This window comes from Sycon ciliatum, chromosome 7, assembly GCF_964019385.1.
Source record: "Sycon ciliatum chromosome 7, ocSycCili1.1, whole genome shotgun sequence".
NCBI classification, from domain to species: domain Eukaryota; kingdom Metazoa; phylum Porifera; class Calcarea; order Leucosolenida; family Sycettidae; genus Sycon; species Sycon ciliatum.
Genome location: NC_088649.1, coordinates 26940751 through 27012839, shown reverse-complemented (window position 1 = coordinate 27012839; position 72089 = coordinate 26940751). Strand labels below are relative to the sequence as shown.

At 46.4% G+C, this 72089-nt stretch overlaps 1 protein-coding gene across 1 annotated transcript; it reads right to left on the bottom strand.

Annotated features, from left to right (window-relative positions):
• Positions 1-20008: 20008 nt before the first annotated feature.
• LOC135821761 (uncharacterized) lies at positions 20009-65394 on the bottom strand. The gene is made up of 27 exons (XM_065334758.1): positions 65286-65394; positions 63901-64293; positions 61757-62083; positions 60175-60258; positions 57521-57607; positions 56822-56902; positions 56143-56229; positions 54334-55095; positions 52743-53057; positions 51527-51613; positions 50989-51005; positions 49727-50312; positions 48825-48905; positions 48352-48438; positions 45922-46293; positions 44290-44613; positions 42568-42651; positions 41204-41290; positions 38776-38856; positions 38338-38424; positions 37011-37388; positions 34563-34877; positions 27910-27993; positions 26015-26104; positions 25600-25689; positions 23621-24328; positions 20009-20770 (listed from the first exon to the last, which is right to left on the bottom strand). Exons 1-27 carry the CDS (start codon positions 65392-65394, stop codon positions 20661-20663), a joined length of 5913 nt encoding a protein of 1970 aa, XP_065190830.1. The 3' UTR covers positions 20009-20660.
• Positions 65395-72089: the final 6695 nt, after the last annotated feature.

Here is a 72089-nt window from a genome sequence, read left to right as displayed (position 1 = left end):
GAAGGGGTATGTGTGGGTGCTTCGACACATTCTCGTGCTTCCTAAACCCTAGATACGTGTATAGCACTATAACCTAGATGTGTGTGTGTGTATGTGTGTGTGTGTGTGTGTGTGTGTGTGTGTGTGTGTGTGTGTGTGTGTCCGCGCATGCATGCGTGTGCGTGCATTGTGTTCTCTTCTATAGACTCATCCAAGTCCATTTAAATAAAAGTGTATTATAGTAAACAGTATTGTGTTTTGTTACAGTGAATATGTGGGGAATGGTGGATATGCCTTAGTGTGACTGGATACCGCGGGTTGTGACTCTTTGCTGGTCACTCTGGATTCTCCAGTATAGATTCGGTGCAGTGCAGAGGGGATTTGCGGTGCGTAGCAACACTGCTTCACTGTGACACCCCTTCAATAATTGTTTTGATGCATGATACTCCGGGCGTAGCCGGTTGATTCTTACTGTATCCCGATCAAAATAGAAATATGCATCTAATGCACCTGCATGGATAGTAGGCATTTCCCAAATCGGCCGGCCGAAAAATTCGCCGAAAAAGTGGTTTTGAAGAAATCACCCATCTTTTCGCCGAATTTTCAAATTTCGCATGTTGAATTCGCCGAAAACCGATGCTTCAGTGCTTCAACAGGGTGTATGTAAATGTACATGACGTAATGGGAACGGTGACTTCAAGTACTATGTTGAGCCGAATTCTGATCTTGGAGCTCATAATATGGCCGAATTTGAACATTCTCTTAACCGATCGAAAAACCGATTAGGCATGCTCTGTATGGGCAACTTGTCAGTGCACATCTACGATGTGCGAATAAAACGAGTGCATGGCACGTGAACTAATTACTTGTTTGCTGCACATCTACGAAGTGCGAATCAGGGAGTAGTATAATGACACGTGTACTGGTACACCTTGTGTTGCACTGCGTCTTTCCCACAAGCAGGGTCTCTGAAGGTCGCACGCATGTGCAATATGTCATTCACTGCACATCTACGATGTGCAAATCAGGGAGTAGTACGTATTTTACTACTCCCCGGTGCAATGAATGCACCGAACGTGCACAAGTGCACGGTCGCCACGGAAACGAACCTTTATGGCACATTTATGACATGGCAGGGCCAAAGGTCAAACCCTAGGGGGTCCCGAGGCCAGACCAAGCGCGCCCGATACAGTGTGCCTTAGTTAACCCAAAGGTCAAATGTCAAACACTGGGGGAGTCCCGGGGCCAGACCAAGCACGACCGACACAGTGTGCCTTATTTGGCCCAAAGGTCAAAGGTCAAAAAGTGGGCCAGAACCCGCTCCGCACTTACTACTGATAGTTCGTTAAGCGGGATTCACAGAAGCTTTTTTGCGATGCGACACGCGATGCGACAGACGCGAAACCGGGAAAACCCCAAATCGCAGCCATGTCGCACCGCACGCAACTGCCGCAACTGGGCCATCGCAGGCCATCGCAGAAGTTGAGCTTGGCTCAACTTTTGCGATGCGATGTGATGCGACAAGCGATTTGGTGTACGATTTTGCCCTTTTCTACAGCAAAGTTGTACAAAGGTGCAGGAGTTGCCTATAATTTTTTTCAAGTTGTGTCAAACCGCGCGAATATCATGGTGGCGTACCCAAATCAGCAAAACTTTGTCGCATCGTTGACTTCTTCTGTGAATGGTATTTCGCGAGTTCGCATCGCACGCGTCCGTCGCAGATCGCGTCGCATCGCGTGTCGCATCGCAAAAAAGCTTCTGTGAATCCCGCTTTATTATCAAAATCTCATCTACAAAGACAGAAATGCGCAGCAGCTTTTATGCAGCAGACGCTGTACGCTTATATACGGAGATACATTAACTTAGAGATACACTAACTATACATCAGGCAAAGTTCCGTATTGGTCGGGCAGGGTTACTACACCCTCCCTTCCTACAGATAATCACGCCCTCGTGATTTTCAAAAAACATTAGTGAAGAGTTATGAACACAGCGTCAACCGGAAGATGGCAAATTATATCGGAAATGATAACGTTTAGAGTAGACAGAAGAAATGAACTGATAACAAATCATAACATAGAAGTTAAAGCACACCAGGTTCACACCATCTCACGGGGTCAAAAGGGAAAGAATGGTCCTCCAAACAGGACGTGAAAGACAGCCAAATTTCGGCACATCGCGGGCTCAAACTGCCAGAAAATTCACAATTTCAAAAAAATGCACTGCATCGTGGGAACTTACTCCGGTCCACACCTGGAGTGTAAAAGGGATTCTCACACACTTCTCTCACCAGGTTACTGAGGTAAACCGTGGCTCACCATGATCGGACGCCTACCAAACTAAACTGGATTCACACACTCGCATAAAGTAAGACTGAAGAGAATAGGGAGACTGAACGAAGACAGGAAAGAAAATGCCATACCTGGAATCAACGTTAGTAACCACCGCGGCGGCTGGAGCTACGGCGGAGGGCAAGCCAGGTTTTATCTTCATCTTGGTTGAGCCGGTCACTCAGAGCGGCTAGCTCGGCGTCAGACAAATGGCCTCCCTCCTCGTCTTGAATCGTGGTCTTCACATTGTCGATAGCATCGCTTTGCGCGACGTAAAGAGTGATGGTCTAGCCAGGAAGAGTGATGACGAAAATCTGCATCCCACTACGGAGGCGAAGTAGCAAGTGAAGAGTGGGCTCCTGCTTCCGACTGCGTGCCGGCAAAAATCAAACACTGCTGGTCTTGGGGACTACCCTCCTTGTCTTGGGCAGCAGACTGCCTGTTGTCGTCCTCATCAGCGTCGCCATCACCACCGGTAGTATACATGTAGGTAGCGGGTCGCTTGGAATCGCCATCGGAGTCTCCAGTGGATGCCATGCGGAGGGAAGGGTGATCCACGCTAGCACCCTGACTGTGCTGCAGGCTAATAAGCAGGGCCAGGCCCAGGAAGGCAAGAAACATGATTCTCATATTGATTCGTCGCAGGGAGCTGCAGCGGGTTGAGCCATGGGGGTCCGGGGTCGAATCACGTTGTTGTTTTAAAACTACACCGCTGCCACCAATGTAACAGGTAGCTGTAAGCAAGTGTGGGCTCAATAGACACCCTTAGCAAACAACGGTAACTCTATTTTTTACGGTATTCGTACCTTGATCACCGCAAAAGCGTTGAAGCTGCAGCGTATTGGAAAGGCGTCCTGTTTGAAGCCTTTCCATACTGGTACTAGTACTCGATGTTCCAGTTTTGTGACACGAGAATGGCACGAGATTTAGTGTACCGCTGAGTGTACCGCTATACACATGGTCGACACTTTGTCGACACGTTGTTGATACTTTGTTGACACTTGACCCCGTCAGCGGTCTGCTTTGTGCCAATGCAGAAGTCGACGAAGACGAACGAGGAGGCCCCTTTCGGTACCCCTGACGGGAAGGAGAACTGCAGAAGTCGAACGAGGAGGCCCCTTTCCGTACCCCGTACCGCAAAGTGCCATTGATGAATGTCTTCTGCACCTGGAACGCCCCGTAAACGCTGTCGCATAGGCGGACTGAATGCGCAGGGCAAAAAGAATTGCTGCAAAGACGTCCGCTCTAGGCCTTTGGAGACATCGTGGTAACTCCTTCCGGCACCCCCGTACCGCAAAGTGCCATTGATGATCGGTGAATGTCTTCTGCACGTGGAACGACCCCGTAAACGCTGTCGCGTCGGCGGGCTGAATGCGCAGGACGAAAAATATTGCTGCAGAGACGTCCGTTCTAGTCCTTTGGAGACATGGTGCGAACTCCTTCCGGTACCCCCGTACCGTAAAGTGCCATTGATGAATCATGGAACGGCCCCGTAAACGCTGTCCCGTCCACCGACGAAAAATATTGCTGCAAAGACTAGACGTCCGCTCTAGATCTAGGCCTTTGGAGGCATCGTGCGAACTCCTTCCGGTACCCCCGTCCCGAAAAGTGCCATTGAGAAATTAATGAGAATGCACTGACCTGACGCCGTGCCGAGGAGGAGAACGGCAGAAGTGGACGCAGACGAACGAGGAGGAATCAATACGAGCGAGCAATGGCAGGACTGTAAGTAATACCTCAATTAGAAATGAGAACTTGACATTCATAGCACTTGCCACTGCATATTTCTTGTCCCCTCACAATGTCTTTCCTCTGCCCCTGTGTGCCCACGGACCTGTTGCTGCACTGGCCGGATGAATCGAATGTCTTCTGCAACTGGAACGGGCCCGTAAACTCTGTCGCGTCGGCGGACTGAATGCGCAGGACGAAAAACATTGCTGTGAAGACGTCCCCTCTAGACGACGGTAAGGCATCCCTTGATATGTTGCCAGTGTGTGCCAGGGTATCGCGCGATGGTGAATGAGGAATGATGAAGGGTACGGTTAGGTGGGACGGTATACCTGTTGCCAGTGTGTGCCAGGGTATCGCGCGATGGTGAATGAGGAATGATGAAGGGTACGGTTAGGTGGGACGGTATACCTGTTATCATTCAACACGTTATCAGGTCGACAGCGCATTGTACTCACTCTATTCTTGTAGCTCGTTACGTTTAAGGTGTTTGTGTATATCTTGCTAATAGTTAATGGTGTACAGTCGCACGCTACAGACGCCATGTTCATTTGCAGGGTTTACAAACTGTACGTGAAGACAGACAGCATGGCGCCATCTTGCGTTCTCAATGACTTGCACCTTCACCCTGTACCCCAGTGCTTGTCGCGACTAAACTCATTCGAAAAATTACTCATTCAAAAAGTGGAACCCTTCCAGACATGTTACAAGCTAGACACAAAGCATGGCAGTCGACCGCATTCAAAACGAGTGAGGTGCCAACAACAACATACTAAACCTTCCATCGCCAATTGACGGCAACCCGCGTCTCGTGCATGACTTGTGTGCTGTCAATATAAACATCATAGTGAACTGTGTACCAACCAGTGCGAAGATTGTCTGGAAGCACCTTGTCAGGCCGAAGGTTGTCGTCGCAGCCTTGCAGTGGTTATCTGAGGAGACCAGACGAAAGATTCATGAATTGCTTGCACATTTGTACCAGTTGTACCGGCTATGCGAGTGCCATGGTAACAAACGCATTCTTATTGAGCTTTGAGACACATGTCAGCAGGGCGTTGTTGCATCACTGACCTCTTGCAGTCATTCCATGAATGATATATTGAGCGAGTTTGCATCGCACGCAGCATCGCAGATCGTGTCAAATTACGCATCACACTGCAAAATTGCTCCTCTGCATGCAAGTGGATTTCATTGCACTTCTCAGTTTGGGAAATGCTCGAATATGATAATTCTGCGTGTGAGTGCACTAGCCCTGAACATACAATCATCAGTCATGTAGGTGACCTGTTTGTGCGGGTGTCTCATAGCCTACCTCACGACATTCTGCTTTCTTTCTGCATCACTTGTATCTTGCAGGCGCTACCCTGGGAGCATCAACAAGACCGCCAAAAGGAAAATGGATACCTGACCCACAGCTGACGGCTATGGCTCAAGAAAAGCGGAAAGTCCGGCTTCAACTGATGAATACCCCTGATGCAGCAGTAGCAGCACGTCTGAAACTCCACAAAAACCAGCTATCTCATCAAGTTCGCAGGCAAGCCAGAGACAATGCAAGCAGATTATTGGACGGTAAGGTGGCGGAAATTGAGAACCAGAAAGATGACGCGCGCATGTTCAAAGCTGTGCACCTGCTCCAACGAAAGAAACAACAACCCGTCACGATAAATGATGCCAAATGACGACGGCTTTTGAACCCTCAAGACATAGTTGGCGGAATCACGAGTCATTTCCAAGAAATGTTCACTCAGCCTAACACTACCATCCAAACAAAAAATACAGAAAAATTTGCAAAAGAAATCACACAGCAGGAAATCACATCAGCAGCAAGGCGCCTTAACAACGGCCGTGCGACCGGGCCAGACAACATGGCAGGCGAACTTATCAAGTACGGGCCTGCCCCTCTTCACCATGCTCTAGCTCGGATATACAATGCCGCTATTTCCAACAATGAGCCACTCTTTATTGGCGACGGGACTCTTATCCCGCTACAAAAACCTGGCAAGGCCAGGGGGCCCCCATCAAACCTGCGACCAATAGTACTGTTGACGGTGTTGCGCAAGGTGTTGTCACTTGCGGCATTGTCCCGCGTAAGCAGAAAAATACATAAATACTTATCTCCCACCCAGAGCGGTTTCAGGCCTAACAGAAGCACCTCGGACGTAATATGGTCTTACCGTTGGGCTATAGCCCGGTGCCAACGCCTACAACAGAAGTATGACATTATCGGTATCGACATGTCGAAAGCATTCGATACCATCTCGCGTCCGAAACTGATCAATGTTCTTGCGTCATTCCTTGACAACGACGACGTTACACTGATTTCATATCTTCTGCAGCACACCACCTTGCAGGTTCGATTGCCGGGAACGGATGGCATTAAGTTCAAAACCGACAGAGGCACCCCACAGGGGGACTCATTATCTCCTGTGCTATTCATCGTGTATCTAGAAGCGGCCCTGCGGGACGTGCGAAATATCTTACCGATCCGGCCACAACTCGACATCGACCTGCACCTCCCAACTGACACATCATATGCTGATGATGTTGACTTTCTGTCATCTAGGGGAGCTGACCTCCAATCATGCCTCCCTGTTATTGGGGACACCTTAAAGCAATGGGATTTGACAGTTAACTCCGCCAAGACAGAATTCACCCATATCGAGAGGTTCGGCGACTGCATTGCAGAAGAATGGAGGCTGACCCGGAAGCTGGATCGCTACTGGGTGACAGGGAAGATGTATCTCGGCGTATGCAGCTGGCCACAGGTGCGTTTCAACGGCTTTGGGCACTGTGGGTGAGAGGCTCGCAGGTGAGAGAGAACAGACGTGTCCAGCTATACAATGCATTTATCACACCAATACTTCTGTACAATTGCTCAACATGGGGAGTCCCAAGCAATGTCATCAAGCGATTGGAAGCATTCCACAGAAGTCAATTGGGAACAGTCGTCGGGATCAAGTACCCTCAAGTCATCAAAAATAGCGAGCTGTATAAACGCACCAACTCCCAGCCCCTTGGGGAAACCATTGTGAGAGCGAGGTAGCGGCTCTTTGGCCATGTCCTGAGACTAAACGACGATGTACCCGCACGCGTTATGATGGCAGCATACTTCGAAAACCCAAGTTCCGCTGCCACCTGGCGGGGCCGGCCACGTACCACTCTGCCACTGAGTCTGCACCAGGACCTGCAGCGTATCGGGGGGTCGCTCAAGAAACGCGAGGAACTTGAGAACCTCCATGCCATCTCCCAGTCACGACAAGACTGGAAAGACCTATGCAGCAATGTGATAAAAGCATACATCAAAGCCTAATACTGCTTCCACCTGTGGCAGCTGCATGGCCGTACGGTGTACCATAACATAACTCATTGACTAACATATTTTGTGAAAATATTATCCTGTAAAAGAATAGGATTGTAAACAATATACCTGTGAAAACACAACCTTGAATGCTACTAACACAATCTGTGACTACAACAATCATGAGATCAACCCCAAAACATTTCTTGCAGTTTACTTTCGTAGAGTTTGCAACTTTGTGTTCCTCAACACAACTTGCAGCTTTCTTCAAACATATCCTCAACCTTGGTTCTGTCCTAGATCGTGTATACATACATTCATTGTTTCGTCTCATCATTATGGAGCAGCTTATGCGAAGGCTAGCCAAGCTTGCTTGGCGATGCCAACGCGGAAAAGCCTATAATAATAATAAATATCATCCTGTGTTGACCACATTGAAGTCTGAATTTGAAGTGGGAAGATGCTTCAGCAACCACATCGTACTTTTCCATTGCTTTCATTGTGCTTCTACTGTGCATGTGCGTAAGTTGTGGGGTATACTTGTGATGACATTGTGTGCTGGCGACACGGTCAGATTTTGTCCATGCGTGTAACGTTCACCTGCATGTTATGCATTGAAAAGGATCTGCCACTTACGATCCTGGGACGAGTATCAGGTCAGCTTTGTCTTGTGTGGGCTGTACCAGATTGCTGTTCACTTCTCTATCTGTTGGATATGTGACTTTCTGCAAGTTTCTGGTGTATGGTGGCCACTTCCTTGCTTGTCACTTTGTATGATATTACATTCTGTATTCGCTGCTTCCATGGCGTGGTCTGCAAACTGCAATCCGTGAGCAAATGTCATGTTTGCTATGTTGTGCGTTGGCCGTCAGCTTGTCTACACATTGTACAGTCCACTTTGCGTATAACGACACTCGGCGGGGCATCAGAAAAGTGTCCTTATTCGCGAAGTGTCGTTATACCCGAAGTCTCATCATATGATTGTATTACAGTTGGATGGGACTTTGCTCTGGGCATGGAAATTCTGTCGTTATTCGCGAATTGTCGTTATATCCCCAGTCGTTATTAGCGAAGTTGACTGTAGTTGAATTATTTTGTTTCACAACTGACTTCCTCAAGTACTGTGGCCACTGCTTTGCATGGCACTATATATGAAGACTTTCCTGTTTGTGTGGTGTGCATGTGCGTGGCCACGTGTGTGTGCCGTGTGCATACGCATGTTTGTGTATCTGTGTGCGGGGTAGCGAGGCGGGGAGGGCTGGTATGTATCAGTGTGTTATTGCAGTCTCATAGCTACATACAGTACATCGCGCGCGTGGTCATCATGTTTACCTTCGGGGTTGGGGTGGGGAGGGAACGGAAAAAGAACTGAAATTATCCATATAAAAACCGCTCTGTGAGCGGTTCTGAAAAACCTTTACTGGTACTGCCCCGTCGTAAAAGTAAGAAATTAGAACTGGCCCATTGTCCCCCCAAATGCGAACTGATCCACCTAAATCGCGAATGACGGGACCCGAACGCACCAGTAGCACGAGGTTCCTACCTGTGGATGCAGATGGGGATGTTGGTCCGGACTATAGGCCCGGTACTGTACTAGCGGTAGGTGCTGTTACCCTATGATAATTGCTGTGATCCTGTGCCCTCCCGACCTCGTGCTACTGGTGCGTTCGAGTCCCGTAATTCGCGATTTAGGTGGATCAGTTCGCATTTGGGGGGACAATGGGCCGGTTCTAAATTCTTACTTTTACGACGGGGCAGTACTGTAGTGATTTGCGATAAGCCTCCGGTTTTAACGATTTGTTTTACGGAGATTTTCCATGTGTTTTGAAATTAAATTATTTGCATTCTTTTATGATAATATGTTATTAAATTTGATATTTCTTTGCATAAATATGTAGCGTACGGTACTCGATTAGTATCACGTGGATCTACGTTAGGTTTGTCCACTTTTGCTAGGGTACTCATGCATGCACGTGTCTTCCTTTACCGTACACCGTACACAGATATCTGGTGTTGACGAGGTGTTTATCGCGCTGGAAGCGGAGCGTCTCTGTAAGTTTGTATCCCTGGTGATGTTTGTGCCTGGAGAGCACTATATAAGTGGTGCTCTTCAGGCACAATCTTCCTCAGCCTACTCAAGCTCAACTGCTGAGGGGTGAATTCCCCGAAACACTGTGTATTGAGCAGGGAGTGGAGCTTTCTTGCAGGTTTGCCGAGTCGAAGGTTCGATGGACTTCTCGTGTGCTCTGAATGGCAGTCGTGAGTCAGTCAAGTGTCAAGTAAAGTCGGCGGAATAGCGCGAGCTCCGGTGTGGGGAGCAAACCTTTCTTAAGAAAAATAACCCACTATTTAAAGCCCAGTATGGCGGGACAAGGATAACAGAAAGCGCTAGGGGCGCTATCAACTCATATCCGATTCAGTGTCATAGCCAGTAAGGATCGCGGTACTAAGGTGATAAAGGATAAAGGTGATAAAACTGAGCTGGCCTAGCTAGTGAGTTCCGCGGTGCAAAGATGATGATGATGACAAGGCGGCAGAGAGCTATCAACTGGCCCTACTGCCTGGAGGCAGGTTGCCGAGAAGATCATGTTATCGGTGTTCACAGCATGAATTTATTTTGATGTCGACATTTGGATATCAACTCCGACCGCTTGTTGAGGCTCGATCTCCCGTCGGCAGTGATTATTCTCGCCTTCTTCTTACAACCTTGTTGTTGTGTGTATATATATATATATTTTTAAATAGAGACGTAGGCGAACAAAATTTATATACACACAACAACAAGGTTGTCAATTTCATAACACTAAAAGCTTTTCACCCATTTTCATCAGTAGTTACATGGGAATGAGCAAGAACGAAAACGAAGCCAGAATTTATACTGGGGGTAGAGAATCAGCAAGAATATTCTTACGCGCCTCAAGTTCACACTACACTACCATAAGAATGTATGGAGCAGTGGAAAATGCGGGAAACAACACATGAGGGGAATGCAGTACCAGAACAAACACGTGATAAAGTTGTCAGTCCGGTTGCAGCTTGAACAGCCGTAGCACCTTGATGTGCTTCTTTTTTATACAACCAGACCCGCATTCAGGTCTATCGCGAAGGATGTTTCACCAACTCTTGAAAATAGTAATTTTATTTATAAGTATGCGTGTCGCTGTGAGCGGACGTACGTTGGTGAGACATGTCAGCGATTCTCGGAAAGGATCAAGCAGCATATCCCAGACAAGCTGTACAAGAAGCCGCCTGACAAACGTGTGGCAACAAGTGATAGCGATATTTTTTTTTAGTGCAATTAGGAGTATAATCGATGCAGACATGGCCAAACAACAACGAGTTCATGGAATTTTTAAGGATTTTTATGTTATTCAAAATCGATTTTCGTGTTCCGCTCATCAGTGAATAGTATCGGAACTGAGGGTACTGTGTACAAAAATAGAACATTTTATAACAGCATAATTAATTAAAAGTGTGAACAACAAAGGAAGTGCTACAGCATTACATAATAGGTGTCAAACATAGTGCTAACGTATATAACTGAGTGCAGCCACAAAGCAAGAGGTGATACAGTGCAACATGACACAACATTTACATCTGATAACCAGCTACGAGAACAACTTTAGCGCGACTACATGCTTCTTTTGTTTACAAAGAACAGGATTATGCACACGAATACATACAGCTTCCAGAACCTTCAACTGCTTAACATAACTTGCACGGCACAAAACAGAAAAGTGAGAATCATCGTACACACTACGACAATCTGGACGTGATAACAAGTGACAAAATACAGCTGACTTTTTGCTCACGTTGCTCTCTTCCGTCTCATCCCGCTCCTTTCCTTCGATCTCCTCCGCCTTATCCTCGTCCTCCGTCTCATCTTCATCATCATCGTCCTCATCACCACCATCATCATCATCAGTCACTTCCTCATCATCCGTTTGATGCTCAGTCTCACTGCACTCCTTATCAGCCTCCAACATGGCTCCATCATCTCCACCAGCATCACAAGTCGTTTGACCGCTGCTCCGCGTCACCGTTGCTGGGTTCTCTGCTACTGCACACCCATTTCCACTGTCCATTTTGCGTGGGCCAAGTCCATTCCGTGCATAAATTTCAAGGGAATAGTTTGCTGTGCTTCTTCTGGGTCTATGGGTGAGGATATTGGTTTCATTTTGGTTTGTCGATGATCTCCCTCTCTGTCATCTAATGCCCAGCAAGCCGTATGCACTGCCAGTGTTAGGGCAATAGCGGAGGAGCATGCCGAGAAGCCTCCTGATCGCAGCACATTCTCCTTATCTCGTGAACATCTTAAAACTCGCCAGGAACTCATTAAAAACAATGCGATCATTATCACCCGACCTGACAAAGGACGGGCCACAGTCATCCTCACTAGAGAGGAATACCTTTCTAAAATGGCAGTCATCCTTGATGATACCTCGAAGTTCTCAAAATTAGGCCCAGTCGCGACTCATGACAACACCGTAAAAGTAGAGAAGAACCTAGTTACGTATCTCAAGCGACTAAAAGCCGAAAAGGAAATTACCAATGGTGAGTTTCTTAAAATCAAGCCAATGGGTTCCGTCCGTCCACGACTTTATGGCTTGCCAAAAATACATAAAACCAATTGTCCTTTGCGACCGATACTATCAATGGTTTCATCTCCACAGTACAGCATTTCTAAGTGGCTCTGTGTTATTCTCGGGGTCGTACAAAGTTATTACTGTACGCGCACAGTGAAAGACAGTTTCCAGTTTGTAGATATCTTGCGCTCTCATCAGGTTCCCGCTAGTGCTCATATGTGTTCATTTGATGTAGTATCATTGTTCACGAACGTACCATTGGATGAGACAATCGATATTTGTGCTGATGTACTGTATCGAAATGATTCGGTAGATACTCCTTGGTTGTCGGAGACAGCCTTCCGTAAGTTAATGTCCTTGGTCACTACTGGCGTAGAGTTCTCGTTCAACGACATAATGTATCGGCAGGTGGACGGTGTGGCCATGGGGTCCCCCCTTGGACCCGTTTTGGCAAATATATTCGTTGGATACTGTGAATCCTTGATCAATGAGTCGATGTGGCCTAAGGTATACGTTCGTTTCGTCGATGATTCTTTTACATATTTTGATTCCGTTGAGCAATGTGACACATTCTTTCATCATCTAAACAACCTACACCCAGCGCTTAGATACACATGTGAGCATGAGCATGACAACAAACTCGCCTTTCTGGATGTGCAGGTAGAAAAATCGAATAACAGTGTCGTAACATCAGTCTACCGAAAGCCCACTTTCACTGGGCAGTACATCGTCTATGATTCATATTGCTCACATCAATACAAGGTGAACCTGGTGCGTAACCTGGTGGGGAGAGCAAAGCGGCTCTGCTCTGAAACGAAGCTCAACGACGAGCTGGAATTTCTCAGATCAATATTCCTTAAGAATGGATACCCACATGACTTATTGAACAAAATACTGAAGCAAGAATCTAATAACAAAGATACATTCACAGGTCCTCGAAAGTGTCCTATCTACTTATGCCTGCCTTGGAAAGGCAACGCGTCTGTCAGCATGTCCAGAGCTATCAAGACCCTAGTCAATAAAACATACTTTGCTGCCCACTTCATCCCCGTGTTCACCACGGTACGTGCGTTCATGGTGAGGAAGGATGTCCTACCTCCCCAGCTTTCAAGCCATTTGGTTTATCTCTTTGAGTGCCGGAATTGTGCTGCCCGGTACGTTGGTAGGACCCTTCAACACCTGAACGCACGTATCAGACAACATGTGCCGTTGCACTTATTACCACCAGCAGCCAGAGCAAAGCGGCCAAAGCGTGGTAGGCCGTGTAAGAACCCAGTTAGCTCAGTAGACAAACACGCTGTGCCGACAGCGCCGGCTGTTCCCGTGCCACCACCGGCCCCACCACCTGGGGTGCCGTGGGTGGCTGGGGCTGGGGTGGGTTTGCCATCATTGACCTGGCCACCACTTCTCGACCCACTGCAAACGGCAGCGGAGCCTACTCTAGCACAACATCATCGTCCTGGAATGGAGGAGGGGCCACCGAGAGACACTGAACCTTCACCGCGGCAGTTGCCCTTGCCTCCGCCTGAGCCACCCCCTTTACCTTTGGTGACTACCGAGACGGTGGTCCCCCTGGTGCTGGGATCCACGGTGCCGACTGTGTCTGGACAGAGAGGGAGATCATCGACAAACCAAAATGAAACCAATATCCTCACCCATAGACCCAGAAGAAGCACAGCAAACTATTCCCTTGAAATTTATGCACGGAATGGACTTGGCCCACGCAAAATGGACAGTGGAAATGGGTGTGCAGTAGCAGAGAACCCAGCAACGGTGACGCGGAGCAGCGGTCAAACGACTTGTGATGCTGGTGGAGATGATGGAGCCATGTTGGAGGCTGATAAGGAGTGCAGTGAGACTGAGCATCAAACGGATGATGAGGAAGTGACTGATGATGATGATGGTGGTGATGAGGACGATGATGATGAAGATGAGACGGAGGACGAGGATAAGGCGGAGGAGATCGAAGGAAAGGAGCGGGATGAGACGGAAGAGAGCAACGTGAGCAAAAAGTCAGCTGTATTTTGTCACTTGTTATCACGTCCAGATTGTCGTAGTGTGTACGATGATTCTCACTTTTCTGTTTTGTGCCGTGCAAGTTATGTTAAGCAGTTGAAGGTTCTGGAAGCTGTATGTATTCGTGTGCATAATCCTGTTCTTTGTAAACAAAAGAAGCATGTAGTCGCGCTAAAGTTGTTCTCGTAGCTGGTTATCAGATGTAAATGTTGTGTCATGTTGCACTGTATCACCTCTTGCTTTGTGGCTGCACTCAGTTATATACGTTAGCACTATGTTTGACACCTATTATGTAATGCTGTAGCACTTCCTTTGTTGTTCACACTTTTAATTAATTATGCTGTTATAAAATGTTCTATTTTTGTACACAGTACCCTCAGTTCCGATACTATTCACTGATGAGCGGAACACGAAAATCGATTTTGAATAACATAAAAATCCTTAAAAATTCCATGAACTCGTTGTTGTTTGGCCATGTCTGCATCGATTATACTCCTAATTGCACTAATAAAATTGCTTTCTCCACGCCGACTCTTTAGATATATTTTTTTTTCTTTTTTTTTCTTTTTGAATAATTGTACGCATAAGGCCTGATATCATAAGAAAAATTAGCACTAGACACTGCTGCTACTATAGTCGCACAGCAAAACACACAGAAAACGACAAAATGTTACAATGAATGTAACAACACCCGTCCAAGCTAAAGGACCGCCATCCCTGCCCCAGGACGGCATCTCGAACCCCCCACACACTCACCACACGGTCATCATCCAGCTTCAGTTCAATCACTGTATTCTTCCCCTGCAGACTCAACCCCCCTGTCACTAGCCATACAATCTGAAGTTGTATGTAACCATACAATGGCCCACGACGCACACACCACCCCTACGTTTTTTAACTAAAAAAGAAAAGCAGTCGTAACTGCAACAGCCACATGGCCAATAAGAAAAAAACCAATACGATAATGTATCGATAAACACACACCCAGAAGTCAGGGGTGGGAGGGTGGGATAAAAACTGCACCAACGAAAAGCCACTGCAAAGTGACAGGAATGCGGTCCAGCACAACATTTTTGCGGACGCAAAAAGTTGTGGGGAAATCCCAAAATCGGTGCGATTTTGCATGAGCCCAAATGTTCAGGTTACCCACAAAGACACAAGCTTTCCAACTCTCTTTGGCCGTTGGAAAGCGTACCGATCGTTTCATACACCTCCTGTGGAATGTGTAGCTGCGTGCTTGTGACCAGCGCTGCGCCAGGTGGTAGACCTTCATGACCCACGCGTGCGCGGTTCACGATCTGACGACATGTAGACGAACATCGGAACAAAGCACGAGTACTCGTACTTACATATTTTTGCTGCTCGCTCTTCCTTTGACCACTTCGTAGTTTTCTTTTGTTTAGAGTTCGCACTGTTCCCATGTCAGAAACTGTTTTCGGTCTTGCTCCCCGTTCTGTTGTTTGGGATCATTTTTAAATACCAAATCTGAAGATGAGAAGTCAGCTGCCCGCAGGATTTCCAGCAGCGTATGGTTAGCATGGCAAAACGGCGAGCAACCTCTATGCGCACCTGAAAACACAACTACGGTAACTTTCAGCATTCTTCTGTCGTTTCTGGGAGTGCAGTTATTTCTACGGCATCAACACTGAACAGGAAGCAAGTTGATGACAAACGTTGCTGTGACGCAACGTTCTGGTCCTCAGCAGTAGCAGTATGGCGTTACTCAGTTTGAGGCCATTGTGCCTCAACTTTTGAAAGCATCATAAAAGACGTACTGTAAAGTTAGAAACTTTTGCAAGTGATTAAATTGCTCTCCTTTTGCGGCCATTACGCATTCTGGAGAAGAAAAATCGCCACAAACTGCTCAGTACGTGCATTGTAGACAGCACAACTACAAGATTCAAAAGAGGTAAAAATCGCAAAATTTTCTCATCACAAACCGGCCGCATTCATGATAACGCAAATATTTGTGGGCAAACAAAAGTTGGTTTATTGCTGTACTGTATTCAAAAATTCCACTATTTTCTTTCCTATGCCGGTTCGTGGGCGAGGACGCGCGTGTGAGGAGAATGTTAGAGAATGTTCGTTCGTTCAATCGTTAACATCAAGAACGTTCGAATACTCAAATTTTATGTTCGTTTCAGCCCTATACATCAGGCACGTCATCTCCCAGGACCCTGCATACTCAGGTGCGGAGTCGGATGAGTAGGGTGGGCATGTTCTGCACGACTTCTAGGAATGAACTGCATGGTGCAAGACTTCGAGGGGTTGAAGCAACCTCGGACTGAATCAGCCCGCTGCAGAACGGCATCAGTGGCGGCCTGGAGGGGTGGACCATTTGTTGTTGGTTAGGTTCTCAGGCTGCTCTACCAAGAGCAGTGTCATCGGCAAATAAGAGCACGTCAGTAGTGACATCAGACGATATGGTGCGAGGAAGGGCATTACATAGAGAATGAAAAGAATCAATGGGGCCAAGGTGAGACTCTGGGGGAACGCCTGCAGAAATTAGATGGGTCGGCGACTTGGCAGAGAGAACTTTAACACAGAAGGACCGGTCTCCGAGGTAGTTGGTGAACCAAGGAACGGCTTCAGGGGATATTAAAGTAGCGAGCTGGCGGAGAAGAACAGGGTGCGGTGCCTTGTCAAACGCTTTCGCGAAAAATACAAGAACACAGCGTGGTAGACAGGGCTCTTGTCGAGTGCTTTATCCACTCTTGAAGACAGGACAATTAGCTGATCGAATGTTGACTAGCAGGAGACAAAGCAATGCTGGTGGTCGGTAATTAATTTTTCGGTCGGTTATTAATCCCTGCCTATTGAGGAAACTGGTGAGGTGCTCGGCGATGATGGCGTCCAGAATCTTGGCTACGGCCGGCAGCAGGGAGATTGTTTTGTATGTTTTTTTATTTGAATTCGCAAGTACACACGGGCTACAAGCTCAATTACATGGAAGCGAATGTGATATTTAATGGGGTGTAGGAAGGAGGAGGAATGTTGCAAAGTAACAAGGAGGACACTTCAGGAGCAAAATTAACAAATGCGCATACAAACATACAAAACCATAAAAATTCAACTGGATGAAGAATGTGAAGAAGAGGTTGGTGCTACCTCGGAGACAATTGGGGAATTGTGTGTTGCTTCATACGTGGGAGCTTGCGCTATTCCTGCCGACTTGAATTCTCACTTGACTAACTCACGACTACCATGCAGAGCGCACGAGAAGTCCATCGAACCGCCCACTTGGCAAACCTGCAAGAAAGTACCACTCCCTGCTTAAAAAACAGTGTTTTTGGGAATTAATCCCTCATCATTTGCCTAGTGGACGGTTCGATGGATTTCTCGTGTGCTCTGGACTGGATGGCAGTCGTGAGTCAGACAAGTGAGGATGCCGAAGTCGCACCAACCTCTTCATCACAGAGTTGTCCCCGGCGCGGGCATGCGAATTAGATGGTTTGGAGGCAACAACGTTGTGAATGGCAAACGGTCCTCAGCGTCTGTTCAGCACCTCCACGAGCGACACTGACTCACGCTGCTATCTGGTGTTCACGAGATGTTTTTCGCGCTGGAAACGGAGCGTCTCTGTAAGTTTGTAGCCCTGGTGATGTTTGTGCCTGGAGAGCACTATATAAGTCGTGCTCTTCAGGCACAATCTTCCCCAGCCTACTCAAGCTCAACTGATGAGGGGTGAATTCCCCGAAACACTGTGTAGTGAGCAGGAAGTGGTGCTTTCTTGCAGGTTTGCCGAGTGGACGGTTCGATGGACTTCTCGTGTGCTCTGGATGGCAGCCGTGAGTCAGTCATGTGACAATTGAAGTCGGTTGGTTGAAGAATGGCACAAGCAAACATTTCCTGACAACGAGAGGGACTGTAACGACAGCCACGGCAGTAGCACCAGCAGCAGCAGCAACAACAACAACATCATCATACAGAGATAGGCCTGTAGGCTGTAGTTAGCTGGCCACGCATGTTTGCCGTTGTCTTTGTAGATAGGTAAGACTGTAGCCAACTTCCAGTCACTAGGTAGCTGCCCGAGCCGGAAACCAGTGTTGGCACAGGGACTGCATGATCATGGATGCCACTTCTCTCAGTATGCCGTTCGTGATATGCATACCCCCGCCCACAGACTTGTGCTTGAGCAGAGTGCGCAGCTTGCAGAAGACTCCCGTGCTGGGTTGTTTCAAGTGGAAATTGAAACTGGAGATCTGGGGTAAATTTTGCTGGCTTATAACAATAAAATGTTCTCATACTTTCTGCCTTTCTTGTCATTCTTGCTTCTTGAATTTGTTTGTTTTCCTCTAGTTTTCTTGTGTTCGCGGAGAAGGCGGAGAGCCGGAGCGCAGAACCGTTTTGTTTAAAATGATTTAACGGAGAAGGCGGAGATACCGTAATGCGGTCAAGCACAATATTTGTTTGAGTAGCTCAGGGGAACGCCAAATATATGGGTACATGTGACTGTTTTTTTCTTTCTTTTGTTCTTTTTTTGGTGTTTATTGGAATTCGGATACATGTAGCTCAACATGAAACAGTACAGAAGTACAACTACAAAGAGCACCGAATAGAAGGCCCCGGGAACGGGAAACCAAAAAGAAAAAAGAAAAAAAGAAGAAAAAAAAACAGCAACATCAATTTACTGGTTATGATTCTCCATGGCAGCATGAATCCCAGCACCATTGCTGTTTTGTGGCACGGGTGGTCGAGGCAAGGCTTTGGCTTTTCTCAAGCGCATTGCATATTTGCTTCCCAAAACCGTTCTCCGTGGCGAGGGCTCATCTCCTGTTACATGGTATTCTTGTCGCAGTATTAGTTAGTTAGTTTTTTGTTTGTTTGTTATATTATGATAACTGTCCACCAACGTAACCAGATCTTTATACATTCAGCGAGTGCGACAAAATGGCACAAAACTGACAAGGCCGGGAGTACTGAGACATTCAGCGACCTGACACCTAGGTCCAACACTTCTCCAAGGCGCAAACCAGCAACCTTCCAACTTCGAAAGCTCAGGTTCGGAAAGGTCCCTTGTGTAGGCTTTCCCCAAACCGGCCCGTTTTTTCCGCTTGTTCGGCTTTTCGCTCGGGTCCAAAATACATCAGATTCGACTGCAAAATCAGTTGATTGTTTGACAATCGGCTGCAAAACTGGAATATATTGGAAAATCGGCTAAAAGAACTGTTGGCATGTTGGCCTCAAAATTTGTGAAATAATTATTAGAAGATTTGGTCGATTTTCGACGATTGTCAAAGGAACCCTCCAAAATCGGCGAAAAGCGTAGCGATTTTCGATCAGTCTCATTTTCGGCGAATGTTTCGCAGCCTGATTAATTAAGGGATTTTACTACAGTCCATTCATCGGAAACAGTCCCGCTGGCTTTTGAAAGTCCAATTTGGGCCGAATTGAGGATCAAAAACCCGCTTTTAATCTCCAAAACCTGGGTTTGGGATCTGCTTCTCCACACATTTTGCCATGGTATACCTGTCCTAATTTTGTAAAACCTGGCTCAACCAAGACCCTATCAGTATCAGCAAGAGTCCATAACCCCCCAGAGTGTGCAACTCCAGGTTGGGGTCTGGCGCAACGAAATCCAAACATTGCGTCATCCGGTCCATAGTCAAGCATTGGCGGATGGGGCCATGTGCATATCTGGTACATCCGCTACTCACTACATGACGTATGAAGGTTGGATTTCGTTGCGGCACTGATTTGTGCTGAGAAGGATCACGAGTTGCACACTCTGGGGGTTATGGACTCTTGGTATCAGGGACTATGCAGGGCTGGAACAGGCGTTGCACACTCTGGGGGCTATGTACTTTTGCTAAGCTTTGTTACAAACAGCAATCTGTGTCGTATTTAGCGCGGGCGACACCTTCGAGTACTAATTTGTTGACCCCGCCAATCAAAGTGAATGGCATGTAGGCTGGTACGCGCCTGATACGCGCTGTAAATTCCAACATGCTGGAATTTCCATTTGGGCGCGTTTCCGTATGCATGGCGCACCAAAAGACAGCAAAAATACGCACAAACGCGTGGTTTCACGCGTACACGCACCAGTTGTGACCAGAGCTTAAGTCCGAAGATTGAGAACTTTTCCTCAACTTAGAAACAAGAGTTAGAAATGAAAAAAGAAAAAAAACTGGAGCCAAATGACTTGAGCCCAAACTGCCAGATTCTCAGTCAAAGAACTTGGGGAACACATTAAAAGACTAAGTAACAACTGAGAACATCTGTTTATAAATAAGCAATGTAGACGACTTATGAATATACTATGTGCTAGTACAATACACAACAACAAAGCTAAACCAGTTAAGGTATGCTATGTCGGAATCAATCTATTATTGCCCTCATCATCTTGCAAATAATAGATGCATAATTACTAATTAGAATACGACATAATTACTCAGCCGTAGCGGGTTATGGGACATCAGTCTGCCTCAGATTTTCACTGATCTGAAATTGCAGATTTGAAATTTACAATGGGAGGAAATTATCAGGACTGGAAAGACACTTGGTTAGCCAGGCTCTTCACGTCCTGGAAACGTTCTGTTGGAGTAACACCGACTGCATGTGCCTGTCGAGTTTCCTGGACCGAATTGTGGATGCTATGGAAGATCGGTGGGTAAGTGGAAGGGCACCAGGTTAGTCCTGTCGGTAGTATTCCCCCCGGTTTATGAGTAACTAGTTACAATTACTGACACTTCATGCACTGCACTGTTCATCACCGTCACTCTATTAGACGACTTCGGTTGGAGTAGTTGTGGCTGGGTCGCTCGTTGGTTTGGTTATTGAGTAACTGGTCGTGGGTGTAGCAGCCTGGGTAGTGTTAGCGAACTCGTTGCTCTCTGTTGCGGAGAAACAGAGATGACACACACAAGCATCTCAGCAAAGCAGTCAACAGCATACCATCCCCTCTTCGCAAAATCTGATTTCAAAAATTACTATGGAAACCCACCAACATTTTGACTTTAGATCTTCACTTTTTTTGTTCCATATTGCTCTCCTGAACTCATAGTGCTCAGGGTGATATTTGAAAGGGGAACACTTAGGGCCCGGTCCCACGTAACTTGGGTTCGCTTCAGCATGGAGGTTCTGCAACAGCGAGCCTTGTGTCGCTCCAGCGAAACCACGTGTGTATGGTCACGCATACAAACAGGGCAAACTCCTACTTCAGCGGAAAATGACAGTAAAGTGGGCTGTGGTGCATACGGTACGGACAATAGACGAGGTCACTGACCATCTTGCACGCATTTTGTTGCATGGGCATCATACGCATACAAATTTCTTGTAGTAAGTCCTTATACAGCAGACCGTGGTGCTTTCCGCTGAAGCGAAACCGCAGAAGCGACAGTCTTGGTTCAAAAATTTTGGAGGAAGCGGATTGGAGTTTCCACTGAGGCGGAAGTTCTGCTTTTTGCCGTTGCCATGGTATTGTTCGCTCCTGCGACGTCGCTTCGAGCTTCAGCAGATCCACTACTTTCGAGTGCATGTGTGACCGGGGCCCTAACAAGTTACGATACAGATGGCACCGAAAATTAGGAATTTCCTCAACTCTGAGGTGACCGGTGCTCCTGCCTATGCAGTCAGCTCAAAACCTGGAAGGTTGTCCGGAGCTCGGTTCGCTTGCCATCAATAGTAGATAAACAAGTGTGTGCAACTCGCGTATTGGTAGTCCCACGGCAGATTTTTTTATTGGCGTAATCTTTTCGACGACGCTCGCGCTGCGAGTCTTTCGGAAAGTTTTCCCTCGTGCTCTTGGCCGGACTTACACTACAAGCCCACTGCCCAGCACGTGCCCCAGACTAGGCATAGCGCGATTTTGCTAGCAATTATGCTAGCAAAATATCGAAGAATTCTGAAAGGGAATTTGCTAGCAAAACGGAGCAAAATATCGGTGTGTTCGCTGGAAATTTGAAGATTTTACACTTACACGGTGCACGTGACTCAATTTTGCACAGTTTAAGCAAAACGTGACTCACTTTTTCTCATTTTTGCCAACACTTGACCCACTTTCGGTCACTTTTCCCACATGTGACACAATTTTTTTTGGGGGGCAAAAAGGGAGCAAAATATCGAGTGGCCTGGCAAAATGAAAGCAAAATATTAACGATGAGAAAGCAAAATGTTGCGGCAAAATATCGAAGCTTCACTGGCAAAATCGGGCTTTGCCTACTCTGCACTGCTCTGCGGCAAAATGCGCGTTTCTCTGAAAAAAAAATTCTGCAGTGGGCGGGGGTATTTGCAGATTGTGCAGGAGAGATCCGGAGTTGCGCACTCTTGTTTATCTACTCTTGCTAGTAACTAGTAGCTACCACCATTTCTCTGGTCATTAAAGGTATGTCTTTGCCACCGTATCATTATTACTTAAAAAGTCTTTTCAGGAGCTGTACTGAGGCTTTTTAAACTCTCGTGAAATTGCAAAATCTGGGTTTGCGTTAGGGCCGAAAACCCCTGAATATTCGAACCTCTGTTCTTCTGCCTTCCCAGCTCGAACATCCGCGATGTGAAGAAAATTCAAACTGGAAAACGTGATCCAATCCGCACACAACTTCCGGTCTTTCTGCGATCGCACTGCACATGAACCATCCTGACAAACAGTCCTACAGCGCAGTACCACAGGACGTGCTACGAAGTTGTTTTTGCGAATTCCGTGTATCCACACGTAACCATATGCATAGCTGAGTGGTTAGTATGCCTGGCAACCATACCGCTTTTGGCCGGGCCTGTTCCAATTGCGAGGACAGTAATAGCACCAAAGAGCGAACCACAGATACGACCATTTTTTTTACAAATTGCGTGTGAGCCGAGCACGTCTGTGAACAGCATGCCCAAGAAAGGTTACGTTCCCTGTAGGTCATGGTTGCATGGCTGGTGCAAAGTAGAGGTCAGAATAGCTTGAGCCTCAGGAATTTGAGGACTTTGAATGACCATTCTACGTTGAGTATGTGAGCCGATGAAAATTTTGGTTGGAGGATACAGAGTTTTGCTCACATGCAGTAAGGCAGCTCTCAAAAAGGCGTGACGGCTATTTTTTGCTTGTACATTGCATGTAGCAGCAATAGTTTGAGAGCCAAGATCTGTAGCACATTGCATCCATATGCCAACTGGGGGCGCATTTGGTTGGTACAACCTAGAACAGGATTCACCAGAACAGCGCGTTTGGTTGGCACTGCACCTGTTCTGGGTCGGCCAGAACATGTTCTGCTTGCTCCGGCCTCGAGGCCGGAGCAAACCGAGCAGTTTCACTTTTTCACTGTGGAACCTGGCGGGTACATCGATTTTGGTCCCAAATGATCACGTGCACACACTTTGGGGTTGGACTCTTCGTACTGTACACAGTCACCATGGTGACACATACACATTTTGAAGTATGTACTAAGTTTGGCATATTTTTTTCACAAAAATGTGCTCTGTTTCTGGAGTACCGTGCAGTTGGCATGGGGCTGCGCCATGTGCACCAGCTGTTCGATCCTGTTCTAGATCGTACCAACCAAACGCACCGTGGACGTACAGAAACTAAAAATGAATTGAAAACGCACACTATGAGGGTAACTTAGTAAAGATGATTCGGAGACCTTTGGTTGGAGGAGTTACTTTTGCCCCGCCCCCACTTCCATCCAATATGTCACCGCCACCGCTGTGCAGCATCTGATGGTTCTGTGGTATTCAGTGAAAACAAAAAAATAAAAACTTACCAGGTGTGGGTTGGTAAAGGCAGGTTGTTACATTTGTACAGACACCGACTCCACCACACTCTTTGCCGCTGTCAGCATCGACCGAACACTGACTGGTGACTCGAGACTGGTCCACGCAGCGTTGCTTGTGGCACACGAGGTCCTTGTTAGCGCCGCTGGCATCACAGCGTGTTCCGTCCTTCACGAGCGATGGGTCATCGTGGCTTCTTGGCGGGGACGCGTACAAACCATTGCACCTGATTATACCGCCATCACCGCGTACGGGAACGGTTTTTGACAGAACATCACTACTGGGTTGGTTCTTTCGAGCAACTGGAAGGCAGAACAAACTACCACATAGGGCATCTCCAGCCGCACAGGCTGCATAGGATCCTGGGGTGGAATTGGACGATTTGAAACCACAGTTACCCGTACGTTCTCCAAAAACGTTCATGATCGCGAAGCAATCCTCAGGAGCTGACCCTTGATCCATATCGTTCCAGACACTCTGACACTGGCCAGTTCGTGATTGGCAAACTCCACTCCAGCAGGATGCTTGACTATTGGAGCAAGGCCAGCCGTTGCGTGCGGTCAGGTCCTGTGGACATGTGGCATTCTCGCCGTCGCAGTACTCCTCCACGTCACAGTCGCTGGTGGCGGCACGGCAGACCTGATCCCGGCGTGTCACGATGCGCTTGTTCACGCAGCATGGGTCCGTGTCCGCACACCCTACATCAAACCAACACACAACAACAACATTGGTCAGTATGCCAGACATTGGCATAACAGTAAGAAATCAGCCTACGAACCTCCCAAAGAAAAACGTGTGCAGCATGCAAATTATGCCCGCAGCAGATATCGAGAAAAAAAAGATGTGAGGTACTATTTAGGGACTTTCACAGTCTTTGAGGGGCACGGCATGACAGATGGAGCAGACTTTTGGCTTGTAAATCCACGGCCAATACTGTTCTTTATGTCGAGATGCTGGACGGGCTTGAGTAGGAGCTGATTATTTCAATCCATTGGACCAGAACACATCCCATCCAACATCTACAACGGCCTGGCTACCCGTTCTATGGGGTCTGGTGATGGCGAAAACTCACATCAGGCGATGTAGTGTGCCTGTAGTGCCAACCTGTTCTAGTGACCACTGGGGAAAGCTTAATTTCTTCACTCCACTCGGCCAGTGGAGTAGAAAATTGGCATTTCCCTGACATAAATCTACTCGGCTTACATCATCGACAAACCATTCACGGCGGCTGCAAGCAAGGTCAAACCATTATATCAAGAATCCATAATCCTCCAGAGTGCGCAACTTCACTGATCAGATCTGGGACGAAATGCGTGTTGAACGTCATAGTGTGACATCATGAGTAGGGAAAATGTGAACCGTGGTTGACCGCGTCGACGCAATGACGCAAGTCCGACCCAAACATGACGTAAATCACGGATTACGCCGTCCCACAACCCCATTCTAGTTGCGCACTCTGCGGGATTATGGTCTCTTGATGATATTAATGAGGCAGGGACACTCCACTTCTCAAAATCCGCTGTGATCAAGTCCCGCTAGTGTTTCCCGGGTGACACAAAATGGGCATTTTGCAACAAGCCAGGAGACCAGAAGTTGCTGGGGCCGATGACCGCCATTCATGCATGCAAGTTGGCTCAACTAGTCCAACCGACGACAGGCAAATCAACTACTACAATGTACCATACTTTCCAGAGTAATCGCCGCACCTGAGTATTATCCGTGCCCAGATTATACCCATCCACCCTTTACATCGTGGTGTATTAATTTTAACCACTGGAGTGTGAGCAGCACAGACCTTTTATTTTTTGGGGGGTGTAAATTAGGAGTGTTTAAAATGCGGACTGTAATCCGAACACATGGCATTACTTTCACTGGACATAGATTTACAAAGCGAAAGAAATGTAACTGCAACATGCAGTACGCACGCCGAAGGAATGCAGCGTATTCGCTTCATTAAGTAGACGCTTACGAGTCTGGCACCGGTCACCAATCCATCCTTCAGCGCAGGTGCAGGTGCCGTCTTCATTACAGCGACCCTGGTTCAGACATGTTCTGCACTCTGCAGCAGTTATAGTGTGCAGTGCATGACGTACATATTGTTTCAGTGCACAACAAAAATAGCAACAGAACAGCACAGCATGGTTAGTACATGATTCATGATCATCATCGGGTGTGACACGTCAAAGCAGTTTTTTTAAACATCCAGATTACACAACACCCCAGGTGCACTGGGGGGAGATCCACCACATTCAAACGGAGTGATTATAGTAGTAGTGGGTCTGGATCTGGATCAGGGTATGAAGAAACGATCACAACCTCAGCCTTATATGCAATGAGTGAAAATATCTGTTTGCATTGACAAAAATGAATATCTTGTTACCTACCGAGTTGGCAATGTTCTCCGTAGAATCTTGTCGGGCAGATGCATTTACCCTCGTTGTCACACTGACCCTGGTTCAAGCACTTGCAGTCGTCTGTAGAGATACGATATGTTCATGCATGCGCAACAAGAGCAGGGAATGGCAAGGAAAAGCATCACGGCATGCTATGCAATGAGAAGCATGACAGGAGCAATTGAACCACAAACAAGTTACCAGTGGTTGAGCCAGACTGTCTAAGCACCAGATTTCCCAGAGTATAAAAGCCACACATCACTAGTTCAACCCCAAAAAATAGGGGTGAGGCCTATTCTGCGTCAAATTAATTAACGGCAATAGATAGGGTAGTAAAAGTGGAGAGGCTTCCTGCATTTTCATAAACAGTTGAGAGTAGAGCCCACACGCTCTCTTCCATTAACACTGCAATAGTTCAACTCATTTCACAACAATTATTCCAACGTTTCGGCAAATTGCCTTCATCAGGTTCACAATGATGTGCAAGCTTCCAAACTATAGGGTAGGTAGCTGCAATTCGTGGCAAAAAAATCTGGGTGTGGAAATACGGTCGTGATATCAGCACTTGGTTATGTACAGTATTTTCCAGAGTAAAATCCACATTCGAGTATAAAGGCCGATTCACAATACAACTTCTAGAAACGCGACATGCGACTTGTGACACCTGCGACGAGCTGCAACAAGCCGTGACAGCGACACACAGTTCACAATCTTTTTTTTCATGTATGCGAAATCCTTATGCACTAGTGTGCAGAGGCCACTCGTCAAGATGGCGGCAAATCCGAGTGTACACAAATTTCGTCTTTGGCTTTGTGCGCGGCGGATGCGAATCTCGCACGTGCATGCAAAATCTAGCCTACTACAGATCTGGGTAGAGCAAGTGTGTTGGATCGACGACCTTTTCCGAGAGAGAATGTGGCTCTTTTTATCCTAACATTTTACTGGACACGCTCTCCCTCCCAGCTTATTGATACGAGTATCTGCTACCGAGTAGAAGTCTCCATCTTCACAGCAGGCCAGGCAGAAGCGAAACATTGAAATACTTTGCTCACTTGGTTTTTTGGTTCTTTGAGGTGTTGATGTGGTTGTTGTGTACAACTCAAAGTGACAAACAAAGTTTCGTTTGGCTGTTCAATGAAAGGACATATGGAACCAGGGATAAAAACTATCGTGGCTGCCGGCCAAACTCCTAGTAATGTAATAAACGGGGGTGTGACATTGGTAATTCCAAGGAGAATGTACGCACGGCCATTCCACATTGAAGACAAATCTACGAGCTCAAAAACACTAAGATTTTCAAACAAAAGACGCAGGAAAGAAGACATGGCCGCAGCGTTCCCGTGTAGCCTTCAAAATGCCTAATTTTACTTCGATAGCGGCTGGTTCAGGGCAAAATCAGGCCCAATTCGACCGCGTCGTACCGCTCAGACTCGCCCAAAACACGAGGAAATGTACGGTAGATCCGAATGCGTACGCATTTCGCGTACGGGGACGACTGGCCAGAGTTCATGCACTGCAAACACCCGTGTAGTAGTACTATGCATGTGCACTGCATGAGCACCCAGGGTAGAAACTGTACTCCATTTGTGCATGTCGAACGTCACATGTCGCAAAAGTTGAACTTTCTTCAACTTCTGCGACAGGTGCCTTGCGACTGTACGCGACAGCTCGGGACAGACAGTTTCTAGTCGCAACTGTCGCAAGTTGCGTCGCAGAAAGTGGTGTTGTGTTGGCCTTAATTAAGCTGCACTTGAGTATAAGCCACACGCGGATTTTGTTGGTCCTTAAATATAGACATCAGTATACCCCGTTCACCAGCGGGTTATTTCCATTGTAGTACATGTATAATCCACACAGACTTAGACAGTTTTATCCTGCAGTCTTACCCTTTTCACAGTATTCTCCATAGAAGACAGTGCGGTTGCACTTGCAACTCAGGTCCTGGGCCAGAACGCCATTAGCACAGTGCTCTGCGCAGAAAAGACAACACAAAAGGCTCCATTGCATCACTCGCTCACAGTTCGCTACACTTGAATGTTCGCAGCATCACAACACACTGAATTGAGTGGAAAGTCCGTTTAAAAAATTATATCAGGGCATGTCGGACTGTGGGTGTTGATTTGAATGGTCCATATCAGTGGAAGCTGCAGGTCCATCGCTAATCGGATATTCCTTATCCAACGTCAGCACCCAGTCAGCTCGGCAAGCGTTGGGCAAGGTCACTAAAATTAATATGCGGCCACTTCTTCCACCACCGAATGTAAAGCAGTTTGTACAGTGGTCCATGCTTCATGTGCATGACGAGGTATCTTGTCATTGTCGATTTAAGCTAACTCATTTGCTGCTAAGCCAGCGCTGTAGGTGATGCCAATGTATATGATACTCTCGGTAAGGCTCTCAGCCCCATACTATCACATAATTCTACGTCTGCAGGGTGAATAGCACAGAAATGTTTTCTCCCAGAAACAAAAACACAACCTAAATCTCCTTTCATGAAGTAGTGCCAAAGTTTGAATATATTGCTGGGACAGTCAGACCTCGCTTATCCGGTCCTCTTTTATCCGGATCCTTTGCCATCCGGAAGAAAATCGTTGGTTACCGATTTACAGCATATGCAGTGCATACATACAGTAGGTGTGTTCGATTATCCGGTTCCCTCGCCTTGTTTGCAACTATTCTACGCACATACGAAAGTGTACATGCCTCCGGACAAGCAAGACAAAAACAGGCTTCGAGGATAACCAGTTTAAAAACTGTCTTAGGGCATGTTCGTTTGGTAGGGTCGGGATCCCGATCCACTGGATTCCACTGGATTCGCACCCTTTCGATTGGTCGAATCCGGATCCTTTGGATTTGGATCCCGTCAACCCACCTCGGGGAGTGGGGTTGACCGGATCCAACGGATCCTTTTTGCCAATCAACCTTTTTTGCCACGACAACTGCACATTTGGCGGGACCCAACCCGCGGGAATGCTTTTCCTCACGCCTTGCACAGCAAAAGTTTGGTTGTTTCATTCCTTTGTTATTTTTTGGTTTACCGTTTCAACCATTGCGTATCCTTTGCTGGCAAACAGCCCTGAGTGGCAGCGAAATTCAACATATGGAGATGCGGAACCCGTTGGATCCATGGAGCTCTTTTCCCTCGGGCCACCAACAGTCGACGGGGAAGTTTCGTTTTCTTCCATTTGTGCTTCGTTCCAATTCAACTCACTCCAATTTTGGCTGTTATTGCGGCTTCTACCACTGCGGCTCATTATGCGGCAACTAGCCCACGTTTGAAGCGGAATTCAACACATATGGACATGGAGATACGGAACCCGTGGGATCGGGAGCACTTTTCACTCGGGACATCAACACGTGGAGGTTTCACATTAGTCCGTTTATGCTTCGTTCCGATTCAACTCACTCCAATTTTGGCTGTTGCTGCTTCTACAACTGCGGCTCATCGGGCGGAAAATAGCCGACATGTACAGCGAAATTCAACATATGGAGATGCGGAACCTGTGAGAGCCCTTTTCACTTGGGCCATCAACACGTGGAGCTTTCAATTTCTTCCATTTGTGCTTCCTTCCAAATCAACTCACTCCAATGTTTGCTGTTACTGCTTCTACAACTGCGGCTCATTGGGCGGCAAATTGCCAAGATTGGCACCGAAATTGCAAACATGGCCGGACCAGACCGGAGAGATGATCCTAGTATGGCGAGAATGACGTGAGGGACAACTTTTCCTCGCATATAAAAGGCATTCAGCACGATTAGTATTCACTATCTCCCTCATCTTTCTCGTTCCTGACAATGGCAGCTGAAAGTCTTGCGTCAAAGCCCCCTCAGCCCAGTGGCCAAGATCGTAGGCCTGGCTTTCAGTGGACAAGACGGCTGACGCCGGAACTAATTTCGGCACGGTCTGAAAATGACGGCTTGTTTCAAGACATCAACTGGAGGAAAAAGAGTGTGTGGAACCGGATTTCCCAGCGAATTGCAGTAACATTCCCGGACGAGGAACTACATCCGTCTGCAGAACAATGTGAAAACAGTTGGAAAAACCTGATGAAAGCGTACAAAGCCTATGTGGATTCGCAGCAAAAAACTGGGGCTGACCGTAAACAGCCGCCTGCTTTCTATGATGAAATGAATTCTACGTTTGGTTGGAAGCCCAACATCCACCCAAAATGCTGGTTCCTGTCACTAGACCCCCAAAGCGTCCAGTTGAATTGTCGGATTCGGATGACGATCAGGATGGTGAAGCAAGAGTATCATCCGCTCCGACCACACCGCAATATACTCCAGTCCGTCTCAATGCTCCAGCAGGTGCATCAGCAGCCGTGGCAACCCCTGCCGCTAATGATGAGGAGAAGGGCGTAAAGAAGAGGATAAAGTGGTCTGGAGGGCAGTCCAGTGACGCCCTGGAATGGCTCAAGCAGACGAAATGTGAACATCGAACCTGGCAAGAGCATAAGCACAACGACCAGATGGCAATACTTGGCGACCTTACTGCAGTTGTCAATAGGCTTGCAAAGCAGTAGAGGCATACTTCGAAGTACTATTTATGTATGTATCTATTGTGAGTTTGTGAAGCATACAGCATGTGTTTCTACATAACATCCAATGCTACCTGCACATACATACACACACACACACACACACACACACACACACACACACACACACACACACACACACACACACACACACACACACACACACACACACACACAACACACACACACACACACACACACACACACACACACACACACACACACACACACACACACACATACACACACACACACACACACACACACACACACACACACACATACACACACACACACACACACACACACACACACACATACACACACACACACATACACACACAGACACATACACACACCCACACACACATACATACACACATACATACACACACACACACACATACACACACACACACATACACACACACACACACATACACACACACACACACACACACACACACACACACACACACATACACACACACACACACACACACACACACACACACACACACACACACCAATGAATCGGTAATGATACTTTGCATCTACAATTTTTATGTATCCCTCTCTCAATGATGTATCATTCAAGATACTCGAGTTTGTGCTTATTTCACTGCTTATAATGAGAAGGTACTACCTATGCATTATCGAGTATCATCTTCTGGTTGCGTGTATGTGTGACGCGGTTTGCGTTAAAGCATGGGGTGGCAGGGAAGACTACCAATCACACACTACTGCCTACTTGCACGACACTATTCCTTGCCATTCTCTGCAGTCAGTAGCTGGCACCCAAAAGCTTTTCACACATGCTTTGATTTGAGAACAGTTGCATGGAAGGTAGAGTGTGGAAAGAAATGAGGACCCTACTCAAATACAGCAGAATTATGCGAAGTGAGTAGTAGAAAGTCAATAATTGTGAAAGTCTGCCTTCCTCTGTTAAGCAATGAGATCCACAATTCGGTTGCGCTTGTCTGCAGCACCGGTGTTTGGTTGAAAATACTACGTTGGATTAGGTACATCACCTTCAGGTAGGTCTTGAAGAAAGTCACCGACATCATCTTCGTGCATGATGGCCATATTGTGCAACACACAGGCGGCAATGGTGATATGGGTGGCGTTCTCAACATTCACAATATTTAGATACTTGAGTTGCCTCCATCTTCCTTTCAGCAATGCGAAAGCTCTTTCAATACACATCCGTGTTGACGAGTGCCTGAAGTTATAATTGGTCTGACTTGCTGTGCGGTGACCATCATCCCTGAAGGGAGTCATCAGCTTCGGCTGTAATGGGTACGCAGAATCTCCAACGATAAAGGCTTCTCCAGAAAAGAAACGACGAGCATCTTCAGTGACCAACTGCTTCAGGGGACTGTTTTCGAATACTCTGGCATCATGCACAGAGCCAGGCCAGCCACAATACGCATCCGTAAATAGCAGGTTCCTGTCGCAGACTGCTTGTAGAATAACGGAATGGAATTTTTCCTGTTCAGGTATGTCTCAGGTGCCTCATTTGGTGCTGCAATCGGGATATGGCAACCATCAATCGCCCCCATGACGCCGTGAATGTGCTGAGCTGAATGAAATTCTGCTTGCGTCCTCTCTGCACCTTGCCCCTGGGGCCAACATATCAATAACGGAGCCATGTCCTGCAAGGCAAAACACACACGCCGTACGCTGTGCCATACTGTCGATTTGGATAGACCAAACTTGTCTGCCACCTCTCTGATGGTGCTCTTACTGCCAAGCCACCAAAGAGTAACCAAAAGTTGCTTGCGCACGGGTATAGGCTTCCGACCTCCATTGCACGGCTATGTGGACAGACTGGGATAGCTTTGTGCATACAATTTCTACTGTTGCACGGTGCAAACGGAAGTGTCCACGAAAATCTGAATCAGACTGCAGAGGCATAACAACTTCGACGTAGACCCTCTGCCGCAGAACTGATACACGTCGAGGTGTTCGAAATCCAAGGACTCCATTGAGGCCAGGTTGGTGGGACAGTACACAAATCTCATCAAACAAATCAGACGGTATCTCCTCACTTTGCAGGATTCTGGCAACTACCACAGCTACAATGCCAACTACGACAAAGTTTTTCAGTCGGCAAATCTCATTATCTCCTTCGTCCATGATGCTTGCTACCGAAAAATGGAACTGCACAAGACCTCACGAGGAAGGAGAACAACAGCTAACTTCACAAGCTACACGTGGAATGGAATGGAAGTGGAACAGTGGCTTTTTATGGACTTGAAATGGTCCTATTATGGAGGCGACAACATGATCGCAGAACCCTGCTAGCTCACGCGTTAAGATTTGAATTTCAAAATTTATTACAAAAATTGACCGGTACCTTGACAACCTTGGCAACTTTCAATCGCCAATTTTGTACGTCATCATTACGACGACCAACTGTGCTAGCCATCGTTCGATTGGAGCTGGGAGGATCCGAGTGATCCAAGATCGGGATCGGGAACCGGATCCCATCAATCAAACATGCCCTTGTTGATAAAATATTTTTAGGATATTAATACTGCATTTGAATAATTAGAACAACAACTCTGCAAAAGACTCAGCTCGGAAGCCGAACTTCCAGGATGATTACGTTTACGAACTGCACCCACAAGCTCATCAGTCAGCCAGGGGCATGGGCGGCGTGAGCGCTTACGCTGGGGGTACCAATGGTGCATACTGGTCTAGTGTGGACATGATAGAAGAAGTGAAAGAATGAACCATATCATGGATATTGCTGTGGGCATCAAAGTCTTGCTGCTGTTTCCTCTGGAGGTCGATACTGAAACTGTCCCAGTTTACTCGATGGAGACGTCTGGTGGTTTTTACTGACGATGACACGTGGTGGTGTGTGTGAATGCTCAACCGGGCCAGCACAGCAAAGTGATCACTTATGTCTAAGTGTATTGCTGCACAGGTACCATCCAAAGGAGAGGATGAGAGGAACAAATCTAGCATTGTGGATGATGTTGCCGTGACTCGAGTTGGAGATGTAACATAATTGCAGAGATTGAAGTGGGAAAGTATGTTGTACAAAGGGGATGCAGATGGAGAAGTTGGATTGCTAAAATCAACACTGAAGTCGCCACAGTGGACTGCTGACATCCCTGAACAGCTTGCTCAACGTTCTGATCCAGTGTGGTCCAGTAGGCAGCAGAACTATTTGGCGGCCGATAACAGCAGCCGAGGAGCGTTCCATGTCGACCAGGGGCTAGAATCTCCAGCCACAGCATCTCTAGCTCGCACTGTAAATCGGCCTGTTGTCGAAAAGCCAGTGACTCATGACAATACACAGCAACTCCGCCACCTCGCTGATCAGGTCTTTCTCTTCTGTATAGCTCGAAGTGCGGGATGGACAACTCCTGATCGGACACATCCGGGGTCAACCATGTCTTGGCTATCACGAGAACGTGAATGCCTCGTGTTGAGATGAACGTTTGAACTTCTGCTACCTTCCGCCGAACACTACACACATTCAGAAATCCCACACTGAGTGACTGGGTCGAGAAGGTAGGTGGTGCTGTGGGTGTTACATCATAGTTATATTTCGGCACAGCAGACATTGGCATAGCAGATGTTGGCATATGATATACTGGCACAATTACTGTTGTCCCAATCTGCATTGCCACAATGCATGTTTGTATAAGTCATGATGGCACAGATATGTTTGGACGAAACCTGTTGACACTCAAGGCATTTTCATAACGACAGATTGCATGCCTTCTCACCGGCCGGTAGTACCCAAGAAATCGCTCTGCAACAGTGATATTGGTTGGGAATCTTCCTGAAACATTTGTTGGTATGAGGTCTTTCATTTATAAGGCAAATTAAAGGGGCAAATGAAGCAATGTTTTATTCCTCTGTGTCCGCAACCAACATGATATGCTATTTCGTTATGTTGGTTGCAGACACAGATGAATAAAATATTGCTTCCACAGGGACAGCCATTGATAAAACCACTCTAAAATATAATCATCACTTACTGACACAGAGGATTTTGGCCTGGCGATTAATTGTGGAATTTTGAAATGGATTACTGCGATTTCTAAACGTTACAGTTATGTAATGGGAGTTGCCATTCACTCGGATTGGTTTGACGTGGTAAGGTGCGTGCCGAAGAGCCAATCTATCTAGCCAGCGCTCTCTTAATACATGGCCATGTGCTTGCAGCCAGTCATAGGTTATGAGGTGAAGTCCGTACTCCTGACATGCCTCCTCTGCAAACTGCTCAGTCACGTTGGGTTTCAGTGATGGCGTGGCTGCGGCGTATACCGAGTCGTTGTAATGGAGCCACTTCGCTGCAGGACAAGGGCACATACAGTAGTGGGCAGATAATAGGTACATTAGTAATGAAATATACTCGAATAACGGCTGCCCTGGGCTCTATAGTCGTACTCAATGAAACCTTGTCTGATGGCAGTGTCAGAGCAATGAACTAAAAAAAGAAGGTAATCGATACCCGCTTTGCAGTGATCGTTTCAGCCCTACCCTGAGTATTTGCCGGGCACACACACACACACACTTACACACACACACACACACACACACACACACACACACACAAACACACACACACAAGGAGAACGATGTCAAAAACCGGGGCGAGAGGTTAAAGTGAAAAAAATGTTCTATGCATACAAAGAATGAAGGTTGCCGCTACTCAAACATCTCGATGAGCAGCATGCTGGCTATACCTAAAGCTGCATGTGGCTGGGCAGACCTCAGTGACCAGCAGTACGCCACTGTTGCAAACCACCCCAGTGGTTCTACCCAGTACAGTTGCTCTCGGTGAGACCCGGCCCAGTGTGCAGATTTAGTGCCTTCAACTTGCGCGGCCATTGACGCCGTGGAATTGGGACAAATGTGGCCGCGTACGCATGTACAATACAATGATGTAATCAGAACTGATCCAGGGCAGCCAGCTTTGCACTTTGGGTCTATTTTCACCGAGCGCAACTGCACTTAAAGCAGTCCCGGAGAAAGAAGTTTTAACCAAGCTATGAATAAAACGTACGATGCCGACATAATAATGTGATGAACAAATTAACTTTGTATCTTTATAGTTGTAGTCTCTTGGGGCGTGTTTGATTGGTCGGATCCAGAACAGGGGCGTTTTGAACAGGGGCGTTTGATTGGTCTGCACTGGTCTGCTCTAGGTTTGGAGTGTTCAGAACATGTTCTGACCACTCCGACCCCAGAGGCTGGAGCAGCCAGAGCTTGTTGCAAAGCCCAATGAGAACCTGACATGACTACGCAATGAGTTTCGTTTTTTGTTTTCATTCGAATAGATTTTGGCATGCCAGTGATTACGAAAGGGCGTGGTGATGTACATGGAGGTCTAAGTGTGATTTTGCACATTACACGGCGGTCCCCACATCCATGATTTGTTTTTTGGCTGTCTTCGAAGCTTCTTCTCCGGTTGTAGTTGCCTTTCAAGTTTGTTTTGCCTTCGCATGTTGAGCAATGTAAACATCTTTGAAGTCTGTGTAAATTTTGAAGTTCGCGGCATGGTGAGCTATCGTGAGTTCTACAATATTTCAGGCAAAAATAGTCGCCGTTCTGTTTGATTGGTAACTGGTGTTCTGACTGCTCCAGTGACTCTAATCTGAATCCGGATTCACCAATCAAACATGCCCTTAGTTTATTTCCTTCTTATCCTGTAGTGTTTTGAGAAGAAGGGAACGAAAACTTTCAATACATAGTTCACATGTCCGGACTGGCTGATGGTATGTTCCGGCGTAGATGCATACGACAACATGATATTTTTCTAACGAACAAATGGAACAAAATATGCAAAGAATAATTCATGAACGTCCCAGTTGTCACCGTTATGCCGGGTTATGACACAAGCATAGACATGAACTGTTTCTTAGCAGATGGGGTGAATTGGTAACTCGCGTCTGGGTCCGACTCCGGCTAGATGGGTAGGTTTTCCCATTGGAGTGGGAAACCTAAATGAAGGTTGTAATCACTCTTGGCATCGCCTCTCTGTGTCAGTCCTCTAGCCCTGTCAAAAGACATGGTTAGCATTTTACCATTCACATTCACTTCGACCGTACGTCGGCCTGTACCATTTTGTGTGTGATTTCAAGACACTGGTTAGCATTTCGGTTTCTGACACAACGATCGACTTGTGACGTACCCTAGTTGGAATCCTACCGTTTCGTTCTTCCGCTAAACAGAGCTTTTTATCGTCGAAACGGTACCAAACCAATGGTATTTTGGGTGTTGGGTACGAGTACGGTTGGATTTAGAGCGAACGGTTAAATGCTAACCATGTCTACACACACAACAAACGGGTACAGGACGACCGTCGCAAATCGCGTGAATGGTAAAATGCTAACCATGCATAGTATTACTTTCTACCCCATGGTTGCTGGCTACTGAGCATCTCTCTCACGGGTTCATTTGATCACAATCCAACAGCCTACCTTCGCAGATGACATCATGACGGCTTGTTCCATCACTATCATACAATTCTTTAGTCAAACTGTTCTTGCCCTGCTGGTATATGAGATGTTGGTCATCCTTCACGAACGATGTCCATATTGAAGTAGGGTTGCTGTAAGAGCTCGTCACCATCTCGTTGAGCAATGCTTCCATGCAGTCGCGCACGCCAAGCGTCTGATTGGTGAAGGAATCATGGTCTACCACGTTGTATCCTCTTCTTGTGCACATCTGGCGAGCATGCGTCAAGTTCGTTTTCTTCTGGCAGCTGTCACCGTCGAGGTGTGGATGACACGGCAAGCTGGCGAGAGCCATCCAGGTGTACGTTGCGTTATCTGTACCCAGGCACTTTGTCTTGAAAGCTGAACATAACACAGTACACATGCAAGGCACAGTCAGGTGAAGTAGAAATCACACATAAACAAGATGTACACTTCCTGAGCAGCGGTAGCATAGTTCAATTGAAAATTATATACCTATGCAAATACCACTCGCCCATTTAGCTCCATTTCCTCCAGCAAACTGACTTGCCAGTGCACTTTCTCTCCGGGTATCGTTTGACCCACAGTTCAGGACGAAACATTACATTTTGCCCTCTCATTTCACCTTGATAGACTTTCATCATCTCGGCCTTGTTGGAAGGATCAGACCTTAGCATATCCATTCTAATAGCTCTCAGCTATAAACTGCGTTCAATTTTAGCTACCTGGTAAAGTACAGTCACTCTACCGATAGAGGAAGAAGGTAGAGGTAAGTGGACGAACGCTTTTCTACCGGATTTATTAGTTTACACGATATGTACGTGAAATGTTTCTATTCCGTATGGAGGTGTACAAATCCTTGATCTTGTCGGAAATCCCGTAGCACTACTAACTTCTACCGGTTTCCACCAACTTTTTCCTGGTAGAGCCGGTAGAGGAAAGTAGAATCCACACTTTTGACTTGAAGTTTTGACTAGAAGAAACGAACGCCTCTACCGAAAGAAATAGTTTCTACCCAAACTTGTTGATCAATAAACGAACGCCCCGTTAATGTGTACAGGTATTCCCACATTTCACAGAAATATGCACAGCAAACGTAGCTCTACCAACTTCTACCGGCTTCAACCAACTTTTTCCTTGTAGAGCCGGCAGAGGAAAGTAGAACCCACCCTTTTGAGAAGAAGAAACGAACGCCTCTACCGAAAGAAATAGTTTCTACCCAAACCTGTAGATAAAAAAACCAACGTCTCTTTAATGTGTACAGGTATTCCCACATTTCACAGAAATATGCCAGCAAACTGGAATTCACTTCATACATCATAATACTCACTATGCTGACACTTGTCTCCATGGAAACCGTTCCGGCAGTTGCAACTGCCATCGTCAGTGCACTGACCGTCATTCAAGCAATTACATGCTGCAGCAGTGATTGGGAATATTCACGCATTTTCAAAAAAAGCACAAAGAGAGGAACAGAAAAGCGGGTTCTTGACATGTCCTTGAACATGATAACATTTTGACGTTAAATTAACTCTTGACAACAAAATAGCTCAACTCATGAGAGTGACCAACTCCCCATATATATATGCATTATTTATTCCACATGAATAGAATAAAGAGGTAGAATTGGTTGGAGGAACTGGCATGACGACATAGAAGTTTTTTTCTTCTTCTCGACTCCGAATACAACATTCCAGCGTGCATGAACCCATGGATCATACATTATTTGACACGCAGGCATATTACAGTAGCTTTCTTTAGCCCTTACCTTCTGTGCAGTTGGGTCTATCTAGTCCCGGTTGACATTCACACACTTTGCTCTTTTTCACCCAGGGTTCCTCGCACACAACTGCATCCATCACATAGCACAGACCGAAGAGGAAGAAGACGAGAGAGTGAATCAGCCGGAAACGGAGTCAGGCAGACTAAAGACAATCATAATATGTATAAAGTAAAAGAGGCTGGACAAGGGAACCTTGGATAAATCTGGGTTTCGATCATACTGGCCTGGCTGGGCCAGGGAAACTTGGATAAATCTGGGTTTCGATCATAATGGCCTGGCTGGGCCAGGGAAACTTGGATAAATCTGGGTTTCGATCATAATGGCCTGGCTGGGCCAGGGAAACTTGGATAAATCTGGGTTTCGATCATACTGGCCTGGCTGGGCCAGGGAAACTTGGATAAATCTGGGTTTCGATCATAATGGCCTGGCTGGGCCAGGGAAACTTGGATAAATCTGGGTTTCGATCATACTGGCCTGGCTGGGCCAGGGAAACTTGGATAAATCTGGGTTTCGATCATAATGGCCTTCTTCCAAAAGATAGAATTGCTGCTGGAAGGTAAGCACTCTTAAAGCAGGAATGACAAGCAGCAGTTTACAAATCAGTGCTATCAGTAGAAATTACCATCACTGCTCTGCGGCACACTCAGACAATTGAAACTTTGCTAACAAACAAAATGACGACAGAAGCACAACGTGACATGACCAACTTAAGACAGAGGGTGGTAATAGGCCAAACCATATAATAGGCCAAACCAGACCAAACCAGAGCACTTGCAGACGGCAGTTCTCCGGCCACACTCCAAAATAGTAATTTGTGCTTCTCCTGAACTGTGAACTGTTCGTGCTTTTTGGTTGTGTCATTTAGGAGTGAAACGAATTCTGAATATTCTGGAATTGTTCCTTTGGATAACAATTCGAAGCATTCGGTTCAGATCGGAATACATTGTGTTTTGGTTTTGGACATTTTGCATGTGCAAGTAAGGCTGCGTTTACACGACAAAGCTGGGGGTGAAAACGCAACAAAATCCTTTCGGATGCATGGTTCATTTACACGGTACGAAGAGCAAAACGTAAAAGTTGTAGACCAAAAATGGAAGAAAACCAAAACGCTGGCCAAGGTGGAAGAATTTGAAAACGGAAATGTTCTGCAGGATAAATTTGAGTGTGTAAACAGTCGAAACGGTATGCTGGCCTCGTTTTCCGTCACGTTTGTTTCGTTTTCGGCCGTTTACACGGATCCGGCAATCCAAAAAATTGTTTTTACAATTTTCGTCATGTGACGAGTGTTGTTTTGTGGCCTATTCCTGGAGTGTGATTGGTGCTTCCACGACAACACTTGGCACATGACGAACGTTTGCGGATCCTTTGCTCCCGTGTAGAAGCGCGAAAACGATACAAACGGAGACCACCTCGGATCAGCTTTGATCATGTAAACGCACCAAAACGAAAGAAGAAATGCGGGACCGAAAATGGAAAACTGGCCGTGCATTTTCATGTAAACGCAGCCTAATATTGCAGTCATTGACTAGGTCCGTGTGAGGATATAGCTTACAAAATTAGAGAGGTTCCGCACAACATAATTAGTCGATGAATGGAGAGTCCCACTGCATGAGGACCTGTGTTTCGCCTTATGGAGTTTTCGAATCACGTACCTGCCCTTGGCAGCTTGGAACACGGCAGTGTATGACCGGGTCGACCTGGCTAGAGAGTCCTAAATATGTACCACTAACGTAAAGTTGCTCAGCTTTACGTAGTGTCGAACCTCTCTATTAGGGTGCTGTAATTTCACAAATTTTCTGTGTACTTTTATTTTCGGTACTTTCGGTGCGTCTGTTTCATACGTAAAATTTCAAGACACCAAACAAACACTAACACACATAATCCAATAGGGAACTGCTGCTCTGTACCGAAACTTTCTGTCCACCTAACCTAGCCTGTTGCCCTCATACCGAAAATATTGAGCACCGAAAATTTCTGAAATTTTGAGTAACCTCAAGTACATGGCAGTAGAATGCGGTGGTTGGCATGCTGGGAAAGGGGACTATGGCTCACAAGGCTGAACCAGACAGAACTGTCTACATATTCTTTAGTGATGTGAGAACAAACAAACTATAGAATATCCGGTATCCAATTTGAAGAAGAGGTTGGTGCTACTTCGGCGATACTTATTCAATTCGTTTACAGAATATTCGGTACGATTTAGAATATTCGTGTTACCCCAACACTCCTATTTCAAGCGAGCACTCAAAAAGACCAGTATACATGTCCTAGTTCTCTGTCACCCCTGTTAAAACTACCGCGAAGCCTACTCATACACGTAAGGTAAAGGGGAGCCCACTTTTACATGGATTTACGCTCTGAAAATCCCACGCCAGCCATATGAAATGAGTAAAACGAATTCACTTCTACTTACCGAGTTGGCAATGGTGGCCGGTGAATCCCCTAGGGCAGCAGCATTCACCTTTGTTATCACACTCACCTTGGTTCAAGCACTTGCATGCTGCAACAGGCAGGGAAAAAAGCACATGCATGGAGTGAGTGACGCAGAAATAATGCACAGGAGGTCACTGTGTAGTAAGTGGCCCCCGGAGGCAATCACGCACAAACTCAAGTCAAAGCACTCACTTTCTAGTTTTACAAATAATCGTCACAGAAGAAATATTCTATACACACTTGGAACGCAAAGAGAGTAAAGAAGCAACAATAAAGAAGAAAGGAAGGGAACAAAAGTTCGGCAACCTGCAGCCATGTTCTAAGTCCCTAACCAATAAGCAATCTACGAAAACCGGTTGCCGACGAAATTCTAGAACCTTCTGGAACATTAGTATAAGTAGCCAATCACATTTCGAAGCTCAAGAACACAAACAAGACACAGGGGGTGTAGGGACGGCTTCTTGTTAGTGTTCATCCCTTCCTCTGGAAGGTGTGTGTTCTGATAAAAACAACAAAAACCTAATGCAGGGCGGTAGCGACCACTTTTGGACTGGTTTCTGTTGGACATTTTACCTTTTAAAACTTGCAGTTAAGATGGTATGACCTAAACTTGGAGAAAGTAATTTTTTCTCGTCCGTCTTGATGATACTGCAAAACCATCAGATGATGGAGACGGCCTTGTGACGTCTTCAGGTGGCGAAATGCACGGAATAACCTCTCTAATGTGGAGTTTGTGGCCGGAAGAATAGACAGTCGTGTGGCAAAGCACTGAACCTGCACCCTTATCATAATCTAGGAAAGCCAAGATTGTGAACCGTTAGGGCTTAGAAGCGCACATTACAGGCTTCGTTTCCTCGCACAATTGTTTTGGAAACTAAAAACATTGCTGGCTATGGGAATATAAGAAATCTCAGGAACAGATGCCTTCAAGGTTTTCGCAGCCATCTCCGACTCTCGATCAACATGAAGCAAAAAAAAACCCTGTGCCGCCAGTCTGTCCCTGAGAGCCCTACATATAAGGCACAGTACATGCAGGTCTCCCTAGACGGTGCTGTGTACATAATGCTCATGGTACTGCGCCCAATCGATCGCTGAACTCCCATCAGCTCTCTAGAAAGAGAAAAGGAAACTTCGGCCCGAAGAGTGGTCCGGTGAAACAAGGACCAACCGGACAGGTGGCTTTGCCCCCTGTAATCGCTTACCCACACATACACGCACCTACACACACATACACACACAAGCACGCACATACACGCACATTCAGATATGCATATGCGCACATACAGACACATACACACATATACACACACGCATGCACACAAACCTAATGGCTTGCTGTCTTACCCTTTTCACATTCTTCACCGTAGGACAGGGTGCGGTTACATACACAACTCATGCTTGGTGCAAGAACACCGCTCCCACAGGACTCTGTGCAGAAAAAGACAATAAAAGTCAATATCGGATTACTCTTATGCAGTCTATAACAGGGCTGCCACACTTGGAGGGAGAAAAATCTGACGGGGGTCTGGGGGGTCCCCCGGGTGAAAATATTTAGGAAAATGGCTTGCTGTTGGGGTCCCAGAACACATTTTTAACGGTCAACACATTTGCATTTTACAGCTACATGTACATGTACATGTACAATGACTGGACAAACGCGACCTGGAAGCGCCGAATGGCCAACTGGACTAAAAAGTGCTCAAAACAAAAATCGGTCGGTTTTTCCGACCGCGGATCAAAAATCGGACGATTTCCAAAAAAAATCGGAGCAAGTGGCAGCCCTGCTTTAACACTAGAATGGGGATAATAGCTTATCTAAAAAAACCTGTCACGCAGAATTGAAGGAACAAGATGAGTTGTTCTTGGGCTTTTACACCCACGGTACCATAGACCGGGATGCATGACAGCAAGGCACGGTACCATAGAACGGGATGCATGACAGCAAGGCACGGTACCATAGACCGGGATGCATGACAGCAAGGCACGGTACCATAGACCGGGATGCATGGCAGCAAGGCACAGTACCATAGACCGGGATGCATGACAGCAAGGCACGGTATCATAGAACGGAAGCATGACAGCAAGGCACGGTACCATAGAACGGGACGCATGACAGCAAGGCACGGTACCATAGAACGGGATGCATGACAGCAAGGCACAGCACCATAGAACGGGATGCATGACAGCAAGGCACGGTACCATAGACCAGGATGCATGACAGCAAGGCACGGTACCGTAGACCGGGATGCATGACAGCAAGGCACGGTACCATAGAATGGAAGCATGACAGCAAGGCACGGTACCATAGAACGGGATGCATGACACCATAACACTTCCAACACGGTTTCTGAGCTCTTGCTGTACGATAGATACATCCGTATTACTGTGCAGTGCATACTGCAAATGCTCAAATGTTCGGAACTCGCCTTTCCCTGAAAGGAATTGAGCAGTCGAAAAGTCTATTTGCATAGGAAAGTTCTCAGCTCCGTCGGCAAATAGTAGGGTTACAGCCCTGGCCAGGGATTTTACGTCAAGTAGTAAACTTTCACCTCCTCACGTGGTGACAGTCATGGGAATTCCCCCTGTTTCTTGACAACAACAAAAAGTTGTCTGTAAATTATCTCAACCCTGGTGGCATGTCGAACTTCAGCTTGTCATGCATTTTGATTCCTCGCAATTGGAATCCAGGGAGCAAATTCTCCCCCGTCTCTGCCACAAACTGATATTGCGCCAAACAAAACCTTAGAATCAAAACATGTTGTAATGACTTCGAAATTACCCTGGGAAGACACAGAAGAAACACAGCCTGAATCTCAGTTCTGGGAGTGTTCTCAATGTTGTGATTCACCGTGGGTGCAAGAAATGCTGGGAGACGACATGTTTGCACATTGCAAGTGGGCACATCGTTGGGACAAGCCCTGTTCATACAGTGCACGTAGCGACGGGACACATTTACACAAACGCACAACTATCTTCATCACGTTAGCGGCACAAACAGGGACAAACACACAGCTTGTGCATGGACAGCCATTGCAGAAGACAGTCACTTATTATTCTCTCACTTACTGACACAGAGAATCTTGGCATCCTCATGGCTTGTTTTGTTCTTAAACGTCACATGTTGTCTGCTAAATTTTACTGTTCTGTAAAGGGACTGACCATTGACCAGGATTGGCGCGACGTGGTAACCTAATCCGTCGGACTTATCTAAAGCCAATCTCTCTAGCCAGCGTTCTCTTAACACATGGCCATGTTCTTGTAACCAATCTTTGGTTATGAGGCGAAGTCCGTACTGCTGACATGCGTTCTCTGCGCACTGCTCAGTCACGCTGGGTCCGAGTGCAGGAGTTGCTGCGGCGTATACAGAATCGTTGGCATGGAGCCATTGGGCTGCAAAACAAAGGGCATATACAGTTGCAGGTAGAAACAAAAATAGGCGGAAGAGAACTAAGACAAGCGGCATCATTATTGCTTTAACGCTGCGTTTCGTGCAAATAGCAAGGCCAAAGCTGTGTTCATTTTTAGCTACCTAGTAGAGTAGAGTCACTCTACCGATAGGCCACACGTTTTTATTTCTATGTTCCTCGTCACCTGAAAATCTAAAAATGTATGCGAGAGGTGGAAAAATACAAAATGACCGAAGAATAAAAAAAGTTTATTAGACCTTTGTTCACACTAAAATCCACCAATACACCATGCAAAACAGCATCCATAGTTAGCAACTAGTATGTGGTAGGCGCTTCTATCACAATCTGTGCATGTGCAGCTAGACTGCGCACAACAAATGCCGACCTGGCATCATGTGTCGCACAGGCCACGCCACATTGTGTACATGTGCATAAGTGTGCTGGTCCCCACATGCACAGTCAGTGCAGCACAGTTTTTTTCTTTTTTTCTTCAAGACTCCTAAATCGTATGTGGCCATAGAGGTAGATGGTAGAGGCAAGTGTACGAACGCTGTTCTACCGGATTTAGTAGTTTACACGATGTGTACGTGAAATGTTTCTTTTTTGTATGGAGTTGTGTACGAATCCTTGAGCTTGCTGGAAATCCCATAGCTCTACCGACTTCTACCGGATTCAACTAACTTCTTCCCGGTAGAGCCGGTAGAAGAAAGTAGAATTTACCCTTTTGAGTCGAATTTCTTTTCCAAAAACGAAAAACTCTACCGAAAGAAGTAGTTTCTACCCAAACCTGTAGATCAAAAACGAACGCCCCCCAAAGCAATCCTCAGACAACTGAAATTCTCGCTATTGTGAATTTAATATCGTGCTTGATGACACCCGATCTCTTGGATACGGAAGTGCCCAGAGCTAGTGAGTAGTTCAATGTTCACAGGTCTGGGGCTCGCCAGACTTCATAGAGCAGCACCGTGTCACATTTGCAAACCATTCAGCGGTTCTACCAAGGGAGTAGTATAACACCGGGTTATGACACAAGCATACGCATGAAATGCTTCTTCGCAGGTGAAATCAATTGGTTATGCATGTGTGGGTCTGACCCTGGCTATAACGGTAGGTGTGACATTGATGTGAGAAACCCAGGTGGCTGCACTCTTGTTGTCTCTTTGTTTCATACTTTCCTGTCCCGTCATTATCATTGGACATACTATCCTGTCCATGCATGCACTGTGTGCTACTCAGCATTCTCACCATTTGCCCGTCCAATGATATCGCTTTAAAACAAGCAATTGTTTACCTTCGCAGATGACATTGTGAAGGCCGAACCCATGAACACTAAATATTGCACCACCCGATTTGTTCTTGTCCTGCTTGTAAATAATATGCCGACGATTGTACTCGGATGATGTCCATATCGTGATCGGGCTGCTGTTACTGTTCACCATCATCTCGTGGAGCAATGACTTTACGCAGCCACGCACACCAAGCTTTGAGCCGAGCAAGGTGAAGGTTTTAAAGTCGACCAGCTGATATCCCCTATCACTGCATGCGTCTCTGGCTTTCGTCCAACTGGTTATCTTCGGGCAGCTGCCTGAAAAACACGGCAAGCCGGCGAGAGCCGTCCAGGTGTACATCACCTTGTCCGTACCCAGGCACTTTGTCCTGAAATCTGAACACAGCACAGTACACAGACATGTACAACATACTCATGTACAGGAGAAAAATATTACGGTGGCCAAAAAACCCTTTCTGTCCGACTTGTGCTCAAATTTTCAAGGTTGAAGCACTTTAAGGACAAGCTGTTAATCCCATTATTTTGCTAGTGGGTAACGGATCCTTCTCTATATTTTGGGCCTGTGAAAGTCACACCCAGACATTCTCATTAATTTATGCGCTTTTACCAACAGGATGAAGGCTTGTACTAATTATGATATACCGTAGTGTCTTGTATTTATTGTATTTATTTTTTGTATTTTTATTTCTCATATAGAAGCAAACGGCGGGGAGACAATAATTTGATAACCGCAATAAAAAAAATTAGCTGAAACGAAATTTGTGTATTTTATTCACTGAAACAATTTACAAGTGTTGGAAGCTATCTATCAGCGTCTGTATAAGCCAAATTTGTGTGTACAGAAAGATAGTATAATTGGGTTGAAATTGTTCAAGTAACGTGTCGTGTTTGGTTCAGCCAAGGTTGGCCGTTAATGTTCTAGGTGAAATCAAGAGTACATGAAAACCAGAGTGTGCAGCTTGGGGCCTTTTCTGCTATGGGTGTCTGTCACGGCGAAATTCCGTGATTACATCATATTTGGCCCAGATCTGAGGCGGGAAATGGCGTAGTGCGTACAACTGAGCTGCAGTTGTGCAGAAAGAGACCTGCTTGAATCCTGCTACATCACTAAAATGATGTAATCACGGAATTCTGCAGTGACAGCCACCCATCCGAGCTGCACACTCTTGTTTTCATGAACTCTTGGTGAAATGTTCTGCTTGTATGTGTTATCACTTTGTCCTTCCTTCTTTCTTTCTCTTCTTTGTTAATTTCTCGCTTTGATTGTTAAAATTCACACTTGTAAATTTCATTGCTGTTGTTCTTAGTGTTATTTCTCTAACCTAGATTTTCTATAAGAGTTCAATTTTGTTTCAATGTCCTTTAGTACAACGACGAATCCTGATGAGTGTTGTACGAAAACTTGTTTGAATCCATTTTTTTCTCCACACCATTTCTTCATATTTTCATCATTTTATTGCACATCGTCTCCACCGTTTTTTTTTACATTGCATGAATAAAATACAAAAATGTCGGTTCAGTTAATTTTATTGATAGCGGTTATCATATAGAAGCCTGTTTTGAATAGAGGTCTGATTTTCAGAATACACTGTTGGCACACAAGCCTGGTTTAGTGTTGACGCACATATAAATACCTGGTTTGAATAGAAGCTTGATGTGAATACTGAATAGAAGCCTAGCCCTGAAATCGGCTTCCACAGGAATACGCTCGGCGGTAATACACGACACTACGGAGAGTGCATATCAATTCTCTTTCTGGAATTCTGGACCACTATGATCAAATGCTGGGGAGACAAACGCACTGGAATCAATTAATCCCATTTTTCTGTAAACAGTGGGTAAATGAGTCCAATAACGTCACATCATTTTAGCATTACTTTATGATACTAACTGTGTGGAATATGAAGTTCCTACAATGGAGTCTGCATGCCCTTAGGAAGGAACCTTTTGCTCCAAGCATCTACAGAGAGGTGGCAAAGCCATTGTTCTTCTTAAAAAATAGAAAACGGCTTTGACTGTGAGTTTGCTGAAAAGCAATACTTGTAGTCCAGCACTACTGCTCTGCTCGGGTAGAGTAATTGTGCATGTGCCGGTGTGTATTTGTGTGTGTGTGTGTGTGTGTGTGTGTGTGTGTGTGTGTGTGCGTGTGTGTGTGTGCGTGTGTGTATGTGTGTGTGTGTGTTTTTTAGTGAATGTGTGCAGGTGTGGTGTTACATACTCACTTCACATTGCAGATACCCTCATTGATTTGTTTCCGTCTTCTCTTTGGGCTTTGTTCATGATGGCATTTTCCTCTTTCTCTTTTTCTTATCATTATCACTATCTTCATCATTTTGCGAGAACTGTGGCAACACGCCCAGTGAGAAGGCAGGTTTTGCCTGTACTTCTGGTGAAGAAAAATATAGCTAAACAAAACCAAACAGAGACACTTACTGTCCTGACATTGGTCTCCCCGGAATCCGGTCGGACAGACGCAGGTGCCGTCTTCAGTACAATGACCATTATTCAGGCAATTGCATGCTGCAGCAGTGATTGGATGCACATATTTTCCAAAAGCAAACGAATAGTGGCAGAACAACATAGCATATCGGATTCTCGAGTTTGTTACATGTATCTTGCTCATCATGACACTGTACCCACCAGTACATAGCTACATGAACAGCCAGATTACAACACTCCCACGTATATCCAACTGATGCCCATATGACTGTATCATTTATTGCACGTGGATAGGACAAAATTCCACCCACTTTTAAGGTCACAGTACGTTGGGCAATCCGGCATACAAACTCGGAAGTGTATCTTTGGCTTCAAATACAATATAACGGCATGTATATTCCCATGGGTCATACATTCTTTGACACGCTGGCACATAATATATTACAGCAGCTTTCTTCAGCCCTTACCTTCTGTGCAGTTAGGTCCATTTAGTCTGGGTTTACATTCGCATACTTTGTTCTTTTTCACCCAGGGGTGTGTGCACACAACTGGATCGCATATCACAAGAAAGAGGGAGAACAGCCAGAGATTAGCCAGACACAAGAAGGACAGACAAGTGGACAGAGGGAAAACAATTTATTATTATTTATTTTGAACAAACGGCGAGGAGACTACAATTTGATAACCGCAATCAGCAATACAAGCCTGGATCGACATTTGTGTACACTTTATTCATGTAATGTAAAACTGTGGAGACAATGTGCAATAAAACGATGAAAATGTGAAGAAATTGTGGAGAGAAAAAAAGGAAAGGGATTCAAACAAGTTTTCGTACAACACTCATCAGGAATCTTCGTTGTACTAAAGGACACTGAAAACAAAATTGAATTTTTATAGAAAATCTAAGTTAGAGAAATAACACTAAGAAGAACAGCAGTGAAATTTACAAAAGTGAATTTTAGCAATGGAAGCGAGAGCAATAACGAATGTGTGTACCAACACTAAACTTGCAGCTGAAATATGAACAAAGAAGAGAAAGAAAGAAGGAAGGACAAAATGATAACAAATAATAGCAGTACATTACACCTAGAACATTAACGGCCAAGCTTGACCGCACCAAACATGACACATTACTTGAACAATTTCTACCCAATTATACTATCTTTCTGTACACACAAATAAGACTTATACAGACGCTGACAGGTGGCTTCCAAAACTTTTAACTGTAGTCCATAACCATGACGACCACGGTACAATACAGTGAAAGAAGAGTCGGAATACGAATTGTAACAATCAGGACTAGCCAACAGATGATTGTACACTGAAGACTTGCTACCACGAAACCTACGCACAACACTAACATTCTCACCGGCACTCTCACCATCACTACAATAGTTGCTCTCCGACTCTCTGTTCCCTTCACCGTCCGTCCCATCATCCGCTTCCTCTGCGCTCTCTCTGTTATCCCGCCTGACTTGGTCCATTGAACGGGACTCGGCCGTCACCCTGCTGTCACGTCCCTCCTTACGCCCTTGTCCATTGAGTGCGTAGCTTTTGTTGTAGTTGGCTGTTGATCGTCTTGGTCTTTCAATAGTGGGCTTGGAGGGTGGATTAGTTGTGGTTGCTGTAGATTGCATTGTTGGTGATGGTGTGGGAGCTGCTGATACGCAAGGTGGGATTTTTGGGGCTGGCAATTGTAGTGGTAACGCCACTGCCGGTGTTGCTCGCGGTCTGTCACTGGCAAGCTCCACCGCAGCAAGAGCCGACGGCGGAGGATCAGGAGGAGGCAGTGGGACCGGGACGGCAAGCGGCACCTCCCCAGCCAAAGCCGCCGGGTGCACCGACGAAGGAACCACCGACGGCAGTAGCAAAGGCGGCGACACAAGCCGGCCCGATGAGCCACCACGACCACCCTCCTCCACCACAGCCACCAGCGACGGCGGAGCAAGCACAGTCTGTGAGCCAGGATCCGCAAGTTGTGTAGGTAACAGTTGTTTTCTAGGTCGCCCTCGCTTCGGTCTTTGTTGTTGTTGTAAATTTCACTGGTGTTGTTCTTAGTGTTATTTCTCTAACTTAGATTTTCTATTATAAGTTCAATTTAGTTTTCAGTGTCCTTTAGTACAACGAAGATTCCTGATGAGTGTTGTACGAAAACTTGTTTGAATCCCTTTCCATTTTTTTTCTCTACACAATTTCTTCACAGTCATGTTCATCGTTTTATTGCACATTGTCTCCACAGTTTTACATTGCATGAATAAAGTGTACACAAATGTCGATCCAGCTTGTATTACTGATTGCGGTTATCAAATTATTTATTTTACTAGTATAAGAGGAAAACATGTACAGTTTGCGTGCGACTCGGCTAGAGGCCGAGTTTTCCACATCTATTGGAATACCCCACCCCTCAAGGGTCAAGGCTCCCATTCAGCTCAAAGAGGCAAGAGACTGGACAATTGACCAGGCAATTGTAACTCATTGCGGACGAATGAGCGTTTCGACCGCACAAAAATAGCAGGTTTGGTGATGCACATGTTCTTATTCCTAGCAAGAGCTTGATGAAACGGAATACTTGTTCTGTCGACTTTCACTCAAAATAGAAACTAGAACAAGGCCTGCATAATCAGGGCCAACCGGAACAACTCCAAAGCCTACACACAGTCAGGGGAGGCCATGTTCACACCAAAGGTATACTTTGAGAATTGCATACAATGTAAAGGAAACACTTGAAGTAAACAAATTCAAACAAGCATTTCGGAGAGAGCAACTTTAACATGCCAACCAAGAGTAATAACCATGCATTATTACAATAGTGACAAACATGCGAGAGAAATGTGAATGTGAAATGTACATGTAAAAAGAAGCAGAAGTGTTCAGATCGGTAAGGAAATTCACTTCTACCAAAAGTCCATAACCCCAAGGGTGTGCAACTGGTTGTCTGGCTGCTGTAGGCCCACTGCGCGGCGAAATTCCAACATAACGTCATGCCACTGAGGCACAGAGGACAAAACTCTGCATTCCGCGGTGCTTGGATTTTTTGTTTGGCACCAGGGAGTAGTACAAGCGCAACGAACGTGTACGTCATTTTTGACGTAATGTTGGAATTCCGCCGCGCGGACCCCATGTACAGAGTTGCAACCTCTTGGGGGTATGGACGCCTGCTTCTACTTACCCTTCTTGCAATTGTCTCCGGTGAATCCCTTCGGGCAGATGCATTTGCCTTTGTCATCACACTGACCCTGGTTCAAACACTTGCACACTGCAGCAGCCACCGCATACACGCAACATGGCGTGAAACAGAGAAAATACACGGTTTGGTTACGCAGTGAGCAGTGGAGATAGAGAAATTAGACTACACAAATTTACCAGGCAACTTCTGCTTGCAAGCAAACTGGGGCGTGAACACTGTTGAAGCACTGAAGCCAGCACTCGAAAATAGTACTAGGACAAAACACATATAACCGTTAGTAGATCTACTCGTAACAGCCATTCATAAACAAATATGATACAATTCGCCTGTGGGGATTGCCCATTTAAAAATTTAAATAATAAGAATAATAATAATTTAAAACGAAGGTAAGTTATGGGTCGCAAATATCCACGCAAACACACATCCAGTCATAATAAGGCACTTGTCATAAGTATCCGAACGTTTTCGGTCCCTTCTCATCAAGGATTATACAGGGAATGGCTCAAGCTGGAAAGACTAAAACTTATATAGCGTAAAGATAATTAGATAACAACACTCGTGCCAAGGTGGAAAACAATGTAACTTAATTTGCTCACTATGTTGTTGTAACTATTATTATTTTCCTTCGAGTTTTGTGTCGTGCTAAACTTGATAATTTTCCACCTTGTCACGAGTGTTGTTATCTAATTATCTTTACGCTATATAAGTTTTAGTCTTTCCAGCTTGAGCCATTCCCTGTATAATCCTTGATGAGAAGGGACCGAAAACGTTCGGATACTTATGACAAGTGCCTTACTATGACTGGATGTGTGTTTGCGTGGATACTTGCGACCCATAACTTACCTTCGTTTTAAAGTATTATCCGCCTCCGACCTCTTTAAAAAAAAAAATAATAATAATAATAATAGGTCACACTCGGATGTAAAGGCAAGGATTAAAATAGAGAGGACCCAAGGTTTGCAAGTTATGTGTTTTGTGCCAAACACTAACGACAAGTTTACATAAACCAGAGTGTGCAACTCAGGGTGGTTCCTGTGGGAGCGTAATTCGTGCAGTACGTCATTTCTGACCTCATGGTAAGCCACAGGTACGGTGAAAAGTTGCATAAACAGTCACAGTGGTGCAGGTTGCCGAGTTTGTTAGGCACATGCTATAATTTTATCGTATTGCTTTTAAAAGTTCAAGACATCTCACTTACTGACACAGAGGATTTGGGCTCGGTGATTGCTTGTGGTGTTCACAAACCTCTGTTTTCCCTCGCTAAACGTTACGGTTCTGAAAAGGAAGTTGCCGTTCACCACGATTGGTTTGACGTGGTAAGGTGCTTGCCGAATAGCCAATCTCTCTAGGAAGCTCTCTCTTAATACATGGCCATGTGCTTGCAGCCAGGCCCCGGTTATGAGGTGAAGTCCGTACTGCTCACATGCCTCCTCTGCGAATTGCTCAGTGACGTTGGGCCTCAGCGCTGGCGTTGCTGTGGTGTATACTGAGGAGTTGGCGTGAAGCCACTTGGCTGCAAAACAAGGGCACATACAGTAGGCATTAGGTAATACAGTCGTCCCTCTCTAATCCGGCACTTGTTTATCCAGCACCCTTGCAAAGCAGCACACTTTCTGGCAAAACGGAATTTTTCAGTTCTTTTTCTACCCTTTAATCCGGCACTTGAATTCCGCCTCCAGCAGCGATTTCTGCAACAGATCACTCAAACTGAACATAATTTGATTTTCTAATCCAGCAGTTGTACATCGCATACTGTCAGGAACCATTGTAACATACACAACACATGTAACATACATTTGGGAATAAATATCCTATGCTAGTACATAAGATATTCCCAAGTGTATGTTATAGACATGCATTCCATGATTCCACAAAGTACTTGGTTTGACACAGAACATCCCTATGTTTTGATATACGACACAAACATGTATGGTAACATGTGGGCCGGGTTGGAGGGCAGGATTTGATAATCCACTCGCGGCACCCTTGTTTATCCAGCAGAAAAAATTCCATTGCAAAAGGTGCCGGATTAGAGAGGAACAACTGTATGTATAACAAACGCAATGACAACAGTGAGCATTCCCAGATGGCTTGGAGTACTCAACACCACCAGGATGGAGCGATCCAACAAAGGACTGCCTTAGCTCCACTTTGTGCATGAAACGAAGCATTACAACAATTATTTAACCGATTCTCTCTGGTCTCTTCTGCCTTTTTGACAAAAGTTACGAAATAAATCTAAATAACGGGTGACCACAATCTAGTCATGCTCAATAAAACCCGGTCTAACGGAAAGGTCAATGCTACCATTTCACCCCTATTCTGAGACAGGTTCAGGTGTCGGCCTATATTTGCAGCCATGGGGCTGGGTGGACTTCATTGAGCAGCACCGTGCCATAGTTGGGAATCACCCAGCGGTTATACCAAGAGTACATAACTCCCCAGAGTGTGCAACTTCCACATACCCTGCTCTCCCGACTGACTTTCAAGTTGACGTCATTAATTATGGGGCTGGGGAGACTTCATTGAGCAGAACCATGCCATAGTTGCGGATTACTCGGTGGTCAAACGAAGGGAGTAGTATGATGCCGGGTTACATAAGCATATGACAGAAGTGTTTTGATTGCTTCCGTGTGTGTGGGTCTGAATCTGGCTATACCGATCAGTTTCCAATTGAACTCAGAAACCTCGGTTGTAATAACTCTTGTCGTGCCTACCCTATCCATTCGTCCCTGGCTACTCAACATTTTTCTCTCACTCGTTCATATGATCACAATGCAACAGCCTACCTTCGCAGATGACATCATGATGGCTTGCTCCATTACTATCAAGTAACTCTTCTCTTAACTCGTTCTTGCGCTGCTGGTACATGATAATTTGGTCATCCTCCTCGAGCGATGCCGATATTGAGATAGAGTTTCTGTCACCGCTCGCCATCATCTTGACATCAAGATGGCTTGCTCCACTACCATCATCATGTAACTCTTCTCTCAACTTGTTCTTAACTTGTCCTTGCCCTGACGATAGGGAGATAGGGTTGCTGTCACCGCTCGCCATCATCTTGACATCAAGATGGCTTGCTCCACTACCATCATCATGTAACTCTTCTCTCAACTTGTTCTTAACTTGTCCTTGCCCTGACGATAGGGAGATAGGGTTGCTGTCACCGCTCGCCATCATCTCGAAATCAAGATGGCTTGCTCCACTACTATCATGTAACTCTTCTCTTAAGTTGTTCTTGCCCTCCTTGTAAATGACATGCTTGCCATACCTCAAGAAAGATGTCCATATTGTGATAGGGTTTTTGAAATTGCTTGCCATCATCTTGTTGAGTAATGCTTCCATGCAGTCCCGCACGCCCAGAGACAGGGTTGTGAAGGCATTATAGTCTACCACGTCGTATCCTCTTCTCTTGCACATCTGTCGGGCATGCGTCAAGTTCGTCTTCTTCTGGCAGCTGTCACCGTCGAGGTGTGGATGACACGGCAAGCCGGCGAGAGCCATCCAGGTGTACATTGCCTTATCTGTACCCAGGCACTTTGTCTTGAAACCTTAACATAACACAGTGCACATGCAAGACACGGTCAGGTGAAGTAGAACACAACTGGACCACAGCTTAACAAGACGTATACTTGCTCAGTAGGGATACCGCAGTCCATTTAAGAATTTGTTTACTAAAATGATCCCAAATATCATCGGATCATCTCAGCTATACAGTAAAACCTGGTGTAAGCGACCTCTGGGTTTAGGGACCACCTGCTCTTAACACGGACCATTTTTCCATGCAACGACAGTTCTACACAGACACTGTGGGACCTGGTTCTAAAGACCACCTGGCTTTAACGACCGCTTTTGCTTGCACCTTGGAGTGGTCGCTGAAACCAAGTTTTACGGTAGTTCTGGTGATGGCAGTCAATTTTTTAATCAGACTTTTCCGCCCTCAACTTTCCTCAAACTTCCGAACAAAACACCTACGTCAGGCGCTATTTGCTTTGTTCCTTGCCCTAAACTGTTACAGTATATATCGGTTATAGTGCGGTCGTGTACAAGAATATGCTGCCGAGAAGAATGAACTCTAATATCTTCATAATCGAACTCGCATTGGTTCGTAATGCTGCAAGTGCACCTGACGTGGCCAGGTATCTTGTTGCAGAGCCACATGGACAGACCTATGGGACTATGAACAGCCGCACGTACAAACGCACTACGAATGCATGTCCAATGATCTTCCCCGCCTGCAGGTCCATGGAGCTAGCTGTCCTGTTGTATGGTGCCCGTGGGCCTGGTAAACTCGGACACTGGCGTGTACATAGTGCGGACGGAGAATGCCACAAATGTAAAGACCCACCAAGCGCAGCTCACAGCCAACAGCAGCCGCGCTTTCGACTACAGTAAATCGCCCAATATCCGCGTCACTAAATTTTCGCGATTTCTTAGAACCAACAAGTTTGCGATGGCAAAAGGTCGCGAAGCACAGTGGACACCTACATACACCCACTGTTGAAGCTTGATTTCACGATGGTTAATATTTGCGTCATTTTACAGTATTCCAGAAACATGAACAAAACACGGGTTTACTTCATACGCCATATACTTACTGTTCTGACACTGATCTCCATGGAAACGTTTCCGGCAGATGCAGGTGCCATCTTCGGTGCACTGGCCGTCATTCAAGCATTTGCATGCTGCAGCAGTGATTGGAATATTCACGCATTTCCAAAGCACACGAAAAGGAATAGAATAACGGACTGTCGAGAAATTGTTCACATGTCCTTGCCCATCATCATGGACGCCTCAAACCAGCTCTTTTGACCACTTACGAGGGTGTCCAACTCCCCATACCAATATTTTTGCCGAAGGGGTAGGGGCGCAGCATTGACTTCCGTGCACGCTGCTTTGCACACTTCACGCTTTACACTTCAAGTGCAGAGATGTATTAATTTGTAGCTTCTTCTTTTCTTATATTTTAGATCATTTTTTTTTTTACAAGGCAACACAATATTTTAGCTTCTTCGCCCCTTTTGGTGTATTCTAGTTGCAGTGTTCAGATTAGCCAGAATTCTTGTAGCCGACATATGCTCTCCCAATCAGTTTAAAATTATTACATTCCGGCTACAAACTGAGCATATGTTGCAGAGTAGGTCGGAGAAGCCCGCATGAGGACTCGGGAGTTGTTTTCTTGTCTTCAAAATACAACATTCAAGCATGCGTGAGAGCATAGGTCATACATTCTCTGACATGCCTACATACATTACAGCAGCTTTCTTCAGCCCTTACCTTCTGTGCAGTTAGGTCCATCTAGTTTGGCCGTACATTCGCATACTTTGTTCTTTTTCACCCAGGGATGTGTACACACAACTGCATCACACATCGCAAGGAAGGGGAAGAAGAGGAAGAGAGCAAATCAGCCAGACACGAAGTCAGACAGACTAAAGTTGCATTTGGTTGGGCAATTCCAGAATGATATTGACCACCCGTGATTCTGGATTGTTAATGATAGCTAGCCTGCCGTCCTACCGGTAAGACCACGGGTCCTACCGGTAGAACCCAAGAAATCGCGCTGCAAAAGTGCTGTTGCTTGAGAATCTTGTTGAAACAATGGGTGAGATGAGGTTCTTGTAGTACAAAGTAATGGCACAAAAGGCAAGACTACATCCAGGGCATTGCATATGTGCAATTTTATCAATTTTCAAAATGGGCGCCCATGTTCCTGTCGAAGCGCTTGCAACTGCGTCCAAAGTGAATTTCGACCAAGGCATATTGATTGCCATGGCAGTGGAATGCAAAATTCCACACTCTGTTTCCATGGCTACCATGGACTGTTGACATAGAATTTCTTATTATGCCTCGTACGATCATGTCCAAAAAGCGTGGACTCCTTCATTAGCGAGTCAAAGTACTTGTCAGTGCATGATTAAAAAATCCCAAGGGAACTGAAAAAGAATACTTGAAGAAAACTAAATCTCTTCTACTTACCGAGTTGGCACTTGTCTCCGGTGAATCCTTTCGGGCAGCTGCATTCACCTTTGTTGTCACACTGACCCTGATTCAAGCACTTGCATGCTGCAACGCCCATCAATAAACGCATGCACGGAGTGGCATAGAAAAATGCACGGGGTGTTACTCTATGCTTAGTGGAAATCGAGACATTTATCATTTAGTCGGAACTAGGTCTCCGCTGACCTGGTGAGAAGGCAGAAATGCCTGTTCACTTGGTGAAGTAAAATAAAAATAAACAACAACAACAACAACGAATTCTTCATTTCACAGAGCAAGCTGTCCGTGGCCAATGCAGATGAGCAAACTCCAGCCATCAACACCACCCCTGACATCCTCAGTCCCCTTCAAGAAATCTCGACTTCCCAAGCTGAGGTCGAAAAACTCCTCCGCGGAGTTGATACCAACAAAAGCCCCGGGCTCGACTCTATTCCAAACCGCCTACTCAAAGAAGCGGCTAAGGAACTTGCACCGTCGTTATCGAACCTCTTTAATCTATCGTTCCAAACCGGAGAAATCCCACAGGAGTGGAAAGATGCCACCATTACTCCAGTACTCAAGCCTGGTGACCCAACCCAACCAACAAATTATAGACCCATCTCTCTCTTGAGCACTACATCAAAAATCCAAGAAAAAATTGCACGTCAACTCCTCTACAAGCACATCACACCCCACCTGCCCAACCAGCAGTCCGGATTCCGCGTGAAAGACGGCACTGAGCAGGAGATCGCCCGTCTCGTCCATACCCTGTCCACTGCGAGAGACGACGGGAAACACGTCAATGCCTGCTTTTTTGATCTAAGCAAGGCCTTCGATCGTGTGTGGCATGCCGGCCTTCCAGCAAAACTCTCCCACTATGGTGTCCTGGGCAACGCCCTGAAGTGGTTCCGACGGTACCTGTTGGGGCGTCGGCAGAGGGTCCAGGTGGATGGCGACCTATCGCCTTTCCTCGAGATCCCTGTGGGCGTCCCTCAGGGATTTATTCTTGGGCCGCTTCTATTCCTCGTCTACAACATAGACCTTCCACACGCAAGTGAGAATCCCGGCACCACCTGTAGCCAATTTGCAGATGACACCGCTCTGATTTCCAAAGCAAGAACTCTTCAAGACTGCACCCGAAACTACAGAGTGTCACAGCAGCTGGAGACTGGCTTCAAAGATGGCATCTGCTGGTTAACACAAAGAAAACAGTCATCCTCCCGTTCTACCACAACAACCGCCCCCCTGAACAGCTACCCCAGATCACCCTCAGGAATATTCCGCTTACCGTAGCACAAAAACACAAACAACTCGGAATAATCTTTAAGCATGACCTCCGTTGGACGGAGCATGTTGAATACATAGTCAAAAAATCACTCAAGTCTTTCAATATTCTTTTTATACTAAGGTCTACACTCACCAGTGATTCTTTATCTCACATCTATCAGACATACATACTACCTATATTCTCATATGCGAGCAATGCTCTCACACCGTTGTCACACACTTCCCTTGACAGGCTAGAACGACTCCAGCGGAAAGCCGCCAGAATATGTCTCCACCTTCCCCTTTACACACACTTAGAACACTCCCACCTTTTGCATCGCATCAAATGGCCAGCATTATTTTCACACTTTTAAGTTAAACATATACTCTTCGCGCATTCTCTGCGCCACAATTATGCCCCACCACATATACTCTCGCTGCATACTGCTAGCAACGTGCAACCTTCGTATAATTTACGTCGCTCTCGTACTTGGCATTGCCAACTCCGCGGACTGACCGCTGTCTCCATTCTCCCCTGTACAAAGCCCTTCATTACTTTAATTGCTTGCCCACCCAGCTTCGCGAAATCCCTTCTCGTTTTCCCTTCAAATCCGAGATATCCCTGCTGTTGCACAACTCTGTATGCTCGTGTAGCGACCACCCCTGCCCGTACACTTAAGTACGCAACTCTGTATGCTCGTGTGGCGACCACCCCTGCCCGTACACTTAAGTAGTCATTAACCCCTAGGCCTTGCCCACCCAATTCTTCCTCACTCTTTCTCCTTTCTTACACTATTATCTCTTATTGGCCACTGGCTATCGTGAGAATAAAGATTTGAAACAACAACAACATTTGACTGGGATGGGCATGATCGATAGGGCGAATCCCGAGCAAGTGCGTTCCGAGCAAGTGCGTGATCAATTGGCCTAATCTGGCCGAATCCGGAGTAGGTGTACTTGGAGTGGAATCCGACCACACCGGCCCCCAACCCGGGAGTCGCTGGAGTGGAAATGGACGTTGAAGTTTTTTGGAAGCCTTCACAGAATCTTTGTACGACATGCGTGCATTTTGCGTAATACACCCTTGCTTTGTTAGATTTGGCCAGCGTTGTTCGAATGTCACTGCCTGCTCGCACTCAATCCAGTTTCGCCAATCGATGACACCCTTGAGCACGAGTTAATTAACCATTTAGCCGTGGCAATGTCAGCCATCTCCAGCAAATGCTTCATCCGAGGTACAAGGCTTTCCATGACTTTCACATTAACTAAGTGGTCTAGGTAAATTGGGCCGGTCTCTCCGCTTGCATAGATCATGATACTGGATGATCTCCAGCAGTCTTGCGGCGTGTTCTCAGACAAACCAAAAAAAGAATGGCTCGGTGTCTTACCCTTTTCACAATATTGACCATAGGTTGAGGTGCGGTTACACACACAACTCAGGTTTGGTCCAAGAACACCGGTCTCACATGTCTCTGTGCAGAACAGGACAACAAAAAGTCAATTGCATTACACTCTAAAGGTCGATTCACAGTACAACTTTCTGCGACGTGACACACGATTTGCGACAGTTGCGACAAGAATCTGCCTGTCGCGAGCTGTCGCAAGCTGTTGCAAGGCACCTGTCGCAGAAGTTGAAGAATGTTGTACGACATACACAAAATGGAGTACTGTTTCGACCCTGGGTGCACGTGCAGTGCACGTGCATAGTACTACTAGCGCATAAGGATGTCGCAAACATGAAAACGATAGATGATATGCCATATAACGTGCAACTAGACTTGGGAGGACATTGCAGAGTAAGTAGTTGCATACAAAGTTCAAAGTTGTACAGTTACCTGTGACTTGTCCTCATGCAGAGCTCAGGGCCTACCATGTACACATTGTAGTATAATTTGTATGCAACTTGTGTGCAATGCCCCCTCAAGTCTAGTAGCACGTTATTTGGGATATCATCTATTGTGAACTGTGTGTCGCTGTCGCAGCTCGTCGCAGGTGTTGTAAAGTTGCATGTCGCGTCGCAAGAATTTGTATTGTGAATCGGCCTTTACAGTCCCTAACACTTGACATTTTTGATAATCCAAAATGATAGTCCAAGAAACCTTATCATGCAGCAAAAAATTATAGGAACTGATGCCTGAGAGCAGGGATTTTTTCAGTATTTACCCTCATAGGATCTGCCAATGAGCTAAAGCATAGTGCATTTGACAGTTGCCATTAAAATACAGCAGGGTGCCAATTGTCAGCCACCCTTCGGGGCACTGGCCATTTCCACGGTGATCAGAGGAGAAGAATGGTCGGTTATGGGACCACTCATACATCTATCACATGCATATTCCAGCAAATTTTCACCATTTTTAATTCTCTTCGGTAGTACAACAGGACCTAGGTGCACTCCAGCTTCTCATCGTTGTACATTTTGACTGAACAACCTGCTGTAAAACATCTTGGGCATGGCTTGAGTGCTGCTCCGAGTGGCAAAAATCAGCAAAACTTCAAAAAAAGCTGCCAATTTTGTATGTTGTCCAGCCCGACCAGGAGATCCGGATAACCGATTGTCCGGAGAGTTAACGTCCGCACAATCGGTGTTTGACTGTAAAATAATATCCCATCATACCCCTCTTGCGAACGCCTGGATATGGCCTGCGCTCCCAGGGTTGCGGACAATCGCCACGCTACACTGCATAGACTTTCTTCCAACAAATAAAGTTGCTTGTGCCAAACAAGCAAGTCGCAATCGAAACTAAAGAAATGCTTGGATACGACATGTTTGCACATTGCAAGGTCACATCGTACATAGTGGCACATTATTAGCACAAGCCCTGTTCACACAGTTAACAGTGGCACGGGAGACATGTTACACAAATGCACAAATGCACAACAGTATACTCATCGTGCTGATGTCACACACAAGGGCAGAGCACTACTTGCGCATGGTCAGCCGTTTAAGTTAAGAAGCCTTGTCTCACTTACTGACACAGAGAATCTGGGCTTGAGTTTTGCTTGTGGCGTTCTGAAACGTCTGCTTTCGCGCGCTAAACATTACGGTTCTGTAAAGGGAATGGCCATTGACTCGGATTGACGCGACGTGGTAAGGTGCTTGCTGGTGTTTATGCAATAAGGCCAACTTCTCTAGCCAGCGCTCTGTTAACACATGGCCATGTTCTTCTAGCCACTCCTTGGTAATGAGATGATGTCCGTACTCCTGACATGCGTCCTCTGCGAACTGCTCAGTCACGCTGGGTCTGTGTGCTGGAGTTGCTGCGGCGTGTACAGAACCGTTGGCCTGGAGCCATTTGGCTGCAAAGCAAGGGAAGATACAGTTGTGGGTAGAAACACATCATGAAACAAATCTACGAATAAGGGGAGCTTGAAATCAAACGCCCCGCTCCATGACACCCGATCTCATGGATAAGGAAGTGCCCAGAGCTAGTGAGTAGTTCAATGTTCTAGTGTTGAAACGAGCGTATCTATAACGAACGAGCGATCAGTTTCACTAACGAGCAACCTATCGAGCGAGCTAACGAGTTTCATTGATGTGGCAAATATGATTTTTTGAATAATTTTTTTTCTATTTTAAGTTCGACTTTTTTCAGATGGTTCAAATTATCACCGCCGGCATTTGGGGTTGCTGCTGCTTCACTTCGGACTGTTGTTTGGTGTCGAGATGTCTTTTCAGCGCCGTTTTTGAGCAGCCTTTGAAAGAAAAGACCGTTTTGCAAAAATGGGAAGTAGCCCTGGTCTCCGCTGCATCGCGGGAGAAAACTTCTAAACGACTGAGCGTAACTTTCACTCGAATGGAGGTGACCGAAGCATATCCTGCGACAGGTCAGCAGATGCGGAACAAGACATCAGTAGAGTCCACCAAAGCTGCAACGACAACTGAAGCAACTCAAAGTGTCGTGCAGGCATACAGTCACTGCAAATGCGAGTGATTTTCACTTTGCGCGGGACTGGACTCTCGATCGACCAAGGAGTCGTAAAATATTTTACGACTCCCCGGTCGACATGTACTGCCATGTGTACGGAGTATGGTGTACGGTGTTCTTTAGTGCGAAGGAGCTGGCCGCACAAACGAGCCGAGTTTCTGGCGAGCGAGCTAACGAGTATCCGGTGAGATAGTTTCAACACTACAATGTTCACAGGCCTGGGGCTCGCCAGACTTCGTAGAGCAGCACCGTGTCACATTTGCAAATCATTCAGCGGTTCTACCAAGGGAGTAGTATAACACCGGGTTATGGCGCAAGCATACACATGAAATGTTTCTTCGCAGATGAAACTAATTGGTTACTCATGTGTGGATATGACCCTGGCTAGAGCGGTAGGTTTCTCATTGAAGAGGGAAACCTCGGTTGCATTCACTACTCTCGCCGTCTCTGTTTCATTCCTCCTGTCCCACTACTATCACTGGACACCCCCTTTAACCCACTAACCGCTATATATATATACATCATTGAAAATGATGCCCAGGCGCTGAGGACGTATCTATATGAGTGGTTGCTCCCAAGGTTCCTAACTATATATAGAGAATTAGAAAAGTTGCCTGACGATTGAAAAAAACTCAAGAAACTCGGAGTACCAGATATGGATTGATCGAAGAAGGATAGATTGACCATCACTGTGGATAAGAGTCATACTGTAGCTCAGTTGGTTAGAGCATTGCTCGCGAATAGCAAGGTCCCTGGTTCGAGTCCCGGTGGCGTGACTGATGATTTTTTCTTTCTTTCATATCTGGCTTGCAAGTGTTGAGTTTCGGAGAGAAAAGAGCAGTACGTGGCATGTGGCCTCTGGTTTCCTAATGCGCTTATAATGTCAACACTATTGGTGAAACACCCGGGAGCTGAATATACTGCTAAGCATTGTGATAACACCGTTGTTTAGAACACAGACAAACCTTTATTGCACATATAAGCATATGGGCTTCTACCCGGGCATGTTCACACAGCAAAAACTCTTTTCCGCAGCAAATTTTCACATATAAGCCCATGGGCTTATATGTGGGGAAGTATGGTATATACCGGTATAGATTATACATCTTTTTCATTGCCAAATAAGAAGTGCAGAGCCTGGGTGCCATGGCCTATAGCCTTAAATGGGTTAAAAGCGCAACAGCCTACCTTCACAGATGACATCATGATTGCCTCTTCCACCCCTGTCAAATAGTGCGTCGCTCGACTTGTCCTTGCCTTGCTTGTAAATAACATGCTGACCAAAGTACATGTACGATGTCCATATCTTGAGAGGGGTGCTGTAACTGCTGTTACGTCTAGCCATCATCTCGCTCACCAATGATTTTATGCAGTCACTAACACCCAGCTTCAAGCCAAGTCCAGTGAAGGAATTATAGTCTACGACGTTGTATCCTCTTCTCACGCACATCTCGCGGGCGTGCACGAAGTTCGTTTTCTTCTGGCAACTGCCATAGTCGAGATGTGGATAACACGGCAAGCTGGCAAGAGCCATCCAGGTGAATATTGCATTATTTGTGCCCGGGCACTTTGTCTTGAAAGCTGAATATAACACGGTACACATGCAAGAGACAGTCAGGCGAAGTAGAACACAACGAACACCGACTTTCTCAGATGGATACCAGAATCCAGTTCAAATAATAGAGAGGTTAAGATGCATGTTATTTCCGATAAAATATTGGTTGGGGATTGTCTGAAGCATATTCAAGCGAGGTACAGTCGGGCTTGATGACTGATCAAAGCCCTCGGACTGGTCCCTTGGGCTTCGATCAGCCATCAAGCCCTCCGTATCTTGCTTGATTATCTACTTGAGTAACGTTACTCTGATTAGGCGTAAATGCAAGCAGGCTATTGAAATTTTTTGTGGTAACCGTCTTTGCACCGGGTTTGGAGAGCTGAGCCATGGTTAATTCATAGATAGTGAGGGAAGGAGGGGCGGGGGGGGGGGGGGGTATACCAATAATCAAACTTCCGAGGCACTTTCTTTGGCACTTGAGACAATTTCTGTAACAATCAAAAGCTTTAGAGGTGATTTACACGACGGCAGGATTCATCCCGTGCCTGATGCTACCATGGAGATTTAGTCACATGTGCTCATATTTTGGCGCGAACGTATCCCGCCGGCTATCCCGGTACGGTCCCGGCGCCATGAGGGGGTGGGGGGGGGGAGGGGGGCGGTGGTTGGAAATGCATGTCGTGACATTCCGTGGTCTGTTTTGCAAGCTCTCGAGATCACGTGCTTCTCTTCCCGGCGGGATGCACTGCCGTCATGTAAATCGCCTCTTGGGAAGTCAGAGAGATCTCGAGCATGGTCTCCAGAAAGGCATGCTGTCTTCAAGCACTAGCTTCCTGTGTCCAAAAGGAGGGGGTGGTAAATCACAGGTATGAATCGGTTCGGAACCCAAATTTGGTTCCGAACCGATTCATAACTTATGAATAATTGTTGATGTATGCATGCCCATGTATGGTCACAATTCCCAGGGGCATGTGAATCAAAGAAACACGAGTATTCACTTCATTTAGCAGTTACTTACCATGTTGACACTGGTCTCCATGGAAACCTTTCCGGCAGTTGCAGGTGCCGTCTTCAGTACACTCACCATCATTCAAGCAATTGCACACTGCAGTAGAGATTGGGTGCATTCACGTATTTCCCAAAACACACAAATAGGGATAGAACTTGAATAACCTACTGGATTCTCAAGTCGTTGTCGCATGTATCTTGATCATCATGACATTGTATAGACCTCAACATCGCCACAAACGCTAACACTAACACCCATTCACCAATCCCAGGTATATCAAACTGATACTCATGCCTTGCACTTGAATAGAACACACGTTCAGTAATAAGCTGGAGAACCAGGCAAAAACGCTGGGAACTACTTTTTCTTGTCTTCAAATACAACAGTCCAGCACGCGGGTATGCATGGGTCATATGTTCTTTGACAAGCAGACTACAATGACAGCAGCTTTTTTTAGCCCTTACCTTCTGTGCAGATGGGTCCGCCTGGTCTCGGTTTACATTCACATGCTTTGTTCTTTTTCACCCAGGGATTTGTGCACACAACTGCATTACATATCACACACAGAGAAGACAGCGGATCAGCCATACACAAAAATGGACAGACAAAACGAGAGTGTTGTGGAATTATCCACCACCAGACCAGCGCAAGGATATAAGTTGGACTATAATTATTAATTTCAATTCCAAAATGCACAAGAAGTGTACAGAAGAAAAAAGCACGAACTTGACCAGGCCAGAAGGAAGAAGAACTGAACACAAGATATTGAAAACCCTTCTCCTCAACAAGCTGCATCACTTACAACGCAAAACAACTGGCTGCACCAACGCGTGCATCAGCGCGTGCACCAGCGCGTTCACCAGCGCTGCACCAACGTGTGCACCAGCGAAATCAATATCGAAAGTACGTATCACTCATTACATTACGTACAACATGCGCAAGAGGGTTACTCTACTTCACCTCTCCCCCTGGTGGTATGCCAAACAAAATACCACCACAAATACTAATAGCGCCACAAAGCAAAACTAACGAAAACGCTGAGGGGGTGCAAGCGAACCACGCTGACGAAGGCCATATGGGCGAAACTGATACGGAGCAGGATCATCGGCAGGGGCTCGAAGCGGCACATAATTAGGATCACGGGGATCAAACCGAGACCAAGCATCAGGGACAGCACCCACGTCAACAACAGCATCTGCAGCAGGCACATCAGCAACAGCATCTGCAGCAGACACATCAGCAAACACCTCAGCACCAACATCAGGCTTCAGCAGTTCAACATTCACCACTTTCTCACCACCACCAGCCTCATTGCGAATTACCACAGTAGAGGGGGACACAATGTGAATTACCACCCAGTCACGCTCATAGGGCGGCTCACATTTCTGGCGACGATGGGAACGATGTAGAAGAACGGCATCACCAACGGCGAACAGACAGTTATCAGCTTTAGACTCAACAAAGTCCTTGGAGGACAGCTCAGCTTCCACAAAATCACGGATCCGGGCAGCCTGGCGTTCAAGATCAGATGGAGTCAGGCCCAGCCCAGGAGTAGCCGAGAAGAGCACACCGGTGGGCTCCCAGCCAAGCATCGCACGCATAGGAGAAATCTTGAGGACAGAGTGCAGACGAATACGGTCGAAATACAATGACACGTCCAGCTCAGATCGCCAATCACCAGCCTCATCCAACACCTTCCGAATTAAGGTGAGGAGAGTGCGGTTAAATCGCTCAACAGATCCCTGTAATAGGGGATGACTCACGGCACCGTTGAGCACTGTCACACCCAACGTGTCAAACAGCGATGACATCATGGCGTTGATGAATTCCGTGCCATTATCACAGCGAACCACTCGGGGCGGGCCCCACCGCGTACACAGGCCGACAAATGCCTCGGCCACTGATGCCGCGTCATGTTGACGGAGCGGAACCACTTCCACCCACTTGGTGAAAGTATCCATGCAGACGAGAACACAATTGTACTCTCCACTCTGATCGACGCCCAGTTCCAGAGTATCAATTACTACAACACTCCATGGCCCATCAGCCACCACAGGGCGAGTGGCATCTGGCGAAACCCCCTTGGTTGGGCTGGCAGCAGCACACAGCGAACAGTGGCGCACAAACTGCTGACATTGGGCATGTTCGGGAAATAGCACTTCGAGCAGAGGAAGCGCCATGTACCCTCCCAAGACGCATGACCACAGTTCACATGAGCAGCACGAACGACATCGGACTCGAGTGAACTAGGAATAACAGGAATGACGACTGCATCATTGGGCGGCAACTTCACACTTCGACACAGCGTACCATCATGGACTACGAGCTGTGACTTGACCTTGACAAACGCAGGATCAGTAACTGGGTCACCATCGATGACTTGCTGGCGAGTCGCAACAATCCGAGGATCTGCATTCTGAGCAGCAGATACTCTGTCCAATGAGAATGGGCCAACGGTCACCACCGCAGCGGTGACGGACGGTGCAATCCGAGCAAGGAGCGTCTTGCCACATCGGATCCAGCTGCTGGGAACACGGGTCAATTGATCCGCCTTGTTCTGCTGACTGCTGATCCACTGGACCTTGACTGTCAAGCCCGTGACAGCGATGAGATCAGTGATAATCTGGAGACGGCGCTGTACAAGTACCTGATTCAGGCCGCTGACGCGAACACGAGACACCTTGCCAAGCACCGATTGCAACCAAGCAGCCACAGTCTTGGAATCGGTGAATAGCGTGAGCTCCTTCACTTGCCACTGCACGGCAAGTTGCAACCCCTTGATCACGGCGTCAAGCTCAACGATGTTAATGTGTCGCCGGTCGTCCTTCTGCCGCAGCCAGCAGCCATCCTCGACAATTATACCATCAGCCTGAATGACATCAGCCTGAATGACAGCACGATGTGCGATGTCCGAAGCATCACACCACAACGACCACTGTGCGTCTTAAGGAGGCTCCAACCTTCTGCGCTGCGCAGCCGGTCTGGCGCTCTGTTTTTTTGCAGGCAAAAGTCTTGTTTTTGCCGATAAGGCCACACTTTGTTTTTTCTATGTTTCTCGTCAGCAAATTTTAACAAAAGGTATGCGGGCGGGCGGAAAAAAACAAAAGCCAAGGAAAAAACAAGAACAATTTCTACTGAAAACTGTATACATTTTATATGTTACTATATATGCATATGCGTGATTCATACAAGACACTGCCATGTACATGTCACACACATGATTGCACTACACTATCACATCAGCCCTCGAATATCAGGCAAACTGCAACAATGAGAGTATAAAGTAATTATTTTGATGAATACGAGATGGCGAAAAGAACATATATTTATCTGCTATCGCATCAACAAACGCTTTCCCACTCGTCATTTTTGGTTTTGTTACTTCAACGTTCTTGTGTCCGCTTATCAAACTCTTGTCCCCACGCTGCTCATCTTTTCCTCGCAATGCGTCTGTTGCTTGGATTTTCTGCCCACGACATCATCCCACAGACGCCAGTTGCCACAGAACTCGTCCAACTTACGGTATTCCTTGGACCCGCACATGCTGCAGCAGCTAGATGCGTCAATCAAAATCGTAAACGTTTGCACCACACAGCAGCAAAGGAGCGCTCCCCGTCGGGACGTCCGTTCTCTGCGATGAAGGCTGCCATGACGAAGCTTTCAGTCGTTCACTGCCTGAGCCTCGCGGGTCCAAGGAATACCGTAAGTATGAACTTTTTTTTTCTTCCGAAAATTCTGTAAACCTACGCGGGCGATGACGAGAAACATAGGAAAAACAAAGTGTGGCCTAAGTGCGAAAAGTTGGGAAATTCCCATCTCAACTTACTAAAATTTGAACTGCGCGATCATGGCGACAGTCTTATCAGAGAATATTGTTTCATTATTCACCTGTAGTCTTCCCTGGGCCCCATCGAGGTTCCTGTTGTTTTTTCTTCCGTTGTGTCAGTGGGTATCAGGGCATGTTTTCAAAAGCATCGCTGGTGTGAGCAAGAAGTTGACTTCACAGTTCGATTTCTCGAGATCCTGAATAATTTTGCTTGACGAAAAAATGACCAAGGAGAACGGAGCCAAGCGTCTCGATAGCTGTGTAACACCAGGGACCAAAACCTACTGTAACTTGTAAGCGCGTCTTGGAGAGAGAGACTGAAGTGGGTGCACAGACTCTGGTAAGTGGATCCACTTCTAATTCTCAAGTGGCGAAATATATTACTACGCTGAAAACATTGCAGTCTTGAGTGAGTGGTAAATCGTTGGTGAGCTACTGCTCAGTGACTTGGGCTATTTACGAAAGCTGTGACCTGTCAGCTGCCAACGTCGCCAGCAGTAAGTCATCACCTGCGTCCACTTGAATAAAATGCAGCACTGAAAATTGAGTATGTTGTTTTGCAGTACTATTCTCTATTGTCAGAGTGTGCAGTATTTTGTAAATGTTGTGTTGTACAGCACCAGTGGTTTGAAAATATTCCTACACTACTCGCACCAGTTCTATTATGATGAATGCATGCACCTGTACCCATACGCAGGCACGCGTGTGAGCCTGCATGTTGTGTGTGTGTGTGTGTGTGCGCGCGCGCGTGCGCGCAGTGCATGCTGTGTGTGTGCGCGCGCGCACGCGTGCACAAGTGAATGGACAGCAGAATATGGTAACTAAGCTCAAGAGCATGCATTTTGCATGTGGGCGTATGCTATTGCGGGTGCGCGTATATGACGTACGTGTATTTGTGTGTGCAAGAGGTACTTGTTTGTGAGCATGTGCATGTAAGCGTACATGTATGTATCAATGTGTGCAATGCGCATGCACCCACATACACTTGTGGTTGTTCTATGTTATTGGGAATAGTGTTATGATTATACCTAATGGCTGCTACAATTACTAGCAGTCGTTCATTGCCAATATTGAGTTGAACCTGCATCTACATTGTACATGTACTACAAACATGAAACTGTCCCCCCCCCCCCCCAAAGAATATAATAATTGTTATCCTCCTCAAGCTCTTTGCCTGTTGCTTTATGAGAAATACTAGGAGTGAACTATTGCAAGAGTTGCGATGCAAAGCTTGTCTGAACTGCGCTCAGGGTCAGTAGGCCTCGGCCTGGATCATGAATAACGTTGTGCATGGATCATGCCGATATCCAGATCAAGGGCTAAAAAGCCCAGGAACCATGGCCTCACCTAGTCTCCATGTGTACTATAACAATCTGGGGGACCATTCAATGCTTTTGACACAAAAATTGGAGTAATACCACAAGGAATGCATAGAATGATCACCTTACCTGAAAAATAGCAATTCCAAGAATGGTGGAAAATCGGCCAATTTTCTGTCCTATTTTTGGAGGTCTAAAATGCACGGTAACCCCCTAAAATTATATATTTCTAGTTTCTATGGAGTAGGAGGATCCCAAATATAAAATAAAAAGGGCATGTCCATGAAGAAAATATGAAGCTGTGCACCCAATTGTACTTTGCGGATGGGCATTTCTGCGAAGTTCATTTTTGTACCAAAATTACTATTTTTCTGAGCAGTGAATGCTGATTGCCAGATTTTCTTGCTCAAATGCTTCACTGTGATGTGTGAAATGACTTGCAATCACAAAGAGAAGCCAGACAACTGGTAAATCTGAAATATGACCCCAAAACAAGCAAATTTAGGCCGAAATACACCCCTAGAAATACACCTCAAACATCCTTATCTCCGCGGAAACACCCCCTGAATTTTTTTGTGGAGTAACATGGGATGATATAGAGCACACTCATCCACAAAAAGGAAAGGGTTTATGAAGAAAAAAAATCACCCCCAAAGGGTTGGAGCCTCCTTAAGGAACTGACCACACACCTTGCGCAGGGTCATCGGTCTGCAGACGGTGAATGACTTCCGCACAACAAGCGATGACTTCATGACACACTGGATCGTCCCATCCAGGCTGAAGGCTAGACAGACGCTTCAGATAACTGCATGCTGGGCGCAGCCAGGAGCCGACGGGATAGTGGCTGGTCAGCTTGCCACACCACTTGAAAATCTCACGTCGTGTGATGGCATCGGGCTGACAGGTCGGCATGACGTCATCACGACGCTTCCACCTCACTTGGCCATCTGCAGACTCTGACAGCTGCAGACGGAGTACCCTAGCAGAGACGACTGGTAACGCTGGCTTGGTGCGCAACCCGTACTGCGACAACTAATCGGTGACAGCACGCAGACGAGGCTTCGGAACATACAAATCGTCGAAATAGTTATCCACATCAGCATACGCACGGAGGACCCACTTGACGATTATGTCCATGAATTTGGGCGCAATCGATAGACCGAAGCCCATCCTCTCCATTGCGAACAGCTGGCCCTTCCAGACGACCGTTTGGAACTTGGCGAGAGCTGGCGCGATGCGGATGTTAAGGTAAGCATTGCTGATGTCCGGCAACACGTGGCTGTCGACGTTGCCAGTAGACCTCCACTGACGCAACTTCTCTTGGCAAACAGGCACGTCCAAACCTGGATGCGACACAATCAACTTGTTGAGTTGCCGGTAGTCCAAACACGGGCGGATAGGGGTGGACTCCTATTGCGTCTGGGCCACCGCCAACAAGGGCAACACAGCACCAGGCTCACCATGGACTGCTTGGTCATGGGGTACCAACCATCCATTGCGGATCCACAGGTCCACTTCCTCGCAGAACTGTGACCCCTATCCTCTGTCCCCCTCTAAGTCTAACAAATGAGGACTGAGACCTGTACAACAGAGTTTTTAGGCCTGAAAGCAGGTGCATGATTTAACAAGCAGGTTGTCAGTCTAGATTTTATGCGCAGATGGAGAAAA

What these genes read in the sequence shown, in the direction of transcription:
- LOC135821761 (XM_065334758.1), bottom strand. Translation starts at nt 65,394, where the DNA reads ATGCACCCAATCTCTACTGCAGTGTGCAATTGCTTGAATGATGGTGAG. An exon ending in TGGACCTAACTGCACAGAAG is followed by an intron (nt 56,230 to 56,821) that starts GTAAGGGCTGAA and finishes TCACTGCTGCAG; the next exon opens with CATGCAAATGCTTGAATGAC. An exon ending in TAGTGATGGTGAGAGTGCCG is followed by an intron (nt 48,906 to 49,726) that starts GTGAGAATGTTA and finishes TATGCGATCCAG; the next exon opens with TTGTGTGCACACACCCCTGG.